The 72,089-nt window shown below is 37.1% G+C and overlaps 1 protein-coding gene across 1 annotated transcript; it reads left to right on the top strand.

Annotated features, from left to right (window-relative positions):
• The first annotated feature begins 11,573 nt into the window (after positions 1 to 11,573).
• Positions 11,574 to 67,819, top strand: LOC140242811 (moesin-like). The gene is made up of 15 exons (XM_072322566.1): positions 11,574 to 11,628; positions 12,311 to 12,533; positions 13,814 to 13,897; positions 19,430 to 19,525; positions 39,971 to 40,075; positions 40,653 to 40,816; positions 42,562 to 42,645; positions 44,274 to 44,420; positions 45,305 to 45,401; positions 48,660 to 48,823; positions 49,458 to 49,609; positions 57,521 to 57,774; positions 59,381 to 59,602; positions 61,897 to 62,107; positions 63,869 to 67,819. The coding sequence occupies exons 2-14, from the start codon at positions 12,519 to 12,521 to the stop codon at positions 62,059 to 62,061; spliced, it is 1,749 nt and encodes a 582-aa protein (XP_072178667.1). The 5' UTR covers positions 11,574 to 11,628; positions 12,311 to 12,518; the 3' UTR covers positions 62,062 to 62,107; positions 63,869 to 67,819.
• Positions 67,820 to 72,089: the final 4,270 nt, after the last annotated feature.

Below are 72,089 nucleotides of genomic sequence, written 5' to 3'. Positions count from 1 at the left end.
AATAAGATAAAATAAAATAAATGAAACAAGTCATTTGATACGTTTATCAACAGGGAAATCCTTCATGATTCGCTCTAATTATTTCCCGACCTTCTGTGGAGATGAAAACTGACAAGGGGGTTAGTTATCTGGCTGAGGAACTTCTTCGAGGTCTTATGTGACAGATAAACGGGAATGACCCGTTTTTGTTCCCAAATGAGCTGTCGAAATCACAGAATTACTTTCATTATGTGTTGTCACTGAATATACCATTTCAACACTGCTAACTTCATTCTCTGACTCGGCAACTGACCATTCATATAATAAGCTGATGGAAATTGTCACCCGTTTCTTCAATTCACATCAGAATGAGTGCGCGAGTAACATTTAGATCAAATTTATACTTTAACACTTGTTAGAGGAAAGTTGTTCATTATAGAAGAAAGCAGCGGCTAAGCGTCTCCGACCATCCAGTTTATCATAGTCATTACCTTTTCCAATTCAAAATTCAGTTCAAAAACCTCACACCACGTGATTACTTTTCTCTCTGTTTTCCTTCTCAATTTCATGACAGCGACTTAGTGTATAGGGATTTAGTTATATTTCGAAAGTCTTAGTTTATGTTAAAGGGTTTTATAACTCTGTTTTTATATTTTTATCAATCGTGTATTTTGCATTATTACATTTTGGACAAGCATTGCTTTTCTCTTTTATTTAGTATTTATCCATATCTCCAATATTTTCATATAATTATTCAAATTGTTTTGCAATCTTATTAATTTCGTTCATTGTACATTGTAATGTTAATTTTCTCTCTAAATTCTGTAAAAATTAACGTTTCTGTTGGAAATGGAAAAAATATATGAACGGATGAACGAATAAAAGTTTACGTCAAAGGGATATATTGAGAGAGAGGAATGATACAGCAAACACACACACACGCAGAATGTATATGTATATATGTGTATATATATATATATATATATATATATATATATATATATATATATATATATATAATATGTATATATACATACATACATGTATATGTAGTATAGATAGATATACGTCTATTATATATACACGTATATACACTCTAAGAATTAAATGGTAAATCAAATCTCTTACACACACACACACACACACACACACACAATCATTACCATCGCACACAAACCGAATGATAGGAGGAGAGAGAAAAAAAAAAACTTATACAATAGTACACCACGTGTCACTTTATTGCGCAATACCATGGACCTAGTTACGTGTTGTTGTATTAGCTTCATGAGTGTACAGACTCGGTATAATAAGTAGTTTCCCTATTCTTTTTACAAAGGACTGCAAGGTGGACCATCCAATTCAAGTCAGAAATGTCGACAGCAAGACAACAACACATTACAAACAATGATTGTTAACGCTTTTGTGTTATGATCCGGACGCTTACCGCGAAATGCCAAATATGCACCATTATAACCACCAATCGCGCTCGAATACTAGTAGCCCAAAGGGGGAAATCCCTAGATAGTCCGCAAGAAGGAATCAAATCGTTCAATGTATGCACTTAACCATTCCAGAGGAATGTTACGTGCGAGTATAGTGCAGAAACAATCTTGTCATATCTAGAAATGTTTTATGATACATTATCATAAAGAACAATAAAATAAGCATACATTTTTTTCAAGTTTGCATAAAGTTTTAAAATGCTGGGACGGATCTGACCTTATTCCAAACACAAGAGAGACACAATTTCCTTGAAGGATGGAACGAAGGAAATCGTAATTTTGCAGAGTATAATAAGCCGTTATTAATGACTCTACACTTTAAAAGTAGGGGCAATTTTTATGTCGAGACTCTGATCGAAGGAAATGAGGGCAGACATATTTAACACTTGAGGATATATTTGTTAAAAGTTTCCATATAGAAATCATTATGTCATCAAAGTGTGAGCCTATTGGAGCATTGCTCTGTCACTTGATGTGATTTTATATAATCTAATTGTTAATTTCTCACTCACTTCAACGAGTGAAAAAAAAAAAATCTGCGTAAACATCGTAGCTTTTTCCCAACTCTCTCGTTACAGCACGGTGATGCGATATAAGTAATGCTTGGATTACTGTACAGTATGTCCCCAAAAAATTACAATCAGATTTTCGCATTGATAACACCCAATATGATTAAACTGTCTAAATGCTACTTCAGGGTCTTAAAATATAACTTCTTAGTTCTAATTTGCAGAAAACCCCATTCAATTTGGTTTAGCGGTCACAGAGAAAGGTGGATTATTGTAAAGCATGTCATGAGTCTGATTCTTCCAAGTTTAGCACTTCGATGCTCTTGTGTGTGAATACAATGGACAGAACTTGTAGGGAAGAGATTTCTGACATCCTCTACAAAATTCCTCATTTCTCTTTGACCACTGAAGCAAATCGAATGGGGTTTTCTTTAATATATGGGCAATGAGTTATAGTTTCATACCCTGAATTTGTATTTAGATTGATTCATTTTTTTAAAGATATCATTGCGGGAGGTCCCGTTGTAATTTTTTTTTTTTTTTTTTTGGGGGGGGGGGTGGGGGTCATACGGTATAGTTTCATGGCCTTTGGTGTGGGCATGGATATCATATCATATCGACGAACTGCGATTTAAATGAATATTCGCTTTTATTGTTTTTGCTATTGAAAATGAAAACAATGAGGTTTTGTAACTTACTGTTCTTATCGTTCAGTACGTTTATATTATGAAAAGGGCAAACGTTGAAATAAACTCAGTACTGTTTTACCATTGGGAGCAGTGATCTAAAAAAAAATGTTTGAGTTATCACATTTGATGCATATGTGTAGGTCGGTTGTATCACAAATCATCCTACCATAAAGAAATTTTTCCGCAGTTAAGGGTAAAATATATGGAGATATTACCATTTTTCCCTCAATAATCCATAACTGTAGACGTTTTATTCAGAGAACAATTTTAATAAAACTATTGTTCACATTTTGTATATTCAACAATACCTAACATTGATTATATTGATTAACATTATTACATTGGTGGTTCTATCCCTAACTCACATTTTAGAACTATATCTTGATGCACTAAAGCTGAGTTTTTGTTCCTTCTGCAAATGGTAAATAATGTCTTTAATCTGTTAATTCACGAATGGAAAATGGATAAACTCTTGAGTTCTGAGGACTCCGATCACTTCATGCATGTGCTATCGCGAACACAATACAGAAGTGGATTATGAAAGACAAAAACATGTACAAACGAACTGTCGTATTAGTTTCCGGAAGAGATCTGCAAACGCAAACTTATAAAAAATAGCAGTTTTTCAAGGGACCTTCTGATTTTCTTAACTTCTCTATAGAGTGATGTGTTCCATAGTTCCATAATATTTGATCTGCTTTCACTAAACTCACATTTACGTTTGGAGCTCAACACTGATCTCTTATGTAAACTGATCAGTGGAATGCAATGAAATTTAGAAGATTACTGTTTACTCACCCATAGAGGGCGAACGTGTCAAGTTTCAATTCAATTTCAATAGTTTATTTTATTTCCATCATCACAAAGAAAGAAAAGAAAAAGTTGACATAATCCAAAGTGATACAATTTTTTTTTCATTTCTCTTACACTCGTCCGATAAAGGATTTTTTTCAATACAATATAAAGTATATTATACACGAATGGTGTCGTAAAAAAGAAACAATGCACTTTGTCATGGCAACAAAAATAGTAAATAATCACAATGATGGAAAACAGTGTTCCACTAAAAAAGCCACGCTTGTAAAACGTGGAACACTGGAACAAAACAACAACAGCACCAATTTGTTATACCAAATAGACATATTCATTTTAATTCTTCTATATACTATTGTACATTTTACTAATTGATATAATGATGTTGATACTATGAACAATACTTACTAGGATTTTAGGATGCAATCGTGTAAACTATATAACATATCACATTTGTGGCACAGACACTATGGGGCCAGGTGTGCCAGGAAAATTGAATGGAAAAAGATATGCAATCGGCCACAAAAAAACATAACGACGACAACAACAATAACACAATACACAGAAATAAAAAAATTTGAGGAAATGCACTCAGACAGATACTGGACAACGAAGAACGAGGAAAAAGTAGCAGGGAAGAATAGAGAAGGAAAAGGAGAGGGATGGAAAAGGTCTGTGGACACACTACAAAATCTCAAGGAAAAGTGAAACATGACGGGTTTTTCCATTGAACAGAATTAACTGGTATATTTAGAAAACAAATATTTTTTGAGTTTATACTTAAATGTAATTAACTTCACAGATTCTTTTAGATCATTATCTAAGCTATTCCAAAATCTGGGTCCGGTATAAACAAATGTATTTTGAGTGTGTACAGTTCCAACTAAGGGAAGATGAAATTCTTTAGATTGTCTAGTGGGATAATTATGTACGTGGCTGTTACGGTGAAATAAAGAATAAAATATTTTGGGTAGATGATTGCAGTTGTAATTAAACATAAATTGACCAAGTTGTAACAAATACAACTCATTTATTTTCAGAATTTTGTGCTCAAGGCAAAGCTTGTCAGTATGTGCTCGGATATGAAGGTTAAAAACGATTCTGAGCGCCATCTTTTGCAGAAGAAATAGTTTATCTAACAATGTCGAATATGTATTCCCCCAAGCAAGAATTCCGTAATTCAAGTACGGCAATACCAAACTTGAATAAAGCGTAATCAAAGCCGAAGAAGGAAGATAATATTTCAATCTATCCATTATGCCTATGTTACGTGCAATTACTTTACAAATATTGTTTATGTGACACTTCCATGATAACTTATTATCAACACAAACACCTAAGAATTTAATAGACGAAACCTCTTCTAGAGGAGTAGTGTCAAATATAACATTACCTGGTAATCTATCTAAAGAATTACTGAAAAACATATACTTTGTCTTCTCAATATTCAGTGACAATTTATTTGCATATATCCATTGTGAGACATTCTTCAATTCATCATTCACTGTACTAATCAAAGTATTAGGGTCAGGGTGGGAATAAAAAAGATTGGAATCATCCGCGAATAATATGAAAGAGAGTTTATTTGAAGATCTATAAAAATCATTAATGTAAAATCATTAATGTCAACGTGCCAACGCGGCCATAGATGCTATAATATTATGAACAAAGGAATAAGTTGTAAATTGCTCGTATGATAATAAAGTCAATTTCTATTAATCATCATAGATGTGTCCGATATCGGCCTTTTTGGTCGAAACCAAGTGAATTCACGTTTATCTCACATGTTATGTCTCTCTGAAATTTCTCTGAAAATTTGCCATGAGAGAAGATATGCTTGCTCGTTTCTTCGGTATTGTTATTAAAATAATTAAGATTATGACGATTGCCTTAGACAAATAACAGATGGTAATAGGCTATTATGTCATCTCTGTACAGGCCTTGCAGCCAAACTGATGAAATCAACCCAATTCAGTGGCAGTCCAAAACATATTAATTTTATGACAGATGCCAAGATTCTATCAAATTTATTTGGTATTTGGAATGTTTCTGATATTGATGTTGTATCTTGGCACAGGAAATTCACTTTCTGTTATGTATTTCTTTCCTCAACAGACATCAGTCATGGTTGACCCTTGACCTTTACCGGCAATGGATGCTCATGGCAACGGGAAAGTTTTACCCAAAATGGTTCTAGATAGCAAACAGCGAATGAATGCGAACTTGATTCCAAGAAAAGGAATCTTGCAGCTAAGTGGCTCTTTACGCTGTAAAGGAGAGAAAAACAAACCAGTCAGTTTCCATTCATAAAATGACCTTTTCCCTGTACTGCACTGAGTGGTGATCTCCTTTCTGGGTTGAATATCTATCCTTGATTTATTTCTGGCTTTAAATGAAAACAAAGAGTCTGGCTAGGTGTTCAGAAGCTCCATGGGTCTGGTTCACATTCTTCTTTGTAAGCTCTTTATTGAAAAAAAAAGATGAAAGTAAGGACATCGTAAGATCTTCACATCCTTTCTTTCACTCAACACATTTTTGTTGAGATTAAAATGACTCAGTTACTACACTTTCAGTATCGATACACCTTTGTTATCTCCTTGCGTTTATTCTTTTTAAACAAAATTCCCAATGATATAGCCATATAATGGATAATCATCAATACCTTTGTTAATTAGCATTGCAATTAATAGTAAAGTATTATATCATTATCATCATTATCAATATCATAAAACGCAGTAGGCCTATAGTATTGGTTTATAGTATGCCATTAGTAGTAGTAGCACCAGCAGCAGCAGCAGTCTAGTAGTAGTATATTATTATTATTATTATTATTATTATTATTATTAGTAGTAGTAGTAGTAGTAGTAGTAGTAACAATAATAATAATAATAATAATAATAATAATAATAATAATAATAATAATAATAATAATACAGGGTAGGCCTACTTATAACGCTCCAACTACCATGCATGACTGATTTGTTCAAGGCGCATTGAGGAAAAATGAATTATGAAATTAGTAGTCGAGGAAAGGTCACTAGTATTTAAGTATTTTTTTTTCTCTCTCTTTTTATTGTGCCATGCTGTCTGTTGGAAAGATTTGTATACAGATATCACTCAAAATGTTTCTCTTGCTTCTCACATCTTATCTCTTTTAATGATATTTTTCTACTTTAGAATGCAAGCATCAAATTACGTCTATTGCTGTTGCATTGTAGAATTGAAAATATTTGCATTACTGTCCCGGAGAAAAGCCGGTCTCTCATTGGTCAGTCTGGTCAGAGAGAGAGAGAGAGAGAGAAACAAAACAAAACGTGGGTTTCAGTCAATATTTCTTGAAGGGAAACATCAGCCAATATTCACGTATTTTTTTCATGCAAGAAGTAATGTCAAACGATAAGAACCATGGACATTTTGGCAAAGAAAACATTTGAAAGTGATGGAACTTGTCAAAGTTTTAGGTGTTTTTCCAAGAGACATAAAATGATCTGTCACAATCACAAATAAGCGAATAAGACGAGGCGATAATGTCACTCTTTCCCTACATATGATCTGTGGCAATGATTATTATTCATCGAATAATATGTAAGAAGATATTGAATGAGCGAATAAAATATTATGTGCCATGACTCCAAAGCCCCAAAATCATTTGTTTGATGTAAATGCAGTGGCGGATCCAGAGGAGACGCATCGGGCGCGCGCCCCCTCTTTATTTTTGTTAAAACAAAAGAAGTGCAATATACAAATTGAAAAAAAAAAATATGGAGGAGGGGCGTGCGCCTCCACCTTTAATTTTGTAAAGGTGCCTCCCCTTTACGGAATTCCTGGACCCCACCCTGTAATGTGTACTTTACATTGGATAAAAAAACAAAAACAAAAGAGAGTTAAACTCATGCATTTGAGAGAGGTCTGACCATCCAAACTATAACACTGTCTTACTGTACAACTTAAAGGGATCGTATAGTTTTGGTTGAGACCTAATTTCATGTTTCTAACATTATTTGGTGAGATAATGAGAAACATCTTATGAAATATGAAAGAGCATGTAATTCTATGAGGAATTCAACGTTTACTTGATGAAAATTGGTTTTGAAATGGCTATAGAGAAGATATCCAAAAAAGAGTGATTCTACTAAAGTGTGGGACCCACACTTCATTACGATCGCTTTGTTTTACTTTGTTTTTGGATGTTTCAGTCATTCCAAACCCGATTTTCATCAAATAAACTGTGAATTCCTCTTAAAATGGTATGCTCTCTACTAAGTGCTTTCTTGGTATCTCGCAAAAAGTTAAAAGCCCAATTCTCATCTCCACCAATATATACTGTACCATCCCTTTAACTTTGATGAACTAATTCAGAAATACACGGATATTCTTGTAGATCTTAGAGAAGATGTGCAACCTGTATGGACTTTTTCTGAAAAATATCAAACCCTCGGAATAACTTAAATTATTTCATTTTCGGATTAACGAACTTTCGTAATGACAAAGTTTCGGAATAACAAACTATAGGGTGATAGCCAGAGAAGCATGCACTTTACACATGTGCCTTACAAGGGATCTTGAATTATGCTGCCAGAATCGAACTATCTATCGACTTTGACTGTTTTCGTGAACATTCTCATCCTCACCATGCTAAATATGAATTATTCATTTTGACAAAAACTGTCATTGCTTTTGAGAATATTGCCTTTTATTAATTTGGTCAATCACATATTGATGAACGTCATATTAAAGCATACGATGGTGTGTGTGTGTATATGTGTTTGTGTGTGTGTGTGTGTGTGTGTGTGCTTTCCCTACATTATGCATATCTTTCAGTTTCCCTCCATAACATACAATGGTATCGGGTTGGATCCTGCAACTCACACAACTTAATTTCTTGTTTTGTGAACATAAAGTGGAAATAAATTCAAACTAATAAAAATCAAATCAAACTCAATTTTTTTCAAACTCTAAATATGATTACACGACCCAATTATTGTCTTTCTCCTGATTTCAATTGACCTCAAACATTACAAAAACGAACGAACAATGCATAAGCACAAACAAACAAACAAAACAAAACAATTCAAACAAACAAACAAACAAACAAACAAACAAACAAACAAACAAACAGGGACCATGTACATTTTATAAAACAGACACAAACAAAAGTTTGGTTGCTGAAGGCCAAACTATCGCACAAAGTTCACCATATGAGGCGATAAAGCTCAACCGCGAAGGCCGAGTGAGTTAGGAGGGTATTCATGAATTCAGGGCTTTTTCATTCAGACACACTTTATTCAAGTGACTTCAATTAGGAGGTGACTCTAAGATTAGTATTCTCCCTTATAGTATCTCCTTAGTCACACTGTCATGGTCACATAAAACATCCATGGTCAAAAGGAGGTTATGCACCAAGAATGGTATACATGTACTTTCTGCATGTGTGGTTTGACTCCGCATTGCCATCTCGTCATTCTGAAGAGAGCAATAACAAAATACAAAACGAAACAAATTAAAATTTCCTTCCCTCTTGTCCATTTTTTTTTCAAAATATCTCACTTCTGGTCTGCTACATAAAACAATGCCTTGCATTTTTGATTTTACTGATATATTCGAGCAACCATAGGCCCTACATCCATGCAAGCAATTTTTTTTCGGAAGTCCATGGTACAACCTTACTACACATTGCCATTAAACCTGGCGTCTTTATGATCACATCACGAAACGGAAGAATGATCATTCATATACCGGGCTCTGTTTATAGAAATGGGATCAATCATTCATGAGCATGCACGCTTCGTGATAAGGTATAGTCATTACATGATTGTATACGATGTTGTGTCGATTAACTGTATCAGGATGTACACTGCCGTAGACTTTACACACGCTAGTGACTTTCCCATCCTGGGAAAAAAAAAAATATTACACCCCGGTACCGAAAGCCGGGACTCGATGTTTATGTATTGCTTATTAGACTGTCGCCCTCTTGTGGCGTATTAGTAGTTTCAGTGACTGCATGGCGTTCCTTACTGACGAAACACAACGTGTTCTACACGTGCGCCAAAATCACTCATCTGCTCAAAGCGACATTTTCACACCTTCTTGTTTCCTTATAATGGGTCTACTCATGTTAGGTCTCCTAAGTGACTCGAAATCCATAAGGTTCATGTCAGAATATAATTTGCTGACGTAGCATGTAAAAAAAAAAAAGCATAGTTTTTAACGTTCTTGAATTCTCTGCTATAGGGCCCTACTAGATATAACCACCGAGTCATTTTAAATCTCCACAATCAAAAGAAAAGAAAAGGAAAAGATAAACGAAGAAACAAAGAACTGACTGACTAATTGATTGATTGATTGATTGATTGATTGATTGATTGATTGATTGATTGATTGATTGATTGATTGAATAATGAATGCATGAATGAATGAATGAACAAATGGAAGAATGAATTGGAAGTATGAATCTGTATGACGGAAAGAAAAAAAAAAGAGAACAGCTAGCAGTGACTGGAATGAATGAATCGATGATGGTAATTCATTATAATCATTAACGCATATTGAATAAGATATTCTTTGAGTAATTTTTATTCAAAAGAGGAAAGGAATGAAATGCAGTATGCATATTTAGTGGGATGTAATTTACCGGCGGCACTACAAATCGAGTTGTCACTTCATGAATTCACGAACACTGAAAAAGAAAAATGCACCAAAGGAGAAATCATCGCAGTTTCAGGAGACCCAAATCACCATACTTGATAACGTTCACTCTCAGCAATCGACTTACAGAGGAATTCTAGTCCAGTTACAAGTTAATCACATAGGAAAAAATAAAATCTTGGAGGGGACTGTGAAATGTTGATCAAAATCGGATAAAAATTAGGGAAGTTATGACATCGTGACATTTGAAAATGGCATATACAACACACACATACTGAAGCTTTTTGACATGCACTCATCAGAGTAAAATCGCATGAATGAACAGAAAGCCAGAAACGAAACTATACATATAAATTTATATAGTTTCGTTTCTGGCTTTCTGTTCATTCATGCGATTTTACTCTGATGAGTGCATGTCGAAAAGCTTCTGTGTGTGTTGTATGCCAGTTTCAAGTTTTGTAGTACCAAACACTTATCGTGACATTTCACTAATTTCTGCTGTACATGCACTTCTCGTACAGTTGATATAATGAATGTGAAAAACGAGTGAGCTAGTGATGTGATCACCTCAGGAACAATTTTTTCATTCATTATGAACAAAATAATGAAGACAATTCAATCTTTACTGAAGTGATACACATGCATGATGTTATTCAACTTCAGAATACTGATTAGATGTATTATCCGGATTTGAGACCGGGGCGTGGATAGATGCGCGTGCGTATATAGGTCTCTATATACCGACATGATTTCTCTGATGTTATAGACAAAGAGTTATTATTTCAAGATGACTGAATTCTGTTTCTTCTCAGCAAAGTTTGTGATATTTCGTTTATCATTGATTTGTCCACTTTCCTGTATGAGAACATGACAAAACACATGAAAAAGTTAACAATAACAAACTTCAGAAATAGCTTTCATCACCATCATTTTGAAACAAGTTTAAAAAACAAAAAACCAAAACAAACGAATACTGACCACACAAACCCAAATCAAGTCACGAGTGGTTTAGTAATAATCAAACATGATGAACTCTTACATCATTGTCCCCCTGGTCAATATCTTAAATTCGGATTTCACTGAAATTACACTGGAAATTTTGCATATTGATATTCATTTCATATTGATATGACCGTGTCGATACAGTAGTGATTGCCAGAAGACACTGAAAAGTAGGCTTAATAAGTTCTTTGCTGTAAGTTTAGAATGTAATGATATTGATACAGCATCCGTACACGTTTACGGTTAAGTTTTTGAATACAGAGAGACGAAAAATAACATTATTGTTCTGCCCAAGATCGATAATACACCTGCACTTCTGGCAGTATTAGACTAGCAATACACGGACCCCCAATTGGTTGAATTCACCGCGAGGGGGTAGTAGTAATGAAACGTGAATGATTGACAGTTAACGTCACCACACCCATTGACAGCCATTTTGAATGAGAGGTACTACATCCGGTCTACCAATCGAGATCTCGGAAGTGGGTAAGTTCGAAAAAATGCCTTAATTTATCAAACAGAAGCAAAATACATTTGAAATGTTAGTGCTTTTGATCTTGAAATTAATATCGTTTGTATTAAAAGTTGCACAATATCGTGTCATAGGTTTGTAAATGCTGAAAAGTGGTATCTACTCTGAAATTGAACCGCCCACCGAGCGATTTACCGTACTGCGGCAGCAGTCGTGTACGATCCGAGTCGTCCGTCCGCGCGTGTACGGGGATTTCAATGTAAAAACCGATCGCTTTCCTACCCAGCGCATGTGCGCCGCGGCGCCTTTGCTATGAATGACGCCGCTTTAGCTTTCAGGGCGACCGTTAGTGTTGGCTTCCCCGATGTGAATGCGGTCGCGAGTTGGTAGTGGGTGGAGTGACGTGTGCTGTTCTCGTAGTGTGTGTGGAGCGGCTAGTCTGTACGATAAGTGTTCGGTTATGAATGGGGTGTGTATTTGTTATGAATCATCTTGCATACCTTGGCTTGGACTAGTTGACTCCACCTATAAACTTTGGAGAGGGCATAGCCGCGGAAGTCATTAAGATTGGGATCACTGTAGCTACCATATATAAGGCTTGAGCTGCAATAAGGTGTTTTGGCTACTGTTGTTGGTGTCGGGCTAGAGACCCTGATCTCCAGAACGTTAATTTGGTTTGTCTTCCTTTTCCTGCAGGTGTTTTAACTGGTGGACAAAAATTGGATATCCTCTTGGTGCCTGGGAGCTGGAAAGTTTCCCCAGATTTCCTTACCCTACATCCTTGATGACAGTTTCTCCCTACTGGACAACAAGTATTATTGTCACAGTGGAACATCGCCATTAAAAACAGTGACTATTTGGGATCTTCTCTTTTCGTTTGCAGCAGTGAAGGCCAACATTCAAGATGCCACGGCCAGGTGTAAGTTTCCATCTTTGCAACCTGGCTATAAATCTGTGATGGAACATACGGGTTCTGTGTCATTATATAACGTTATATCACAATTCACATTTGTTTTTATTGTTTCTACATTAACATTCAAGATCACATTTTCCCGGTGAATTTGATTATAATGTAGTCGTTCTACAATATATTTTCAATACTAGTCTAGTCTTTTCTAAACGTCTTCGGACATTATTTGGATCCCTTTTCCATGCAGCCATTTTTAGCAACTAAGAAAAAAATACTTTAAAAGTGAAAATTTTTTACACATTTTGTTTGGCATGAAACTAGTGTGAAAATTAGTAAAAGTAAGCATTGTGCCTTTTTTTCAAAGCTTGTGATATGTTACACAATTTCATATTTTAATTCCACAACAATATTCATCTGACCCGGTGGACCATTTCTACCGTGTTTGTTCAGATACAACTGTAGAATGTGTATGCAATGAGTAACTTTCCCCTTTTCATTTTGATGAAATACTCCCTGTTTGGTATAGGTTGAGCCAAGCTTGGACTGTGGAAAAGGAAGGATTCCCAGTCATACTAGAATCTGTAAATTGAAATGAAAATTGATGATTTTCTTTTATTTGCTTGCAGTAAACAGTTTTGAACTTCATTCACAAATTGTTAAGCAGCAAATGACAAACTTCCTGTGACGATAACAAAATGATGCAGATGAGCTGCAACATAAATAGTACCTGAATATTATGTAGAAGTCTAAGCTTTCTTCTTTAGCTTTCAAGTAAATCCATTTGAAATATTGAACCAACAGCAACCAAGAAAAAAAAAATGCCGAGTGCAGGTAGTGTTCACATCTGGAGATGTAATTTTCAGGAAAGATACTGTAATTTCCCACTAACTTTGGCATATTACTTGGCTTATGCACAGATGCAAACACACACACACACATTTAGAAAAGATTGTAGTAAGATTTAAGGGGGGGGGGGGAGACATAAGGAAGTCTTCCATAATTTTCATTGTATGAAATATTAATGATTGATATTCTAGTGATCAGTCTAATTATATGTGGAAAGGATGCAGACCATAATTATTAAAGTCTATGTTTTACAATGAATTGTGAGATGCGAGTCGTTCATCATTTTTTCATTAGAATGGAATATAATTGATATGGGTTTTATTTTTGTGTCGTTTAGGATTACCTCTATAGCTTTAGTTTGACATACATTTTCCGAGTGAATGTCATGCGAGTCTTTGACTTAGTCCCAGTAATGTCATTTGATGTGTGGATTTTAATGGCAGGTCTCGGTTCGCGTCACCACCATGGATGCAGAGCTGGAATTTGCCATCCAGCAGAACACAAGTGGCAAGCAGCTCTTTGACCAGGTAGGAGAATAATGTAGCATACACACACACACACACACACACATACACATAAACGCGCACATTAACACACACACACGCACGTTAACACACACACATGCACACACACACACACACACACACATAAACACAAGCAGGGCAAACATGGCATACATTCAGTCACTCTAGATCAATTTCACACGCATGATATGCACAAACGTTCATACATGTACAAGTATTTTATATGTTCGTGTACATGCATTGTATGTATGTGTGTGTCTGTGTGTTGCGTATGGATCTATCTGTGTTTATATCATAGTGTACACACACATGGACTTATTTGTGTTTCTGTGTGTTTGTGTGTGTGTGTCTGTCTGTCTTTCTGCCAGTCTATTTGTCCGTCAGTCTGTCCATTCAATGTATTACTAATGACCAACCTTTAAATGGCCTGTTCACAGCAAGTGAACTTCTTAACCTGCTCATTTCATGAAAGGCGAGGTAATAATAACTAGATCCAGGCAATCTCGATATTAATAACACAAAAATGTCTGACAAGTAGCGTTTTGCAAAAATTTCAGCTTGTACAGGTGTAATGAATGTCTGCATGTTTTTATGGCCTTGTCCAGGATCTTCCATACCAAAATAGTGCCAATTCATGGAAAATAAGAATATGTGCCAAAACTACTGACAGCGTTATACATGCATCAATGATATTGAAATTGTGTGTTTGCATGCCATTGGACGTGCACACACGGATGCAGAGCTTGTTGAAAACAGTGATTGTGAAAAGAATTCTTGAAATGTTATGTTTTTCGTATGGGATTGATGTACACAGTTCCATTTGTTAGAGAGTACAAGTGGGAACCCTTTGATAATGCGCTCTCTCGAGCGTACATGTAACAATGATACAAGGTAGGAGATGATTCTCCTATCTGATTGTATTGAGATCTGGGATGAATGACATACCTGAACATTTTATTTCCTTTTAAAAAGAGTTTGATCCGCTCATGTCTGCATACCTCTTAATTTTTAGAAAAATAACATCTGCAAAAGCATGGCAAGGACATGTTCAAGTTTGGTACGGGCCTGTGTATATGTACGATGTACCATTCTAAAAACAAGGTATAATGACATTGCTTCTTGCTGGGAAGTATTCAATGAATTTTACATTTTACCAGTTTGACGGTTGATGAGATATTGTAATCCCTTGTCCGCTCCTAAGTGGTTGCAAAACTGGAATGTTGCCAGGTCAAAGGTCATGAAGGAGTGCCATGAGTATGAGTGTATCAGTGGTATGGTACAATGAAAGCAAAAATTGACAGCAAAATATGCATGGCTGCTGGCTGAAATTGAGATTTGTAGACTAAAGAATGTAGGAGCAACATTGACATCGAGTGTCTTGTTTTATAAATGTTGTTAATGATAATCAGTTTTGGGCTGAATCAAGACTAATGTGAGGTTGTTGTTGTTGTTGTTTTTGTTTTTTTTGCAACATATCTTGTGAGATGGAGTAAAGCAAAGTGGGCGTAGAACAGACAGCAGATGGTATGAGGGAATCTTGTATTCCCAAGGGCAGATGTTTCCAGCATCTTCCAGAACAGTTTGTCTAGCTCATTGATAATAGGTTTTAGATGACATTCAGTCTTTACCTACAGATGAAATGAAGAATATACAGCACTGTAAAGTAGTTTAAATCCTATATTATGTTGCCAATGTTTTAAATTGACAGAAATCCACTCAGTAGTTGATGAAACCAATCTTTATGTCAGTCAGTGCAAGATTTTATAGTGCACATATTAATACACAGAAACACTTCACTACTACTGTAAAAGTGGATATTTTCGCGGGACTAATTTTTCGCGCTAGGCCGGGTCAGAAGAGTTTCGCGTGTTTTTAATTCCGCGGAATCAAGACATCACGCACAGGAACGTATGGCAAGCAAAATATTCGCGTGTTTTTATTTTCGCGCTAGTTTCTGGTTGCGCGAAATGCGCGAAAATTTCAACACGGCGAAAATTTCCACTTTTACAGTATGCAGTATAGGTTTTTGTTCTCATAAGATACAATGTAATAAGAGCAAATTTGTATTTTTCAGGAGGAGGAGGGGTAGGGTACATGACAAAGTAGAAATCTTCAACTCTAGTTTACTGGTGTTTGCATCCAGTGCAAAATTGATCTACCAAGACTAGCTTTTAAAAGGCAGTTTGGTGTGTCTAGTACATACATAGTGCATGTACTCGTTTGCTCATCTTCATGGCCAGAAGCATCAACTGGAGTATTGAAGTTGAATTGCGAAGGCTTTGAGTTGCTGCAGTATTGGAGACCAAGATTAGAGCTGCCAAGTCCCCCTGATTCTGTGGGAGGCTTCCTGTGAATTTAAGACAGATTATACATTATATTATGTCTTCATGCTGCAACATTTACAAGAGAATGTACATTCCTCCTTAATTTAGGAAATAACATTTGCCTAGATTGGAATGCATGTAACACACAGCTACTGTATCTCCTATCATTGGAATCTCCCTTTTTTTGATCAGTGAATGCTAAGAACCCTGCGATGATAACTCAATTGTATTTACTGTACAAGATTTTAGCGACCCTGTGACCCCACCATCAATAAGTCACTGTGTCATCGAGACTTCCGTAATGTGAGCCCCTGTTCATGCAACACACGCAATGTCATGTGAGCACAGAGTGTGTTATCGATAATAGGCATACCTGAACACTCCAAGCGTTATAATGAAATGTGTGCAGTGAAAGATTAAAATAGTATTTAGTATGTTGAGAAGGTCAGGTATTACAGAAAAATTGAAAACAAAAATATCAATGAAGGAATGCAGCACTTGGCAAGCCACCTAAAGGTCTTTGATAGTTGAGCCTGGGCGTAGCTGCCATTAAGATAATATATCGCAGGTTGCCTGATACAACGGTATAGTACCTGGGATGAATACTATAAGTGCTGTTTGCATACGGTTTGACATTTGTGTGCCATTTCGTACGTAGAAACCTGTTCTATAGCCGCACAGGCAGAGGCAGTGGTGTGGGTAGTGGATAAAGTATGAAATGCACTGTTGGTTATTTTACATGCATCATGCATGAGAATTGACCTGAAAAAAATTAAATGGATCTTCACAGGATCGTGGCAGCTTTCGTTGCATACATGCAGAGTACTTTCATATGCATCAGGGCTCTGCTTCATTGGTCTCTATTAATGCAAACAAAAGAAATTAAATGATGGTATGAAGGAGGGATGCAGCATGTACATGTATTGTTGTGTGCTGATCTAGGTAAAGCATTACCATCAAGTGGAGGCAGTTTTATCAGTGCATGTAAGTGGACATAATCGAGCTTGATTTGATTTTCAAATCCATTGCTTGCAGAAACAAAAGTGGCAAATCAATAATTTCCTTTCTGATTTATATCAAAATAAAGTTTTTAGTGCCTCTGATGTGAGCCACTTATCTGTAATACTGGAAAAGTGGCAATTTTTGTACGAGTAATGTTCATGTACCCAGCCAGTAAGGTGAATTTCATGTGTTTTTAATTACTTGAACTCTAAATATAGATATGTTATATACATCGCAAGCAAAAAACTTTTTGATCCGAAGTCTATTGTTCCCTTTGAACTACTCTATGAGTGCACATATTCTCAGGCATTGTATAAGATTACCTTTCTGCATTATTTGATGGTTTCACAGCTCAATGTCGATACAGGGAGCAACCCCAAAATAATCTACAAAGTCCGCCTGATCTGTCAGTATCATGGTACTAGACATTCCTGTGAAATATGCAAAATATCAGATGACAGGTTGAGGAACAACATTTGAAGTGATATTGCTATGAAGCCAATATTATGTCTAAATATGTACCGGTAATATGATCAAAATTTGTGATGAGTGTCTCTGTATCTAACCATGATATTAAACAATATGAAAAGCACTTGTTCATGGATTAAAACTTACTGTAAAACAAGGAATATTTGCATGCATTTTAATTTCGCAAATTTCGCGAGTGCCAACATTCGCAAAATTTAAATGCATGCAGAAGTTCTTGCTTATACAATATGCATTGGATGCCAGTGGCAATTTGCAAAATTTTCATGCTGCGAAAATATCGTGTTTTACAGTAAGTACTGCATGTACGCTGTATATTTTAGTGAATTTAGCAAGTAGGGTGCTGTGTGCACATTTGAAAACTTGAATGCGACGTGCATGCGCACATTTTTCTGTATATTGCTGTATTCCAAAATCACAAATTTAACCACTCGCAAAATTGTTGGGAAGTCTCGATTTGCAAAAATTAGACAAGCTAATTAGCGTATTAATCTAGTGTTATCTACTACTGCAGTCAGCAGACAAATTGTAGATCCTGCTGTTCAGCAAAATGATGATGTACAGCACTTTGCCATTGTGCGGTTGAAAGTTAACCTCTCCCATAGCTTTACACCATGCATGTACACACCCAGTTTTTGAATCATTGAATTCTAGAACACATTTCTCAGAGGGATACGGTTGCTATGATACCATTGTGATGTCAGTGCTCATATACATCATGCTAGGCAGTCAAGATAACATGTATGATGAGGGAAAGCTATTACCTGCAACCATTGATGTCAAGGCTACTCAACTGCGGAGGGCAGAGGTTTTTAATTTTATGAGACTTTGTATCAGGGAGGGGGGGGGGGGGGATGGATGAGTTGTACTTAGAGTAGTCTGTGTGTACTACATGTAGGTACATAATTGTGTTTTCATGTTAATGCATCAGAGTTGTTTTTTTGTGAGCAAGACCCAGTAGTGTGCATCGTTGGTGGGAGCTATCACCTTTCTAGGCTGAGACAGAGGTGGTTGTTGTGTGCTGAAATAGTAATCTTTGCGGAGTATAGCCTGATCATGCATTATTCAAAAGAGCTGCGGTCCAAAGCTATAAACAGCAGTTGGGTAGCATAATGTGTGTAGGGATGTCACCCACGTAGTGGATTCATTAGCCAGTACCATGTTCCCCCAGAGTGGGTGGATTTTAAAAATGTGTCTGCTCTCCATACATACTAATAGTTTGTTCACTTGCAGACAGGGAAAGCACTGTAGCATGTCATGAGCTTTATTCCATTATACAGTATACTAGCATCAATGAATGTTTTCATATGAGATGATATATATTCCATCCATGGAAAGTATGATCAGTGAAAATGTACATTGAGATAAATGTCATTTTCTAAGGATAACATACATGTATGTTGACATGAAATCATTCAAACAGACCATGGTGATGTGTTTGATGTAGAATGCAATTCCACTACACATAAGTTGACTTTGATTCCATACAGAAGAAGTGACTATAGAATTTCATGACATATTTGACATAAAACAAGATAGATATTGTATCATCCATTGTTTCCTTGTAGTACCGCGCATGAACTTGATGACTCATATCTTATTAACCATTGGTGTGCTCCGAGTTCTGATTGGCACAGTAAACCACATAGTATTGAACACTCTGAACAAAGTCCCTGGTACAGAGAGAGTTGTGTCTTTCATTTCTTCGTCCTTTGCTCTGCAGGTGGTGAAGACGATAGGTCTGAGGGAAATCTGGTTCTTTGGTCTCCAGTACACAGATTCAAAAGGTCTGAGCACTTGGCTGAAACTCAACAAGAAGGTGAGACTCTCATTTTACATTATAGCCACATTTCCCCCCTCAAATCCATCTCCAGACTATCTGTCTCTGATGTCTAGACTGGCATTAACTCAGTTTTTATTCTCTTGCAAAGGAGTATAAAGAAGGAAAATATGTGGTAAAGAGTTACTATAGTAGGCCTATATATATTGTGGTCCGGAAATGTTTGCAAATTTTGTGCTGTACTGAACTAGCGCAAGAAAACTACACAGGCGTTTTTTGAGTTGTTGAAATGTGTGAAGATATGCTCTCATCAGCAAGAATTATAAACTTTTGTAGTAAAGCTTGCTGAAATTGGCTCAGCACACACACACACACACACACACACACACACAAGATGAATTGCACAAAAAAGTATTCAGTGCTTTTAATGAATCTGTGTCTTTTCATAGCTTTTTCAAATTGAAATTGGTCTTCCTGGTTTTGCAGAGAGGTACATGCATAGTATTTATTAGTTGTGTGTACCGTATGGTGGGAAAAAAATGCCATGCCAATTTTATATGTCTGACTGTCTCATAGGTATAGAGCACTTACATATTTTATGTAGCTTTTCATTCCGAAAGGATCATTGACTATTAAGAGACGATAGTTTATCATGCAACTTCAGTGCCCGCCGTGTGCTTGGATGTTGGCGAGGTTTTGGTTTCGGAATTGTCTCGGGACATGATTGGCTAGGGCAATGCTCAACAAGGATGGAAGTCATCGAAAGCTTGACACGCGAGGAACTGAACGGTTTCGCCTTTTTTAAAGCTTATGTTTCCATTCATCAAGTTTCTGGGTGTTCCTAGTTTGAAGTTTATACGAAGTAATGAATGATAGGTGTATTTGAAGCTGGACTTGTAATCATATTTAGTACGATTGCTACTACAATTACAATTTCGCTGTTGATTGGACAGTCCTAAATGCGAACCAGGAAGTGGTAGCTTGTGAAGTGTCGCCATTGTGAATTTACTGCCTTTACTTCTACTTTCATACATATGTACACATGACTGAGCCTACAACTTCATTTGTAGAAAGCATGAAAAGCTAAGACCTTGTTTACAGTGCGAGGCTCGGCCGTGGCACGGCCGTGGTCGAGCCCGCCTTCATTTCAGTGTAAACGCTTAAAAGGCCAAATACGGGGCCAAAATGCGGGGCCAAAATTGGCCGCGCATTTGGCCACACTGTGGAGGTGGTCTCGGCCGTGGCTGAGCCGCGGCCGAGCCCGGCCTCTTCTTAGTGTAAACGCAAACTGGGCCAAATGCACGGCCAATTTTAGTCTGGCTTCCAGACCCTCTGCCCGTACTACTTCGCTATTCACGATATTAACCCCCTCAGCATCGAAAACTAGTATAGTTTTAGGTGGTTTTGTCCTGCAAAGGATTTTTCCTTCGGCAAAGGCCTTTGCCTGAACGGCGACTTCGTCGCCACGGAATCCACTTGGCAAAGGGTCTAAAAACCAGACTATACCAAATTGCATTTGTTTGCAAGCAGAGCTCCACTACGACAAAATGTTGAAAGGTTTGAATTAAATCACGGCCGAGCCTGGCCGTGTAAACGGGACAAAATTGCGGGGCTTGGCCGCGAATCAGCTGCAGCTCGGCCCAGCCCCGCACTGTAAACGGGGTCTAAATCTTGTGTAGGTTTTGCCTTGGAAGCGTCCGAACTGCAGTGTATGTTCAGAGAAACAGTTTATGCAATACAGCCAGCAACATTCACATCATTAAACATTCATGAATTAGAGCCACTTGCCTTTGTGAATTGCTAACCATGAAAAAATTATGAGTATTCTCATACTTTGCATGGCACAGTAATGGCAGTCAGTGCATTATGTCTAGACGGAAACTGCAGCGTGCATTTTACTTTCGTGAATCTCTGCTCCTTGTGAAATTTCACGGAAGTTTCATTCATGGTTTAATATAAACAGTAGTTTTGGAGTAAGATTGTCCTTGGAATTACCCAACCTTCAAGGAATATACATACTCTGTACCGTCTGCAGACAAGATAGGCTGTTTTCTGTGTATTATGGCACTCAATTCCCTGTGATAGGACTCAATGTCTTTTGTTCAGATGGCCCAGACTTAAAATATTTCCCCGTTTGTTGTTCAGTGAGATAATTCCGATTGTTCGTCCGTCGTTACACCCAAATCTTGGTGGAATTGGTGTTGACATTCAAAGATATCAGACTTAGCTGCCAAGAGTGGGCTGAAGGGAAGGATTAAAGGACCTCGCTCTGTCTTCAATGCAATGATTTGTCAGGTGGCATTCCGACGTTCATCGAGAAGGAATGTCTCATAAAATTGCTTTTTCTATTCGGCACTTGTTCAGTGAGGACCGAAAGCAATACACACGTTCACAAAATACAAACACGGTGCCATTTTCTTCTATGGTACAACTGTACTTTGTAGTTCATGTAACAGTCATTACAGCACCAAAATATTTGATATATTGATACTCCTTTACATTTTGGATTATTGAGTGTTATGATATGGGTTTTATTGCACCATGAAGATTATGGTTGGATATTAAAATTTACAAATACTGTTTATTTTTCTTTTTAAGCGACCATTCTCTGTAGTATTCAGATTACCTGCAGATTACAAATATTCCAAAGCTTGATGAGATGAGCTAGATGTCGAATTCTACAGCATGTTGAAGTTGACCTAAAAAATGGAGTCAAAATGGAAATTTTGATGGCCCAAGAAAAATATATAGTGGGCCAAAATAAAAGCAAAAAGTAACAGTCCATTTTGAATTTCAGTTGCCCAGTCAGACCACCGAAAGATAAATTTGGTACCCATACTCCCAAGTTTTAGTGTTCCCAGGCTAGTAGGCTACCTCTAATATCGAGCCCTGATTAAAGAATGGAAGATATTGAGGAGCTATAACTTTAAAAAAAAAAAAAAAAAATAGGTGTTTCTTTTGAGCGAAATTGTAATAGTTTGCTAAATATTAATCTTTTTAAAGCCAACTTGACATGTTAAGAATTGCAAAGAAAAGTATAAAAAATTATGTTTCCAACCCATTTCCAACTATGGTTATACATGCTAGTATTTCAATAGATTGATGCAAACTGCGTGGAACAGCCGACATTGCGGTGGAATTGATGGGGTTGGGAAGGGCAGCCGAGGGCTGGTGTTTCCACCCTTTCTTGAGAGCAAAGTTTTATGACAGAGCATCCTTCTGGTGGAATGACATCTGAATTGAAGGTGCAAGATTATCAAGCACGATTGCTGAATAATGACAAACGTATAAGATAACCTAAGTATGTGATGCCATAGATCATAGCGTAGCATATTTGAGTTATGCTGGTACGTTTGTCTACTGTATGTGGGACCATTTAAATGCCGTGGTACAAAGGTCGGCTTTTATAACATACCCACCCTGATAGCAAGGGGCAAAGTGTGCAGTCGCTCGAAAGCTTATCACAGCTGAGTGATAGTGACTGTTGATTTTGAGGAGAAATATTTCCTTCAAGTGGACTCTTTATTAGCAGAAGATTTTAATGTTCACGCCAACAAAAGCACAAAGAACTACAATTAAAGCGAATCAGTATTATACAAATACAGTCAATGAGCCCCTTGAAATTATGATTTGCAGGATTGGAAATTGTGATTGTATGTTACATGCTTTTTAATTTTCAAGAGGAAAGCTGAAATGGTATCAATATCCTTCAATATTATTTGTGAAAACAATACATAATCTAAATGATAAATGGGACATTTGTTGCAGGTGATGAGTTTTGTAATGATGTGTGAACATTCAATTTACAATTTGTTCAGAATCATGAGGATGTGGCATAACCAGAAGAGGGTACATCAAAATTGTTTACAAGTGTTTGTAGTTTCAGAAATCTGAGTTGTATGCCCGTTAGTGCCCCAGGGTGGGTGTATTATTGGATAGAACAGAAGCTATGAGAGATTACAGTAAAAAAGTGAACACTGAATGCTTCAGTAGAAATGGAAATCTCTGGCGGACTGGATTCACCATTCTCAGTTCTCCCATTTTCACAGTTGATTATGTGAGACATATTGTTTGTGAGCAGAATCATATTTGCTCATAGATATTTTGATAGCGATGGTACATTTCAAAAGTTTTATCAGCTTTAGTGTTTTTTTTTTCATTCACTTTTTATTCACCATTATTTTCACTCAAAGTTGATTGTTATATTCTGTATTCATCAGAAATAGGCATTTATTTATTTATTTTAATTTGTTATTTTTTGTGGGGGTTATTCTGCTATGCGAGTCTTTTTTTTTCACATTGAATGGAAAGACGAAATATTCAGATTCATAATTCAAAAGTATTGTCATAAACTTACTGTGTTAAAGAAGAAATGCAAACTGCAAACAATTGGGTATGATATTTAATACACTATCTATTACTAATCACTTGGACCATGAAGTTTTTGCCATGATGTACATTGTAGCCTACTCTTGCACGGTTCATACATGTACATACAGAAGCAGTGGTAAAATAGAAGTAACGTTCAAGAGTAGAATGAATGAGCCAAGTGCCCTACTTTAATATCTAGCGTGAGTTTCCTAACCAGTGAAGCAGTGAAGCAGTGGGTGGTGGCATTCCATCGCGGAATCGCCCAGTCCCACAAACCGAACAAAAGTAAATTGGTTCTCCCCTTCGCTGCCTGCGCAGGGCACTGACTCAGTACCGAGACTCCGAGGGGGGAAAGCTGAAAAAGCACAACACAAACTGACGTAGAGAAAATTACGAGAAAGAAAACTCCTGTGATATCTCAGTAGGGATCCGACCTCGGTATTACTTACGTTCTCCAGTTTTTCCGTTTTGTTTCTTCGACAGTCTGTCTTTTGTGTGTTATTTTCTCTTTCCATCGTTCCTTTTTCCCCAGTTTTTTTTCCCCCTTCATGTTCCCACAGTTGTTAGCCTTGGTTCAGAGACTCTTTGGATTTCTTTATTCCTGTGAAAAATAAAACCAACACTGCTCTTCTTGGTGTTGTCGAGCGGGCGTTTAAAGGGAAGAATTGATTTGCCGTGCTCAAAGGCACTGTGTGTATTGTCCACTTGAATCATTTCAGGGACCCCTACTATCATCAATCAAAAGAATGTAATTTTCCTTATCAGATTAGGAGAAAAACTGGTCTGACGTATTAGGAGAAAATATGATTCATTTTTTGTCTGGCTTCAAATATATCATTAGCCGGAGCAATTCAGAAACTGTTGCTGGGAAGGCAGTAGCATGTAAATGGCAAGTGACACTACTGGGAAAAAAAAAGAAAAAAAAGAAGAAAAAGTCATATGCTAGCATGGGCTACTTTCACTGCTATTAGACCAGAGACAGGAAAGAGTGCCTATAGATCTTAATTTCTGTAAGCTGTGGTGCCGTTTTAGTCTTGATGGATCATCTCTTTGAAAAGATGAAACAGTCACAAATGTATGGCTGCTTTGAATGGCAAATTATTCTCTTCTTTTGATTGTGTATTGGATACATACCAGCAGAAATATGAAGTGCCAGTAGTCATATGAGCTTGGAAGCAATGAGGTGCTATAATGTACATCCTGGATGTATCAGGATACACGGCTAGCAATGTGCTGGCCTTTGTATGTCTTGAAATTCATTAATATGAACCCTCTTCCTGTCTGGTAACAAGATACTATTAATTCACCTGTTCTTGATAGATACCCAATACTTGATACTGCATGCGGGTTTACAGCATTAATTGTTGGTACATTACATGTCAGTAATCCTTAGGTGACCCTCATTGTGGAGATTATGAGAAGAACTTTCATTGAGCTGGAATTTTATATGTGGTTAAATGTATTCAAAAGTGTCATAGTTGCATGATTCGATTCCAGATTGATAGCAATTTTTTTTTTTTAAATTGAAATTTTGAAATTTTCAAAATCGAAATGTTTTCCTTAGGGTGTTTTATACCCCAAATTAACCCACACTTTGTTTTCCTCATTTGTTTGTTTTTTTTTCCCCTGTGGCAGTCCATAAACTAATTTGGGGCTTTTGATGTATTTCCGGCCACTGGATTCCTGTGGTGTTCGTGATTAATATGTTTGCATCAAACCCTCCATATGTCCTATCAGGTGTTTGAAATTTTGCGAGCCTATTGTCACGCTGGTGATAATACCTGTATCACTCCGAGCTAACCTTTCAACCTTCTGCTTCTTTATGGCGGTGGCTTGTGTACACAAACTTATCTTGGGCTGGGCAGTTACACTGAACACTTGGCAAACATTAAAGGATTGTTAACAAAGCCATTCCCCAGAACTAAGTACAGGTCATTTAGATTTACCCAAATTGACCGTTGGTGATTTATACCTTTGCACTACCCGATAAGCGTTCTTGTTTGTGGCATTGTTTGTAGCATTATGACCATGAATTGATTTTTTTTTTAATATTATAATTTTTTTTTTTTCATCTAGTGTTCACATGTGATATCCGCAATGGTTTACACATTTCAAATCATCTCTATATATATACCAGGGTTATAGAACTTGAGATGGGAAGTATTATGATGATAATACAGTTACCCATCTCGTGCGGAAACACTTCACAGAGCCGCCGAATCTCCCTGATTTTGCTGGATACTCTCCAAAAAGAATTCACTTTCCTCGCATCCTGCCAAAATAATGTTTAGATAGTCTCCCTGTTTTGACAATAATCATTGCATATTGAGATGCATGCAAGATGCCTTTGAATGTTTTTGAAACAGATGAGTGACGCTGTACATATGCTGTGTATCATCATCATCATCATCATCATCACCGTCATCATCATCATCATTATCACCGTCATCATTATCATCAAAACACAAAGATTTACATGAGGACTCTGTGGGGTCTCTCTAATATTTCAATGAGTGATTATGTGGGCAAATGTTAGTATTAGTACAATGTATCGTTGGTTGGATGCGATACTCTGCAAAAACCATTAATGGTTTAAGTCATGCATTCATGCCCATTATAAAGGATCTGGCTGGGCTTTGCCGGCTTCCCTGCAGAAGATCTGTGCAATGTACACAGTGGGTGTAACTGCAAAGGCAAACACCTGATCTTCCCATTACCCTTGCCCCTAAGAGGAGGGGACAGCAATGCAGCAGTTTGGCATGCAAACATGGAGGGAGGGAATCACTCAGAGCCGATTTGATAAAAGTGGAGTGTGATTGAAGATGAATGAACACACAGTAGGAACACAAGTGCCCCCCTTTATATTCTGGTCGATGCACCCCAAGTTTGTATTCAAGGAAAGCAAGTGAATATGTTTCTGGTTCAACTTAACCCGTTGAGGACGAGTCCCGAGTATACTCGGGCAGGGGTCTATGGGAAATGTGTGTTGTAGCAAAATCAAACCGTCCTCAACGGGTTAATGATAGATACAGAATTCTGCGTGTTAATCAGGGAGGTGCCTCTCTTGGGTGTAGGTATAGGTACTGTATGTGCGTCATGTGTGTGGGGGGAGGGGGGAGGAGGGTTAGAAATCTTTCCTGTTTTCTTCTTTGAAGAAGACCTGTTTCAGCTCTAACTGGAACCACTTGACGATGATTATGTTGGTTAGTTGTTCATTGATCCTGCATGTAGTAATGTAGGCTTTACTTTAAATTCTGTCCCTATTCTTGTGTGTATCGCTCTCCTTTGAACAGACAGAAGATTATATTCATGAGAATAAAAGATGTATTGGTAACCCCTACTTCTCCCCCCCCCCCCCAAATAACAGTAAGACCACACAAAAAGAATAGAAAGCTGTTCTGACATTTATTTTTCTTGGTACTGTAAATTGAGGAATGTTCGCATACATTTTAATTTCGCGAATTTCGCAAGAGCCAAGATTCGCAAAACTAGAATGCACACAAAAGTTCTCGGATCGCTACGCTGTATATATGTATTGTTAGAGGCAACTGACGAAAGTTTCATGCCGCAAAAGTGGCTGTCGGCTACAATTCGAAAAAATTTTATGCCGCGAAAATATTGTGTTTTACAGTACCTTGATGACTGAAGATTGTTCTTGACAACCACACAGCTTGGCAGGCAAAGTGATAATTGATCATACTTGTAGATAAATATTTCAGTTATTTCAAGTGTTGAAGTGTTTTTAGGAGGGACAGCTGCATTGAAAAGCTCATCATTGAATTGGGGGGGGGGGGATGGGGGTGATCCATTATTATGAATGTTGTAGTAAACCAAATCTCTGTAGAGAGCTTAGCAGAGCAGTTCTTTTTGTTATATAACCTATATACGTACATGTGTACCCTATTTCTGTAGACCGTGGGTGTGTGTAAAACAGTAGTATAGATACATGTACACCAATAATCAGTGGTGTTTTGTGACACGACTCATTACTTGAAACTTGTATGTATATTTTTGGGATACCGGAAGTTTGAATTACGTATCTACCATCCTAAATACCACGGTATTTTGCAATGTATTTTGCCATGATAGGCATTCACATGAGAAATTACCGCGTAAAATACCATGATATTTTTGTTTAAATGTGAATGCACCTCCAGTGATAGCACCCTAAACTCTTCATATTAGCCCTCAATTATTTCCCCACCACAAACATTGCGATAATGAGAAGAGCAAGGCGAAACACATGCTTAATTCTCTGCTATTCCCATCGATTTGGCCTGTTTTTCCTCTCGTGTGGCCATAATGGCAGGTTGTCATCAAAATCTCTTCTCATCTCATTAGTCAGTTCTGTCGAGCACACCCCCTTTCATCACAAAACAATATGTGATGACGACAGTAGGCAATTGGAATTGTGGGACGCACAGTTACAAGTCTCCTGAAAAAGATGTCATATCCTCTTTAATTGTAAACATTAGCTTTGTAGACAATAGCAACAACAAAAACAGGAAAGACAAACAGAACTGGTAAAAAATGACTTTCTTTCGCCCCCAAATTTGTAGGTTTTGAAGAAAAAAAGTTTTACAATTTTTGCTTTAATTCAGTCCATGACCCTGTATGAAACTTGACATGTAGCGTAGCTGTCATTTCTACATCCAGTTACTGGTAGATTGTAGGATTTAGTTCCATTGTAATTGTGTTTATCATTCTACTTCAGAAGTAATCTTTTGCATTATTTCATGTAACATGAAATGATCAATGCATGTCTGAGAAGACATGATGTCTTATTGTCAGCAAAGACACCAGAAAACAATAACAGTTGGTGTCATAGTTTCTGTCCACTATACTTTTGATATACACCAAACAGTAGAAAAAATAGGGGGAAAAATTGTCTCCTGAGTTCAGATACCATGGTTCATAAAAGGAGACTAAAGTATGATACAAGAAAAAACAAAAGAAGAACAGAGAAGTAGAAGACATATATTGTAATTATTGTCTTTTAGGAAAAAGCACTGCACATAGTTGCAGAGGGCTTTTTCAAATGTGTTGTTACCATGGCAACCCATTTGTGTAGGGCCTGTATCATATGGATGTGCTGAGGTGGTCAGTGGCTAATCGTAAAATCATTCTGCAAAAAGAAACAAAAATGTCAGCATGTCACAATAATCCTGTCACATATTTGTGTGGTGACAGGTGAGTTTTTGTGCTTTTTTAATCTTTTTTTTTAAAAATTTAATTAAAATGTCAATTCCTTGACAGGGTAGTATTTGTATTTATCTCAACCTCTGAACAATGCCATATTTTAGTGTACATGGCCCGTTTCACGGTTAGGCGCCACTTTTCATTTTCTTCAGTTTTCAGTCTACTACACAGAATAAGAGTAGATTCATGAAATGTTTTGATATGCATATGTTAGACCCCCATGGGGTCTACCTCCCATAGCATAACGAAAATGCAACTCCAAAGCATTTGCTCACAGTGAGGCAAGATGTGCCCAAATCGGACCCACTGTGTGTCAACCTGGCAAACATCCCTTTTTTGCAAACTTTGCCATTCTGTACCATATCTAGCTATGAGTTAAGTGAACATATCTATGTTAAGTGTATGAGTAGCCATAATGAATCATACCAGAGTTAAAAAGTTTCAACTCCTTTTTGCTACATTTTTTCCACCCCAAAATTCTCTTGGTGGATGTGACATTGTCCGTTCACATTTAAGCATCTGCTTATATGGGTTGTGTAAGTAAGAAAACAAAGGCAAGTCTCAGGATAATAATGTAAAAGTAAAGTATAGATTTGTATGAGTGACTGTAGAAAGTTTGTTTGTGCTTCAGTTCCATCTGATGAAATGACAGTAATTTGAAAACAAAATTTAAATGTCCGTTCACATTTTTGTCACATCCATCATGATTTTATAAATCTATAACTTTTTAATGGTTGAGATTATTTCTAAAATTTTTGCATAAATCAATGATACACAGTTGAGTGCCTATCCCTCTGAAACAATTCAGGATTTGAAATTCAAATGCTTTTTTTTTATTTCACAAAACATGGTGTCCGTTCACACATGTCACATCCACCAGCCTTTCTTGTCAGAAACACATTTTGGTGTGCATCTCAGTAAATACTGGTCCAATTAACTTTAAATCTCAACACATTTTAGACTCTTTAGTAACCTTATAAATGCCACTGATTTTGAGATTAATATGAAACTGAAATTTTGAAAAACTTAAAAAATATGTGAAATACCCTGGTGGATGTGACATTTTAAGATGTGAACGGACATTTCCATGAATATCACGTAAAATCTAGGGACAATTTATTTTTGGGGGGGAGAAAATATGTTTAGATTAAAAAAACATGTCTTTCCCAAGATATCTAGATATCAAACACCCACTTTTATACCACACTCACTATAATTTTACATTACAATACTTGTTCACAGTGAGGATGTAGTATGATTTTGTCACTGTGACTGTGAAAACTGATGTTCTACATATTCTAATCAATTTTCCAGATAATTAACTATCAAAAAGGCAAAAGAATACAAGTGTTATTTAATTACATTGATTAGACCTCTCCTATATACTGTATTTAATAAGTTTAAAAATGATTGAATATATGGTGGATGTGACATTTTTGGGTGTGAACGGACACACAGTGTATCTCCCCAAACGCACATCATTTTTCAGCATTAGTTCCCAATGCTTCACGCAGCATCAAGACTTGAACACAGTGTGAAATGATCCACAACCATTGGAATGGTTAACTTAGATTGAGGGGTGAAAAAAAAAAGTTAAATTGATTTTATATCACTTTACTGCAACTGATTGAAAATTGCCCTTCAACACAAGTAAGCACCGGTTATGCAGTGTTCTAGTAGTAGCCATGACCAAAAATAATGGGCATTCAACTTGGGTCAGAATTAAACCAGCTATCTCCTGATGTTCTGTTTCCAGTGAAGGTACAGTGAAGGTGATTCACAGAGATAATGGTATGGGTCCATCTCACTAAAGGGGTCCGTTTAACCCCACTTTCCAATGCATTTTTAGAAAGAAAGGAATTCTTGCATAGTTATTCAGTGTTTCAGGAGTATAACCAAATGTGTGATGAAAAAATCATGGCCATATGATACTCAAAGCTGGACTTAAATCGACCATCTCCTGATTACCAGACTGGCGTCATATCCACTCAGACTACCAAGCTTCTGCTACAGAGCCCGTGCTAGTTCTACAATGTATGTGATCCTGTGCAGTAGATACTGTGTATTTACCTGTTATTCAAACAAAATTCTTACATCAACTTGTATTTAAGTGGAGCTGATTGACAAATTACCCCTTGTCGATGTACAATAAGCACCAAATATTCAGTGTTTGTAGTTGTAGTCCTAGTAAAAAATCATGGGCATACATTGTACAACTCTGGAACTAACAAGCTCCTGATTATTAGGCAGGTATTGTAATTCATATCCACTAAACTGCCTCAAACCCAACAGCCAACCAGTGCTCCTTCCCATTCTTTTTAGCAGAGGGTAAGTCCATATTTATGCAAATAAATAAACCCTTGTTTCATGCTGTTTTTATTGCAACTGACTGACAAATTGCCCGTTGTTGACAAAAATTAGCATTATTCTGTATTAGCCACGATTTAAAAAAAAAAATACTTGCTGATTAAAAAAAAACCACTTGCTGTTTGTGCTTCACAAGATTACATGTTATAGCCAGCTATCAAAAGCTCATGAGGGTTGTTCATTATTCCCAATGTTTGTTATTCTGAAACACACAAATTCTCTTTACTTACAGGTTCGTTCAGCAAAAAAAAAAAAAAAAAAAAAAAAAAAAATGATAGTGGGTTTACTTTTCTGAGGCTTTGTAAATCCAAGAATTAGATAAGGGTCATTATTCCAAAGGTTCATAAATCCAAATATGAAATAAGGCATGTTATTCTGAAGGTTTGTTATTCTGAAGGTGTAATAAGGTTTGTTAACCCTAAATTATTATCTTTTAATCTGAATACATAATGATACTCATGAAGCAAAAAGGGAAATAAATTTTGTTATCTAAAAAAGAAAAATGAATGGTCTTCAATTGACAAAGAATGGCTTATCCTGGTGATGATGTAGGAGAGGTGGAAGGGTGGTATATGGATGAGGAGGAGAAAATGCTTCTTTTTACAGAACACAAACTATACAAATAAACTAACAGTGGTGCTTCAATATCAACAAACTATGGCATTTGAATTAGAAATGTGATTTTTAACTGACATGATAAAGTTTATGGGTGGAATCCTGGTAGGTGACTTATGCGAGAGTTATTGTAGCTTTTGCCTGTGCTGTAGATTTACAATGCATAATGCACACAGGGTCATGACCACATAATCTGCATTTTTTGTTATTATTATTGAGGATTGGTCTTTATACCAGGTTTTCACTTTTAAAGTTTGTCATAGGCAGAAACTATAGGTAGGACAGGTTGAGGTAAGATTAAGACTCACATTACTTGTTTCTTTTCTTTTCGATACCCTGGGAAAACACTTAACTGCACATTGGGGATTTTGATCACAATAAAAAATGTCACATTCACCATGTTGAATATCATTTACTGTAAGAAAAATTGAGTGCATAATTGCTCTATCACTATCAGAAACATTATGTACACAGTATGACTTCATTGGTTAAAGAGTAAGGATGTCATTACTACACTGTATGTTGATGAATTTATTGTCTTATTCATGTGCAGTTCACATAAATTGAAAGTAAAAAATGTCTGTTCACATTTGATTTTGTCACATCTGCACCAAGGAGTTTCAGGCATTCATACATTGAAACTTGAGAATACAACTGTATGTGGACCCTTGTGAGCAGTGATTTGCATTGTAAAATGTGGCTATTCTATGTGGTTCTTCCAAGTAGGATTACTGGTACCAGTTTATGATAAAGAAAGATTAAAATTCGGAATTCTGTTCACAATTTTGGCATCACATCCCCTGTGTTGGATCCAATTTACTCTGAGAAAATTAAGTGTACAATTAACAGTGTACATGTATGTCTGCAAAAAGACCTAATACTTAAATGGTCATTCAGTGTATGTGAGCCAATAGAAATGTTAGTAATGATTTCAACTATTACTACTAAGTATAAATTGAAGAAGAGTAAAAATGTCCGTTCACATCTCCAATCCGTCACATCCATCACTTATAGGGAATTTCAGGCATTCATAACTTTTACAGGACATGGAACCTTGTCAGCAGTGACTTGTACTTAAAGAATACAGCATTCTTGGTGGTACTGCATGCATTATAATCATTGGTTGCAATGCAAGGTGTGCAGGAAAAAAAAAAGGAAATTGGTGTTCCGTTCACATGTCACATCCACCATGTTGGATATTACTGATAATATCATTTATGCTGACCAAAAAAAAAAAAAGCTTTCTTGTGAAACATAATTTGTTTCTTACTGTAAACTGACTTGTGCTGACTGTTCATTGGGTAATCACTTGGCTTATTTCTTTTGTTTATTGCTCAAGGTGTAAAATGTCCGTTCACATCTGTTTTTGTCACATCCACCACATCCTCCAGCTGAAATTTTAAATGTAAAAGTTGGACACTCACAATGTTAATATTAGGTGTGTGTATGTCCCCCAACATAAGCATTATCTCCATGAAATATTACACATCCTGAATGAGGAAGTGTAAAACAAGAGAAACTTTTTGAAGTCATTTACTCTATTTCACACCATATTTTTCCTTCAAAGCGGTACAATTTTCCAATAAATCCAAATATGAACACCAAATCTGGCAAGGAGTTTGCTTAAATATCACTTAATCATGTTACAGTATCAAATTACCTGTTGGATACATCGTGTGTCAGCTCTGTCCATGGTATCATAGTGTTATCTTTCAGCAAAATTACCTTCATCTCCTATAGAACCATTCATAATATCAGATATTGTAATAATAATTAAGCTCTGGCATTACATTTTCCATTAAATTCACATTCTTGGGAATAAAAAATCAAGACATTCCATCTCTTAAAGAGAACTTGAAATTTTGACCCCTAGGTTGACAAAAAGTGGCGCCTAACCGTGAAACGGGCCACATATGAAAATGTCTTTGTTGTGATGCAACACACAAATCTCATGTCTGCTGTTTTATCTGCTGGATACTGGAATGAGTATGGATTACTGTAAAACTGGATATATTTCTGGAATGAAATCTTTGTGAATTTGACGGAGGTGACAGCCTTTTTCGCAGTGTGAAATATTCGTGAATTGCTTCTGGCATTCAGTGCATCTGTGTAAATAAGAACTTCAGGGTGCATTTTACTTTCGCGAACCTTGACTCCGTGCAAAACTCGTGAAAATTTTTGGTTTTACAGTAGGTTGCTATAGTCAGTTTGGGTTGGCATGCTCTGCTGACTTCAAGAATTCTTTGCCTTGGAATGTACCTGGTATGTTGTGGACATCTTGGGTACATTGTATTGTCGAAGATAACTTGTTTTCTGGCTTCAGTCTCTTCCACCCCTGTGTGATTTGTGGGTGCGTGGGTAGACTGGGGGCAGGGTCCATGTCAGTATGTTGACCTTCAGGATGCCCCTGGATTATGTGTCACCTTGTGTATATATACCACGCCCTGAATGACAGTGATGATGTATGTGAAACAGGAGGGCCATACTCTGCCATGTTGTTGTTGTTGCCATGTTGCGGCCACAAATTGTCTATAGATAGTGACTTCATTCGATTAATGGTTTCAGCTGGTAGAGATACATGTGTGGTGGGGCCGATGACATTCTGAGGTGTCTATTTTCAGTGTATCCAAGATTCATCATGACCTCAAAAGGTGAAGGTTTTCCTAAAGTTGCAAAGCGTGTGGGTAGGGGGATGGAAGAAATCTTGGAGGAATTCAACCCATTGGTTGCTGGAAGTGATAAACTTACCCAACTGATAAACATGTCTGGTAGTCATGGTAATGTGAAAGTCGTGAGTTTGTTAGGTAGTTGCCCTCGACAACTCTCTTTACGATAGGAAAGCACTCACCCTTGATGAGTTTCTTCATGCACATGCATGTTGTAGTAATATGTTTTTATGAGTGGCATGCTACATACTAAAATTGGGTATTGTGCATGCATGCTAGACTTATTTAAATACCAAACAGAAATTATGAAAAATAAGAAAATTTTAGATTAATTGAGTAAAATCAAGCAGAAAATGTTTCAAAAATAAGAAGATCTTCGATTAATTGAGTAAAATCAAGCAGAAAATGTTTCACATGTTTTCACAACAGAAAAGTCTCACATGTTGTCCAGAACAGTGAACTATGCAAAATTTTAAATTTCTACAACTTTTGAAGGAGGAAGCTTTGTTGCGAAAGTTGTCTTAGCCATAAGACTGCAGATGGTGTATTTCATCATTACATGAAAAATGTTCATGGCAAATATTTGAAATTTTATAGGGAAGCATTCATGTTGGAAAATATGTTGGAAAACATCCAGGTTTTAATTGTGATCCTCTGTACAAAGAAGTCATGGAGTTGTTGAGTTCCGTATTGGTCCAGTTCTTTTGAAACCTATGTTCGTGCAATAGTGAGGTGTCAACTTGGTACCACAGGGCATTCATTCTGGAATGAAAGAAGATGTGGGTCTCTTTTTAAACCATATGGCAGGGGGGGGGGGGGGGGGAGAGCTAGGGATCAACTAGCCAGGAGCAGTCTTGTAATCACATAGGATGTACATTATAAACCAGTGTGATGGGAACCATATCTCTAACGGATAATGGCAGCCATTGATGCGGACTGCACACGAGGTGAAATTCTTCGGCTCGTGAGAGGGCACGTTCATATTGCTTGCGTTTGGTCTCCCTTCGCCAACGTCAAATGGCTTCAGCAATGAAGACATCCACATGTAAGATTATGAGAGAAGACGCTTTTCTCTTGCTTTACAAGGATTGATCAGTTGTAGGCTGTAAGTTGACTCCGGAGTATAGTGAGAATGGATATCAAAGCAAATGCGGAATGATTCTAATACTGATACATTTCACATGAAAATAAAGATTGTGCAGGTACGGTCATCAGTTAGAATGCAATAAAGTGAAAATCTGAATAATATAGTAGGGTTTTTTTAAGCTTGTTTAAATCATATTTCTATTCGATGTGTGATTGATAGTTGGTCCATGAGAAAATCTTCTGGTCTAAAAGAACAGAGCAAATAATTGAGCACAATGTAACATTTGGAGTGAATGTCTTCCTGTTTTAAAAAAGAAAGAAAAGAAATACAAGCAAATGCAATTCCTTTGGTTCCTTACTGTAGGCTTACAGCAGTCACAGTGCATTTACTTTTAATACATAAATGTTATGACCGTGTGCAGTTGAGGCAAATCATCAAATGCATTGTCCTTGGGTACATTCAAATTGGAGTCGTGGTAGGATGTCATTACTTAATGGCTGACATTGAAATTGATAAGATATTTTATGGCTATGGCATTGTCATATCATTTAACAGTATTTTAATTATCACACGCTATGCTACAGTTTTATATTTGCCTGTTTCACTCTCGGGTTTCACTGGCTGCATTTATTGCTTTACACTTCAACATTCAAGACACTAGACAACTCTACTACTGTATATATCTTTCCTATTGGAAGGAGAAAAAATTACAGCAGAGTTTTCATTTTGTTGTTGTTGATAGAGATATCCGTTAGTCTGCCCAATACTTTGGACCCAAGCTTATTGTGATGTCTGTGTTCTGCACAAAGGAAATGAAGTAGATTTTCCCTGCTTGGAGCAAGCCTGGAGAAGGAGATAACAACCTTCCAATTTCGACAGAATACATGGCCAAGTCAAATGTTCATATTTTAGGAAGGTGTAATAGTGTGACAGTGACATTAGAGACCTACTTTCATACCATGAGCTCAGTGCAATAAATACCAGTTATGCTCTGCAGTATTACTATGTACATAGTGTAGCATTTCTCCCAGTATTGTTTGTTTTGTTTGTTTGTTCACTTCCATCTGAGAAGATGGCTGGATAGCCGATATTCAGCTACATTAAGAGCTGGTCTTCCATGGGGTCCAGTTGGATGTTAGGTGGGACCACTTCCACCAGGTTAAACACCCTGCTCTTTGCAATGAATGAATGAAGCAGGATCTTTTAAGTGCATGAGTTGTTACTCTCTCATACACGGGACCTCCATTTTATGTCCTATCCGAGGGACAGACTTTTTTGTCTCTTGCTAGAGGGGGTAATACACACAACATTGCTCAGTCCAGAATCGGGTTCGAACCCAGGCCCTTTAGGATCGTGAGGCAGACGAGCTACCGACTGAGACAACTCACCGCCCATATTGGGAATATGTACTCAAGAAATGATAATTCATTTACTTCTTTTTAAATCATTTTTGATGGGATGTGTACTCAAGCAGACTGTTTGTGTGCCTGAAGGATTTCAGTCGCTTTAGAGCAGTCTATTTTTTATTCCCACATTAGTTTAAATGCGACCATATATAGACATCTGTGGAACTGTACATGTAATTCTAAACTGTTTCAGGAAAAGAGAGAAAAAAAAAAGGTTAGTTTACTTGGTCATCGTTGTGTGATGGCATGGTTGTCAAATTTGCGTTTGTCCACCCACTGGAGGGCAGCCCTGCCACAACTCGACCTTGCAGCAGATTGATTTCCACTTCATTGTGAACGGACTGCTCTTGTCTCCGACGTTATGGTAGAACAATAACAACAATGAGCGGACCATATAAAGAAGCCTCCGCATATCTTACCAATATTGTAGGCATGCAGTAATGCCAGTCAGGGCAAAGTGCTGTGTTTGTTTAGTTCAGTACAGGCACAGTGTGGGAGGAGGGTACCAAGGAGGGCGGACTTTGCACCCCACAAAGTCAAAATGATTTACCTTTCTCATGCATGCAGGTTCAGTCTTGCCTTGGCGTTTAGCCCACACCAATAATCATCATGAAGCACTCCATAGATAGTGTTCTGTCATGCAAGCCAGAATTGTTCCAGAGATTATATGCCGCACATTATATAGGCTGTTGAATACTCAAATCTACAAACTTGTAGTTTGCTATTTAACTCTTTATGTGCCACACTCGCACGCCCGTCTCAGTGGACGGCGTGCCAAGTTCACATATTCTGCTCAAACGCACAAACCTGCCCAAACCGATTGATAAGTCGCCAAATTCCACAGTACAATGAAAGTGTTTCTCGCGATTCCATTCCTGTCACATGTAACTTGCATTTTATGTGGTGACTGACTCTCAAGCAGTGATTCCTTGCTGGATTTGAGAGTAAATTCTTAATTTTCTGTCACTATTTTGTGTACAAAAGTCATGCCTCTGCAACATTCAATATAGCTACTGGTCATTTGAAAGAAAAATAATCATAGATTTGTTGTACAAATTACATCAAAACAAAGCTTGGAATTTTCTCTACAACTGTACTCATTACATGTCCGGGGTTACAAAAATCTATAAAAGTTACATAGATTTGAAGAACAGAATGTTTTCCCAAAGCATGACTATGTTAATGTCTTAGAATAATGTACCACATAAGGAGAGTTTACACAATATGGCACATAAAGAGTTAACTATTTGGCTGTTTGCAATAAAGTGACCAGAACTTGAGTGTAAGATGGGGAATGAGGGTGATAGTACCTAATTTTATGTTCTCTTAAAGTTTGTTGTTGTTGGGGTGGGGGGGGGGGGGATGGGAATAGAATGTTACAAACCAGATACATTTGTGGCATAAAACTATCATGAATTGGAGCTAATACACTGTAAATAGTCTTTTTATGGCGTGAAACTTGTGCAATTTACCACTGACCTTTGTTGCATTATGTAGACAAAACCTGTTGGCGTGCTTTTTACTTTCATGAATCTTGGCTCGTCGTGAAATTCATGAAAGTTTCATACACGTGAAAATTTCTGATTTTAAAGTATTATCTGTACATAGAGAGAGATACTTGTACATGTTGTAAATGCAGTCTTGTATGTTATATTTGTGTTTAGCAAGGGCAAAGGGATAGTTCAAGGGAACTCGTAGAATGAATTCTTGTGATACATTGAGGTAAAGAAAGATGAAACAATGTCATAAGGATACCAGGAAGTAGGATTGCACTTGAATTGTTTATGGGTGGACCCTTCCTTATCATCTTGCATGTGCTGTTTCCAAACGCACGCGGGATATCGGATTGCAGTGCTCAAATGTCCCCTAGAAAGATCATTGTTGTGCTGGGGAGTGAGTGGTTGAACGCTTGTTGGCTATTTGTCCGGATCGTATTGCACCAGAAAGTCTACGCACTTACCCATGCTTCAATGCCGTCCAGTCTGTGACTTTCCCCAGTCGAAGTGCTGTCATGTATGAAAGTGAGAAAAATAACACAGCAATTTTAAAGCATAACAGCATAATGTGAAGATACAATCACTTTATCTCCCTTTCTTCTTGTCCATATAGACACTCAGTACTCTGTCTCTTTCCTGGTAATGAGCTCATATATTACCTTAAATGTTTTTGTAACAGCACGACTAACGATGTTATCCAGTATTAAAAAAGAAAAAGTACACAGTTGGAAATATAAATATGAAATGTGCATATGGAGACGATTGTGAATCAACTTGTGACTGAAATTAAATAGTCGAACTGAAGTGCTGGCAAAAATGTTCTTGTTGATAGGGGATTAGAACAATAATTCACTCATCTCACATCGACAACTTTGGTAACAAGTGTTTGCATGTTGGTGTGTTGGGTGTGTTGTCTGTACAGCAAGATTAATCTTTAGTTCTTGATATGTTAAAATCCAAAGAAACTGAAATGTTATGCTTGCTACCATTCAGATTAAATTGCAGTCTATTTCTTTGACAATATTATCCTACTTGGTACTACCAAACTGTACATGGTTTTGTATTTCTGCTGTGTGCCCAGACCACTAGTAATGGTATAAAACGTTGAGTGAGAATGAGAAGGGCGTTAAAGTCGCTACTAGACCCATAGTGTTCAAGACAACTCGACGCCCTTTTCATTCTCTACCGACGAAAAATTGTAAAAATAGAAAGACTCAAAAAAGATTTTCCACCTTTCACATTTGCATTTTCTGATTTGTGTTTCCTCCGACCTGCAGGTACTGCAACAGGACCTGAAGAAGGAGAGTCCTCTGCAGTTCAAATTTAGGGTCAAATTCTACCCAGAGGAGGTCACAGAAGAATTAATTCAAGAGGTCACGCAGGTGAGCTCCTCGGGAAGAAAAACAGGGTGGCAGCACTGATGTGTCGTCTTCCCCGTTTCAGGTTGCAGCCACCATGACAACAGCCAGGCAACAGCCCGGCAACAGCCCGGCAACAGTGTATTGTGTTATGAGAATTTGGTTGTTACGATAGAAGCTGTAAATAATCAAACTGCCTAATGCTGTTTAGTCATTGCTTTAAATTCTGTGTTAGCCCTTATAGGTATTTGATAGGATTATGTTTTTGTAAAATGTACTTGATCAAGTGAGCTTATTAAAGATATCTTCTCTTTGTTTGTGCACATTAAAAAACGAAGTTGTTTTTTGTATACACACTCGTGAAATTTTAAATTGCACAATTTGATTATTCTGAGACATACAACGTATTCATGAGTGTCACATTGCAGCAAATACTTTAGATTGTACAGGTAGACTGATGGTATTTTGTAAGTAAATTCAAATCTGAATACAGTTGTAAAGATGGGGTAGTGTAACTACGCCTAGTTTTGGTAGGGTAGTGTGACCGTGCCTAATAAAGACAAACAAAGCAAAAGAAAGCCCTGTTCTTCTCTCTTTCCAGCGGTTGTTTTTCCTTCAAGTCAAAGAAGCAATCCTGACCGATGAGGTGTACTGCCCACCAGAGACCTCCGTCTTGCTGGCGTCCTATGCCGCCCAGGCCAAGCATGGGGCCTTCGACAGCCCGAAGTGCAAATTTGCAGAGGACAGCGTCATTTTGCCAAAGAGGTGGGCAGGTTTTCACAGAATGAGTTATGAAGGGTTGGCTGATCGATGGTACAAGCAAGCATATTCTGCAAAAGATTATTATTAAATTGTTATTTTTTTTTTCTGATTATTTCCTGTGAAGATTTATCATGATGATACAATGATAATAGAATAATGATACTGTTCATTCACATGCAAATTATAGCTACTGTCTCTCACCCAAGTCCCTCTTGTCGAGTTACCTGTGCAGCGTCACTGGATTTCTTCCTCTGCGATGAACTTGAAAAGGAAAATTTGTTCTTTACACCAAAGTACGCTTTGCTAGTACAGTGTGCTGTCATACTTCTTTAAACCACTTGTCAGGTGAGGCAAGCAGATTTTCAAATTGTTGCGGAACACTCGGCTCGAACGTGAATATTACTTGCCCGAAAAGAAAGTCCAAGAAAGTGATATAGAAAATCACTTGTATATGTAAGTCACGGGCTTATTAGAACACTTGTCATTTGAATAACACAGCACATATTGATATGCATGCTTTAAAGGTCCAGTTTACCTTTGGGAGCAGTGATTTCAAAAATGTTCAAGATATCACATTTGATGCATATGTGTAGGTCTGTTGTATCATGAAACATCCTACCATATGAAATATTTGCAATAAAACCTAAAATATGAGGAGATATCAGGGTTTTTCTCAATAAACCGTAACTGTATACGGTTTAGTCTGTAAACATTTTTATTATAACTATTGTTCACATTTTGTGTATTTAACAACACTTAACATCGATTATACGGATTCAAATTTTGACAGTGGTTGTTTCTATCCCTAACTCACATTTTAGAACTATTTGAAAGCACTAATGCTGGGTTTTTGTTTCATCTGCAAATGGTAAATTATGCCTTTAACACAAAGGAGTGACAAACTTGGTTTGATCGAGTGTTGGTGTTGCATTGCATTGGGGGTTTCATCATGTAAGTGCTTGAAAGTGACCCAAATTAAATTGAAGTGCTTTGCATGACTAAACAGTCATTATCTTTAGGCTTTTGTATGAATGACTTCATGGGTTTGTAGTGGGGGGGGGGGGTGGAAGATAGTTTCAAAACTTTTTTGCTTGCTCAATTTGGGCAAACATTTTTTGTCACTGTTTCAAAATACTTGCCGGACTTTGATCGGGCAAGCGCTTTACATGTAGCACCTTGTGTTGGACTTGTAATAATGCATCGGTGGCGACTTTTTAAAAGTTGAGCGTTGGTTGTAAAATCAATGATAGACCTATGTTAGTTTGATGTTTCATACCAATGGGAAAGTTGTTTAGCAGTGGTATTCATTGTTTGATCAAAAATTGCATTTTGTAGAGTAATTTGATATGATGGATAAAAGTTCATTTTGTCACAATCAGTTGCGAATTACCTGTTTGATGAGACTTTTGCCTACTGGATCTGTAGTATCATCAAACAGGTAATTTGGAAGGGATTTTGACAAAATTAACTTTTATCCACTTGATATTCCAATCAGATGAATCTTTTCAGCAATTTGATAAGTTGCATCTTGGAAAAAAATGAAGTCTGACTTGACCTGATAAAATTGAATTCCATATTAGCTGGCTTCGCTGTCAAGACAACCTGGCAACATCACCTGTGCTTTGATGTTCTTGATGTTCTTTCCTTCAATCTATTGCATCTTTTTACTGGAAAATCTTTTGTTTTACCCTTTGTTTCTTGGAACTGCCTTTATGATGTCTTGATGTGGCATTATTGATTTCTTACAGAGTGGTGGACCAACACAAAATGTCTAAGGATCAGTGGCATGACCGTGTCTTAAACTGGTACAAGGAGCACAAAAAACTGCTAAAGTAAGTCACATAGAAAGTATCACCACATCATGTTTCATCGTGTAATTTATACCGTTATGAACCATTCAGTTCTTGAAAGAGGATTTTGTCATCACACATATTTTTTTTTAATTAATATTTTAATATGATTTTGATATGAATATTTTTTCCTCTCTCTTCTTTCTTTAAAATACAACAGCAACATATTTAATGTTGGAAGACCGGATCCGTCTTAAGGACTAAGGAACTTAAGGAATAAATTAAAACATTTTTTATTCATTCATTTTTTTTTTTCAAAAAAAAAAATTATGAACATGTGAAATTTTGCAAGCTTTTGAATATGGTATTGACTCATTGACAAGACTGATCCTCATATTTCAGAGTAAGAGGTGTACTATTTTTTCCAAGTAAGAAACGGCGCTGCAAAATCTTCCTGATCACGATAGTAATCGATACGTATGATAATTATCGTGTCTTCACAAGGGAGCTCATGATAATAAATGTCTCCTTTATAGGGGAGCTCATAGGGAAGGAATTGTACTTGTCTCCATTATTAAAGGGGCATTCCAGATGATTTTCAGTTTCATTTCCTGTAGTACATAAATCAAGAGCTCCATATATGGATTTGTGGAATTTATTGTGGTCCTTGAGCAGAGAAATCAATGTTATGAAAAACACAAAATGAATTACACTACAAATATGATGACAAAGAAGCCTCACGTATTTCAGAAATGTAGTAATGTAATTCCATTACAATACACATGTCAACAAGTTCACCTGTGTAGAATTTATGCATGCCTTCTTCTCTTGTTACGCTTTCTTGAGCCCCTGTTCATGCATTCTTGTTGTGAGGCTGTCATGTCATCATCCTTGTTCAATGTGATTTGTTATAAATTTTGCAAACACTCCTATTCCTTAATCATAATCTACAAGATTGTGTCATAAGATTTTTTTTTGAAACAATTAATTTCTAATTTTGATTAATTAATTATGCAAATTAAGCTCAAGATCATATTTTAGCCTAATTACAAGCATTGAGAGTCTAATATTTGATCTGTAAATCTGTTTTAGCATATTCAACAATTGTACATCACGAAAACTTCCAAAACTCATTTCAATTCTTATTTATTTTATTGTTTTCAGAATTTCTTATGTATTTCTCTGTTTTTCAACTTTTGTTTTTTCTTTGTTTTTTTATTGGAAATTGTCACTGACCACTTTTCTACCATAATTAGCACAAAATTAATCAATGGAAGTGATTAATTGTAAAAATAATCAGGTTTTTATGACTTTCATGACAGAGCACTGTTTTCCATAGGAAATGTACACAAAATCACAAAATTGTGCCCTTTTTGGGGCGACATTCCGTTACAAAAATGGGCGTGGCTTCGCAAAAGTATGCGTGGACATTGTAAATTTGGTCTCAAAAGTTGCGCGAGACTTGAACAAACAAAGTCAAGAAGCCTCGCGACGAGGCCTTCTCGCGTTACAGAATTATAGCGCAAAACGTCGAGGGTTTTAGGGTTAATCCCAGTCACTGCAAATTCTGAAACTTTGCTCTCAGTGTAACAAATCTATAGTTGTCCATATGAAAAAGTCTGAAAATCATCCGGAGTTCTCCTTTAATCCTTTTCTTCTCTCTCTTTCAGGGAAGAGGCCATGATTGAGTACCTTAAGATTGCCCAGGACCTTGAGATGTATGGTGTCAACTACTTTGAAATCAAGAACAAGAAGGGCACAGACCTGTACCTGGGAGTCGATGCCCTCGGACTGAACGTCTATGAGAAGGACGACAAGTAGGTTGCCATCACAACTGTAGTGTTCGTTGTGAACCAATAAATTGATCATAAAGAAAGCAAACGTCTTCAAATGTTTGTTATCTGTAATCCAGAGCTGCCAGGTTTTCATGATCCTGCAGGAGAATCCCTGAAAACTTAATTTCTCTTTATTTCCGTACTAAAGAAGTCCTGGAAAAAGGGGGAGGGGGGTGGGGAGGAAGAAGAGAAATTTAAATGTTGATTCAGATTCAAATTTTCTTTTGTAATATGTTGGTGTAGAGCTCAGTACTTCAAGTTTGTTGTGTGCAAGAATTATTTGATGAAAGGATAATCGCTCATTTGAGAACTTTTTGTGTTTTGCTTTGGTCTCTATTCCTATTCCACAGTTCAACTAAACTTTGTTTGTAACCGTAGTTGTCATGTTAAGTGCTGAATCTATGAAGATATTGTTGTGTAGTACCTATTCCCAAAGCAAGTACATGTAGGTGCACAAAGTTCACCGCCTTCTTCGGACCACACATAATGATAAAAACTGAACAACATCTCTTGTCTCCACTTTACACATGATATCTTTCCTCCCCTTACCAAAGGGGGTGCAAAGGGGGGAGCAAACGGGATGCAAAGGGGGTTTTAAAGGGAGGTGCAAAGGGAGGATCACAGGGGGGATCAAAGGGAGAATCAAGGAGGGTGCAGAGAGAGGGGGGTTGAACATATTGCTGTGGAATTCTTGTAGGGCACAAACTTAGCACTTGCAGTACATGCACAAACTCATGTAATATATCCTATAAGAATACTGTGCCTTATTCTACAGGAGATATATAATTTTGTATTGCCGTTATTCTTGGCTTTGTGTTCTTCTTGGAGTGCTATTTGCTTTTGGCTTTATGACTCATCCCATACAGGCTCACACCCAAGATCGGATTCCCCTGGAGCGAAATTCGAAACATCTCATTCAATGACAAGAAATTTGTCATCAAGCCAATTGAAAAGAAGGCTCCAGTAAGTGTTGTGATTGCCACTTTCATTTTGTAGTAGTGTTAGTAGTAGTAGTAGTAGTAGTAGTAGTAGTAGAAGTGTTATTATTTTAAACTGAATTTGTGAAAATAAACTTGAATTGAATTGAATTGAATAATAATAATAATAATAATAATAATAATAATAATGATGATGATGATGATGATGATGATGATGATGATGATGATGATGATGATGATGATGATGATGATGATGATGATGATGATAATAATAATAATAATAATAATAATGATGATGATGATGATAATGATTATTATTAGTATAATTCAATTCAATTCAAGTTTATTTCACAAATTATTATTATTTATTATTGTTGTTTCTGTTATCGTTATTATTCATTATTATTATTATTTTTATTAGTAGTAGTAGGAGTAGCAGTAGTAGAAGTAGAAGTAGCAGATTTAGCAGTAGTTTATGATCAGTGCCAACTTTCATCACACATGATGCGGGCATCCCGTTCCGCACTGCAGAGTCGTTGACTGTCGAGCCCAACACTCCATGGCTTCCGACAGATTTCTTCTCTGCGGATATCAAAGAGTCTAGAACGATCGCTGCGTCACATGCTGTGTGATACCAGTTTTGCACATCTAGCACATCTCCATTTACAGAATGGGTTGAGAAAAATTCTACAATTTCATCGGTCCAAAGCTGTGTGTTGGTATTTACTGGCCACACGTTGCTTCAGTTACGATAGCCACTGTAAACATGTTATCATATGCACTTGTAGCAAGAGTTTGCATAGTAAGAGATGGCCATTGGCCAGCTAACCGCACATCTAGTAAATTTACCATACATCCAGTAATTATCACTGGATTTTGAAATCAGAACACACCCTTTTATTGAGATATGACGCCCCCCCCCCCCCATACATTATTTTGCCGTCCACATGATTACACAATAATAGGTTGCATGGCCGAGTGACCTCCAAGCTAGTCTTAGTCTTTGATTGGTTAGGTTCTAATCATGTGGTAAAACAACATATGTTTTGATTTGTACAAATTATTCCAAAATTTAGGTGTCTGGTAAAATCAATTTGCACTCAATATGTTATTGATTCTTTTGGTCCTTTTAGAGTAAATTATGAAATATTGAAAAAAGAAAAGAAAAGAAAAGAAAAGAAGTTGCATATAGATACATTGTTTTGCCACCTCAGCTGTTGACAAGGGAGGCAGTGCACATGGCTAAACATGGTAGTGCTGTAGTGTAGGATAGATTAAACATTTAAGGTAGAACTTGTGTTTTTCTCCTGAATATAATACTAATAAAATAATTTCTTAGTGACGGAAGACAATAATTGCTGCTTACGTTTGGAAAATTGAATTCACACTTGCATCAAAACATTGCTTTGTTGAGGTTCTGGACAATGTCAAAGCCTAGATAATTTGCATACACCATCAAACATGTAATACAGTTGCTCATATAATGTTTTCCTTTCTTTGATTGATGGTTAAAGGACAAGTTCACCTTCATTAACATAAGGATTGAGAGAATGTAGCAATATTAGTAGAACACATCATTGTCAGTTTGAGGAAAATCGGACAATCCGTTCAAAAGTTATGAATTTTTGAAGTTTTTGTGCAGTCACCGCTGGATGAGAAGACTACTGCAGTGTATGATGTCACATGCGTACAACAATATAAGGAAAATATAAAGAGAATTTCACAAAATTTATTTATTTTATTTATTTATTTATTGAAACATATTTATACAGGATAAAAACGATCAGCTAAAAGCTGTTTTACATCGAAGTCCTGTGTAAAAACAATGCATTTTCCTGCACAGGGGATACATGTATATACTATAAAAGAGAGACCATCAAAAAGCGAAAAAAAAAATCATTTTCAACAGATTTAGAACAAAAAAGGACTGACGGACTGGGATACAAATGTACAATTCGTAAAGAAAAAAGAAGAAAAATGCTAAGTTTTGGAGTATATTCTGCCCACTGTTCACACCAAACAGAATCAGTACACACAAGACTGAAACACGCAGTTTTCAGCAACCCCATTTATACAACACCAGACACTCGGTCAAGCCTATTACAGTTCACACACGGCACACTCACTTACACAAGCGCACACACACACACGCGCACATACACACACGCGCACACACACACATACACACACATACACACACACACACAATTACACACGCACACCATCAACAGACACACCACACACAAAACTCACTCGAGCACACACTCGCACCACATGCAGTGATACAACACAAGATCACATATCACAGGCAAATACTCACACAAACAATGCACACATACAATACACATTCTAGAGAGACAACAATATACAGTAATACGACACTGGCGATGGCATTATACATGTACATAAACGTGTCAAATAAAAAAAAAATGCGATACAACAACCTCCATTTCTATGTATAGGCCTACTGAAATACAGAGATGAAAATGTGTGGTAGGTGACTGGTAAAAAGTGACAGCCCGGCAGTTCAAAATAACCATTATAACAATTAATCAATCAATCAGTGAAAATATAAAATCATACTTAATGAAATATCCGAGGAATCCCCGTGCAGGAAAAGCTCACAAAATTCAAATAAAGGAAAAAAAAGTTTACAATCAGCATTGGATATACAAATACACGACATTAGGCAAAATAGAAATGTAGTGACGGCTGTATACATACATTTCAAGGCATTGAATAACTAAGAACTGTTATTTCACAATATATGTCTTAAAAAAGGTACGTTTGTAAAACCTTTTAAAAATTTCATCTTTTGAAAAAAGTACACATTCCCTTGACTCGTTATTGACATATGTTATGGGTAATATTATCCCCATTGCCTTTAGAAAGAGGAAAGTCAAGTGCTCTTTTGTTATGCGAAAAAAAGTGAAAATATGTTGGATTTGCTTTACATTTTCTTTGTACTGTTGTACTCATATGACATCACAAGCCTTAGTAGTCTCCTAATCCAGCGGTTCCAACACAAAAATTTTTAAAATTCATAACTTTTGCATCGATTGTCCAATTTTCCTCAAACTTTCACTGATGTGTGTTCTACTAACATTGCTGCATTCTCTCAATCCTTATGTTTATGACGGTGAACTTGTCCTTTAAAGTAGTTTGCTACTCGGTATCAACCAACCTGGATATGGTTGCAAAAAAAATTTCTGGCTTAATCACCGACTCATTTCTTATCAAGGCCCCTGATCACTTATATGTCTCGATCTCCGCACACACGCAGGACTTCATATTCTATGCACCTCGACTACGCATCAACAAGCGCATCCTGGCCCTGTGCATGGGCAACCACGAACTGTACATGCGCCGACGCAAGCCCGACACCATCGAGGTACAGCAGATGAAGGCCCAGGCCAGGGACGAAAAGGCTGCCAAACAGCAGGAGAAGTGAGTGGTCCTGTGGTGGAATGAAATGGAGGAGGGTAGGGGAAAGGATGGGTGGGTGGTGGTGGTGGCAGGGGGGTGGGGTATGTTAGGCAGCAGGAGCAAGGAGGGAAAGGGGTACAAGGAGGGTGAAAAAGAAATCCACTCCAAAGTTTTGTCAATTTCATAGGAAAGAGACAAAGATTCCCTGCAGAACAGTGCAAAGATGATCAAAATCAGGTAGGAAACGAGGAAGTTATGACAGTCTGAAATTTCAGAATTTTTCAGTAAACACTTCTGGAACAGTCATTATGAATATTCAAATCAGCACATTGATGATATCATGATCTCACAATTTCTTATTCATTTCATTTACAGAAATGACAAAAATCTCATAATTCAGCTGTATAGATTAGTATGTATAGATCTTCTTATTACTATTGTTATTGTCATCATCATTATCATCATCATTATCATCATCATCACCATCATATTTGCCATTTCAGACATCTCTACATAAACAAACACAAAACAAATTTGAATCAGTGTGACTAAGAATACAATGAATCGTAACTCAGCAACAAAGCAGAAACGCAAAGATTGTTTGTTGTAACGTTTTAGTTCTGAACACATCTTCCGTCCTTTTGACGTTTACCAGGGAGCAGCTTGCGAGGGAGGCCGAGCGACGGCGAGAGGCAGAGAAGCAACGAGAGGATGCGGACAAGAGGCGGGAGGAGGCGGAGAAGAGGGCGCAGATGCTGGAGGAGAAGATTATGAACATGGAAGAGATGCAACGGAAAAATGATGAGGGTGAGTTCACTTTTTCCACTGCAGTTTGTGAGCAACGTACAGCGCACATGCTGTCGGGAACCGACAAACTTGCCAAGGCTGCCGTGTTTGAGACTGTTTTGAACTGTCCCACTTCATGTGCTGATTTTTCATTTCGTTTTCGTGGCGACTAGACTGACTTCGCTTTTTGAGGGGCCATTCGCACTCTGCTGGAGGAAATGAGTTCTGGGCCCCATTTTATCAAAAGATAAAATCGATTATGAATTTCCTTAACACACAGGCTGCCATAGACTTGTAGAGATCAACTATATAATCAATTATAACTCTTCATAAAACAGGGCCTAGATGAATTGTTATCTAACCATTTAGGGCCTTCTGTGATGTTCTTGCTTCTTCAGTCAACATTTAGGGGGAACGAGAGCAGAATGTGTAGTAGGATTGTTTGTTTGTTTCATATTTTCCATCTGAGAAGATGGCTGGATAGCCCATATTCAGCTGCACTAGCTGGTCTTCCATGTAGTCTAGCAGCCAGAAAGGGTCCCCGTGCACCCCCCCCCCCCCTAAAACAAAATTCTACGACATGTTCGAAGATCGTCAGAACCTGTATTTTCCGAATCCGGTTGTCGCCAGTGGAAAAAAAGGTTGCGCGCACGTCTAATTTGCATATTTCTAAGATGGGCGCCGCCCGTTGCTAGGAGACGGATTATTTTTGAATAACTTTAGTTAGGAATAACAAATTACCATAAAAATGGTATCATTTTGAAGAGAATTAAATTTCCTACAAGCTGATACCCCATTTGATGGGATAAATAGATGTTGTCATGAAATATTAAGGAAGGAATTATGTTTTTTACCATTTTTCTAAAAAGATACGGAATTTGGTTATAATGTTCTTTTCCATACATTTAATATGCATTTACAAATAACATTTGAATTTTCCTATAATTATCCCCCAAACATAGCTATTATCATGTGAAAACGGCTTTCCAATACATCAATTCCTTTAAAAGTTACACGACATTAAAGGGGATATGGTTCAATAGGTTTTACAGCAATATTTAAGGGTTATAATGTCTCCGCGCGCAATTGCGTAGGTTCTTTATGTGGGGTTTGTTGTAGATCACTGCTATCTATTGATCAAATCTCATCGAAATCGGCGAAGAAAGAAAGAAAAATTACACTTTCTATTCCTTATATGAAATAAAAATGTTTTTTTTTTTTCTATTCTGTGTTACCAAACTCAATCCATTCAGCTTCCCATATGAACAGTTTCTTGTCTTTTTGGATTCCCTCCAAGAACGTGAAATTAATCACAACTTATCTGATATTAAAAAGTTAAAGAAAAAAAATTTACGTGACAGTTTCCTCTTATTGGAAGATTAAAGTGAAAAAAAGAAGAATTGTATGCTAAAAGCGCTAAGAAATAAAGAACTTGTTAAATGGCCTTTCAGAGTTTAAAATGAAACATGGCTATCTTATTTTTTCATAACAAAATGAAGGGAAGTATCTGTGTAGTTCATGTCGGCCCATACTGGGTTACATCAAAAATTCTTCAGAAATGGTCCCCGTGCACCCCCCCCCCCAAAAAAAAAAAATCTACGATAGGTCAAAGGTCAAAGATCAAGTGAAATACATGCTCTCCTATTCATCCAATTAAACCTAGGTCAAGGAAGGTGACCATTCAACACATATGTGACAAACATGCCATTATAATATTTTGCCAATTTTGTGAAAATGTAATCACACATTGTCCACATGATTGTACTATAGACCTATTAGGAGAATCATGCATTATGGCGGAGGCATACCAGTCGTCATAGCGACATTTCTAGTTTGATATTACAACGAAGATTACGACTATTATTAGCAGTTGGTAATTAAGTGGTGTACGAAGACTAACTCAAACAATACATCATTATTTGAGTGGCTATAATGTACAATTGATAAAAACCCAATAAATCTGTTTTTTCAGGTTATACAGTGCGTATCAAAAAAAGGTAATCCAACTTTGGCGGGCTACTACTTTACAATTGTCAGCTATGGAGAGCTCAATATTTTAATTCTAATGATATCACAAACCATCGAAAGCTATGCTGCCGGCTGAAAGCAATAACAAATTTACTTCTTGTATGTTATAGAAAGAATGGCCACGCGAAAGTAACAAGATTAATGCTCTGTTACTGGGAATTTGAAAACAATAATGACATTGTTTCCATTCCTGTTGTGTCGTTGGTTGTTGGCGTGTTTCCTTTCAAAGAGTGAAAGTAGTAGTAGGTCAATAGATGTCGGCGTTAAAGCTTGTACAGTATAACAATATTGGTCACAGTTTATTATTCCGAAGGTTCATTTTTTTCCCCAAAGGTTCGTTATTCCGGAGGTTCGTCATGATATAGATAAACGGGCCCAAATTTGTTATTGCTGAAAGCAGTAACAAATTTACTTCTTGTATATTATAGAAAGAAAGGCCACGCGAAAGCAACAAGATTAAATGCCCTGTTACTGGGAATTTGAAAACGATAATGACATTGTTTCCATTCAAAATTCAAAATGGTCACCTTCCTTGACCTAGGTCTATAATTGGATGAATAGGAGAGCATGTATTTGGGGATTTGAGGACTTTAACTTGACTTTGGCCCTTTCATAAGTTTATGCATTAAGTAATTTTCAAGGTATGGAGAAAAAGTGCAATTTTTGTATTGAGTAGAAAATTGTTACCATTTTCATCTGGCCTTTGACCCTAAAATTCATAAGAGAATCACTGTCAGGCAGAACATGCATAAATATGTACTAAGTTTCAAGATACCATGAGCCACTTCCGAGACATGGAGGAAGAAGCAAGTTCAGCACTTTCTCTTGATCTTTGATCTTTGACCTTCTTGGCAAAAAAAAAGAAATTGCCAGAGAATCTCTATTTTGGGTTATACATGCATACACCAAGTTAAAAAAAAAAAGTCCTGCTGGCATTGCATAAATATGAGGGAAATAGTAAAATTTTGAAGTGTTGCCCTTGACCTTTGACCCCATGAACCCCAAATTCCCTAGATAATCACTTCCAGTCAGTACATGCATAATATATACTATGTTCCATGAAGATACCTTGAACAATATCCAAGATACAGAGAAAAAAAGTAAAATTTTAACATTTTCACTTGACCTTTTCACATTTGACCTTAACCTTATGACCCCAAACTGTTATCAGTGAATTTTAATTGGGTAATACCTGTATACACTAAGTTTCAAGAAACTTTAGGCATTGCAGAGATATGAGGGAAATAGTGAAATTTTAAGCATTTGACCTCGACCTTTTGACTTTTGACCTTGAGCATGTGCACCCAAAAGTTGATAGGCAGAATTTCACCCCCAATACACATACATGCCAAATTTCAGGGTTGTTTTTTTTTTGTTACGCTGTCCACAAAATTCATTACGGACGGAGAGAAGGACGGACGGAAGGACGGACAACCCGAAAACATAATGCCTCCGGCACCACTTCTTGGCGGAGGCATACAAAAGAATCTAGATTACATAGGTGAAGTAATCTTTGAAGATATGTAAATATTGATATGTACGGTATTGAAACTGTCGTGTTGATTATCCTTATGGTACGTTACCACTCTCGTGGAATTCACTAAGTTGGGTTCACTTTCTCGATTCGCCCGAAATCGTGGTCTAACTCGGGGACTAATCGTGGTCTTACTCGGGGACTAATCGTGCTGATCATCAGATAATCAAATCTTGATGTCAGTCAAAGACATTGTGTTGATCGTAGTAATTTTTCGAACAGTCCAATAATTCTTCTACGATCAACACGATTACCACCATAGACCTCAAGATGTGATAAGCCATGATAAGATCACTACGGTCACTCGTAGACTAAGAATCGATTTGTGGTAGATAGTATACATGTATTAGCATATTGAGACTCGCGACAATGGCAACCTAGTGAAAGTGTTTAACGTGCATTGTCAATAATCTTTTTGGTTATCGATCATGCACATTTATAGTTACTCTATCTAAAAAGGACCGGCGGACGAGTAGGGCATGGATATCTGAAAACATTGGATGGTGTATTTAATTCATGCATGAGTTGTTATTCCAGCGGAACTTACATGCGCTCTATAAAGTGGATTGCACGTCAGATGCGCCTATAGCAGATACACTTCGAATCATTTTAGCAAATTTATCTAATTATGATAGATGTCTGATTTCTGTGGAAAACATGAAAATATTGTATTCATTGTGGTTAAACATTTACACTCTGAATATGTCTAATGTTTAACAAATTAGTCATACACACACAACACAAAAGTATACAAACCTGCATAAATATAAACGTGATATATATATTTATTTATATATTGATATAGATATATTATATATACATAGTTATAGTATATACATGCACACATACATACATACACGCATGCATGGTTATATGTTCCCTCAGACATTTCCCTCATGTTTTACAGATCCATGCATTAAGGTCTACTTAACCATAACATTTTTTTTTTCTCTCTCTCATTTTTGTATAATATTGATTATTAGTCACTCTTAACGGATTTAACAACCAAGTTTACGTTGTATTGCATTTAAATCAACCCATGTAATAAAGTTAAGTGCATGAAATCATTTTTTATAAAAAAAACCCCACAGAATTTGAAAGCGACTGGATTTGACTTGCAACTATTCGTTTTTATCAATGCCATTCCTTGGTATTTGTAATCTATCTATTAGTTTCTTGGCAATAATAAACGTATGAGCAATATGTTTAAAAACCATAAGGCGAACCACCAAAGAATGAGAACACGTATGTGCGATCTTATCTTAAAAAAATTAATTGATTTCATGCTGGAGCATGGTGAGAAATATTTCGCTTGTGCGGTATACATGTAACTCTTATTTCGACATCTAAATAAAGCATTCAAGTTTGATGTTCCATGAATGCATTAATGGCGTATTGAATGAATTCACGAAATTCACGACTGAGCTCATTTCCCCTGCATGAATGCCTGTGTGTGATACTGGAGGTGTGAGTATGTATGTGAAGATGATCAGAAGAATGAGAGTTGATGAAGAGAAGTTTGATTAATATCGATATGTTGGAAACCCCTATCCAGGTAAGCCCGTTTCGGCCGTCATGAAATTACACCTCTCGTAAGGCCTTCATTCTATTTGATGAAAAAAGACGTAAACTAAAAGTGAAGCTGAGTAGATCAAAGGTGATAGCGAATAAAAAATTTAACTTGCTTTCATATTCCACAAGATTTAATGATATTTAATCAATAATTTGGATGTAAGAAGTGATAGGGTCTCATACTTCCAATGATTATTATAGTATTACACGCGTTACGCAAGTGCGGCCGTCGACATTACCCGTAAATTTCTGTATAACCGTATTGAACCTTTTCCCTTTAATGTCGTGTAACTTTTAAAGGAATTGGTGTATTGAATAGCCGCTTTCACATAGTAATACTTGAAGTGTTTGCTTGCAAAAACCGATAAGTCCATTTTTGAAGATTTTGAAGTACGGTCTCTGTCATAAAGTACAAAATAATACCTTTTAAGCGATATATTGGTCACTACATATAAAGGTACATTTTTTAAGTTATGGTCAAAAGAATCAAAAATTTTCTTATTATTCTCTTTATTTTTCTCGAACTTTAATCGCAAATATCTCCATTTGGCAAATATGGACTTATCGGTTTTTGCAAACAAACTCTTCACTTATTTATGGGGTTTAACTTAATGAAAATTCCGATGTTATTTGCAAACAGAAATTAAATGTATGGAAAAAACATTACTGAAATCTGAATTTCTTGGGAAAAATGTTTTTTAAAAAATCCTTCCTTAGTATTTCATAACAACAACTATTTATTACATAAAACGGGGTATTAACTTGTAGGAAATCTAATTCTCTTTAATATGATACCATTTTTATGGTAATTTGATATTCTTAACTAAAGTTATGCAAAAATAATCCGTATCCTAGCAACGGGTGGCGGCCATCTTAGAAGTATGCAAATTAGACGCACGCGCAACCCTTTTTTCCGCTGGCGACAAGCAGATTCGCAAAATACAGGTTCTGACGATCTTCGAACACATCGTAGATTTTTTTTGGGGGGGGGGGGGGTGCACGGGGACCATTTCTGAAGAATAGTAACCCAGTATGGGCCGACATGAACTACACAGATACTTCCCTTCATTTTGTTATGAAAAAATAAGATAGCCATGTTTCATTTTAAACTCTGAAAGGCCATTTAACAAGTTCTTTATTTCTTAGGGCTTTTAGCATAAGATTCTTCTTTTTTTTCACTTTAATCTTCCAATAAGAGGAAACTGTCACGTCAATTTTTTTTTTCTTTAACTTTTTAATATCAGATAAGTTGTGATTTTGGAGGGAATCCAAAAAGACAAGAAACTGTTCATATGGGAAGCTGAATGGATTGAGTTTGGTAACACAGAATAGAAAAAAAAAACATTTTTATTTCATATAAGGAATAGGAAGTGTAATTTTTCTTTCTTTCTTCGCCGATTTCGATGAGATTTGATCAATAGATAGCAGTGATCTACAACAAACCCCACATACAGAACCTACGCAATTGCGCGCGGAGACATTATAACCCTTGAATATTGCTGTAAAACCTATTGAACCTTATCCCCTTTAATGTCGTGTAACTTTTAAAGGAATTGGTGTATTGGAAAGCCGTTTTCACATGATAATAGCTATGTTTGGGGGATAATTTTAGGAAATTTCAAATGTTATTTGTAAATGCATATTAGATGTATGGAAAAGAACATTATAACCAAATTCCGTATCTTTTTAGAAAAATGCTAAAAAAACATAATTCCTTCCTTAATATTTCATGACAACAACTATTTATCCCATCAAATGGGGTATCAGCTTGTAGGAAATTTAATTCTCTTCAAAATGATACCATTTTTATAGTAATTTGTTATTCCTAACTAAAGTTATTCAAAAATAATCCGTCTCCTAGCAACGGGCGGCGGCCATCTTAGAAATATGCAAATAAGACGCGCGCGCAACCTTTTTTTCCGCTGGCGACAACCGGATTCGGAAAATACAGGTTCTGACGATCTTCGAACATATCGTAGAATTTTGTTTTAGGGGGGTGCACGGGGACCCTTTCTGGCTGCTAGACTAATGGGGTCCAGTTTGATGTGAGGCAAGACCACATTACCAGGTTATGCACCCTGCTCTTATCGATGAATGAATGAAGAGGATCTTTTACGTGCATGAGTTGTGACTCTCTCACACAATTAATGTCCTGTCCAAGGGACAGTGTGTTCTGCCTCTTACTAGAGGGGAAAGTATGATTACACACAACATTGCTCAGCTAGACTCAGAAATCAAACCTGGGTCCTTGCAGCTGGAGGCAGACGCGCTACCAACTAAGCCAAATCACCGATATGGACCCGACAACTTTTTTGATAGTGGAATGCCATTAATTCTACAAGCCTCTCTATTTTATGGTGGAAGATGTCATGCTCATGGACCATTTCTGTGATACTGTCAAGTTTTTGATGTGATTTAGACCCTTTGTATATATGAAAGTGGATGGATTTTCATAAATATGTTGCTAGCCTTTCCATGGCTCTTCCATGTCATACATATAGTGGCGTATGAATAATTGATTGATTTTTCACTTGGCCGGGGGGTGTTTCATAAAGCTTTTCTTCAAAGTTACAAGCGACTTTTAGAACGACTGGTGATCGACTGTTCTTGTGCTGAATTATGGAAATTCTGATAAGTATAGCACGTCAGAACTGATCACCAGCCATTCGTAAGTCGTTTGTAATTTTAAGAACCACTTTATTAACTTGGCCTGGTATGATACGAGCCTGTGCTGCTTCAGAGTGGACTGACTCCTCATCTCATGCACTCTTTCCATTTTGCACGCTGTCTCACTAAAGAATTGAAGAAGAAGGAGGAGGAGGCTAATGCCCTCAACGACGCTTACCGCACCAGCATGATGGAGAGCCAGGAGACGGAGCGCAGGCTGGCCGCACTGCAGTTGGAGATCGACCAGACGAAGACGGAGGCAGAGATGTCCGCCCAAGACAAGATGGAGATGGAGCAGAAGCTGAGGCAGATGGCGGAGCAGGAGCAGCTCCTCGCTCAGAGACAGGAGGAGGCTCTGCGAAATCAGGAGGAACTGCAGGAGAAGGTGAGGAGAGCGCCCTCTGTCATGAGTATTGTCAGCATGGTGTGTGTGTGTGTGTGTGTGTGGAGCAGAGCCATGTACGTAAAGTACGTACATACGTTTGTGAAGCACGTATAAAGTATGTTCTGAATGTGGGCAGAAATAAGTGTGTTTTGTGTTAAGTGGATGAGTGTGCGGGTGTAGGTGAGAATGTGTGTGTGGGTGAGAGGGTGTGTGTCTGTCTCGGGTAAGGATGTGGATGTGGTGTAGAGGGCGGGGAGGGAGTTGGAGATGAGAGGGACTGTTCCTTTTTTTGGGGGGGGGGGAGGGTAAGGTTTGGGCGGTTGAGAGGTTGGGTATGGTGGGAAGGTGGAAACGAGGGTGGTTTTTCCTTTTGTTGCTGTTCTTTTAATATAATAGAAATTCCATTTTCTGTTCTTCTTTTTAGTGCTTGGCTAAAGTGTCTACAATTGCATATGTATTTTTTTAGTTAAAAAGAAATTGACCGGATAATTCATCCTATTTTCTTTCTTCTTCTTGATTTCTGCCTTAAAATGAATTGAATGATTATCCTTGTTTTCATTGAATATGTTTCATACATGCATGAACATTCATGACAAATGTTATGTATAAGATATGTATTTTTTTGAAACTGTTATATTTTCAAAGGAAATGGAATTAATAAAAAGATCACTGAAAACAAAACAAAAAAAAAGTAAAGAGAGTCTGGACAGCTACTAAATTGGAAGCCATGTCAAAAGTTAGAAAGTGCCTAGGAAAGACAGAATTGGTATTCTGAAATTTCTTCCTAGGAACTTGGGCCATTCTTATCCCCTCTCATGTCCTTTCTTAGGCCAATACGAAATGCCGCATCATAAGGAATCAACCAATGACAATCGCATAATATGATGTAGGGTTAAATACATGTGTGCGTGGCGTGTCCCCTTTCTCATGCCCATTTCGCGAATCAAAGTACATGTTGCGCGCAGTGAATGACAAGTGCCTATCACAATGTTTTGCAGCTTGCTATCTTAACATACTTCGGACAGGGGTGGAGCTTTCCTAAATATTTTCCTTAAATTCTTTCCTGGGCGCATTCTAGAATACCAACTTCTTAATAAGTCAGAAATTTGCATATCTCATCCTCATTTGCATATCTTCCTAAGTTTCTTCCTGAGTTTAGGAAAAAAGTTAGGAAGATACTTGGGAAGAAACTTATGAAGATTTTCAGAATACCACTTCGGAAAAAACCCTGACTCGGGAAGAAATTTCTTCATAGGAAGGATTTCAGAATACCACCCTTGATGCATATGTGTAGGTCAGTTGTATCACAAAACATCCTACCATATAAAAATGTTGCAATAAAGCGTAAAATATAAGGAGATATCACTATTTTTCTCACTAAACCGTAACTGTTGACGGTTTAGTCTAGAAACAATTCTATTATGACTTTTGTTCACATTTTGTATATTCAACAATACTTAACATTGATTGTAATGAATAAAATTGTTACACAAGAACGTTCTATCCCTAACTCACATATTAGAACTATTTTGAAGCATTATTGCTGGGTTTTTGTTTCATCAGCAAATGGTAAATAATGCCTTTAATATCTCTTCCATTTAAACAGTTGAAAGAGACCCAAGAGGAGCATGAGAAGTTAAAGGAAGAATATCACGAGGCCCAGCTGGCTGCTGCTGCTGCTGTCATGCCAGCCACCAATGAAGCAGTGGAAGATGATGATGCGCAAGATGCCGAGCAGGAGCTCTCTGAGGTGCCCGATGTACGGGACCGTGACGAGGAAGATAAGACCCAGTACCTAGTCCAGAAGAATCTCATGAAAGAAGTTGATGTAAGTACTGTTTTTGCTGTTGTTGTTTTCCTTTTTTATTTGTTTTTTGCTGTTTGTTTTTTTTTCTTGCTGTGACTTCTGATTGGGCACAATTTGGTGTGAACTTGCTTTCTGTACCTCCGTAGTGGTAGCCAAAATTTGATGAACTACGTGTTGAAACCTGTGGAACATGTTTGTATGCTCAAGGTAACGAGTCAAACTTTCTAGGTCCACACCAGCGGTACCCAGCAGTATTTCATATCAGGGTTGTGCAGCCATTAGGGATTTTGATTTGCATGATAAGGCAAAAGGTGTAAGGCGTTACTTCAGGAATATTGCTATTATACAGGTTAAAAATAAGCTGTGTTATATTTGGCTAAGGTCTGAGTTTCTTGTTTGTTGTGTGACTTTTGCTTGCTTGTGCAGTCTGACCTCGATTATCCGGCCATCTTGTATCTGGATGTGTAAAGACACACACACACACAAAAAAAAAAAACCCTCATTTCAAACTCCATTAGAACTCCTACAAAACTCACACAATGTACCTTCAACATTCCCATCAGAATTAACATACAACGTACACTCACACTAAATTATCATCGTAACAGTCAGCCAACATTATCAGAAATTCAGATATTCACAAATAGAACAACAACAACAACAAAATCATTGTACATGCGTATGGACGGAGCTAATAGAGAGATTAGAGATGTAGGCAAGATAGATCATGGTCCTTTCCAGCCAGCATTGCCATCACCTTCTGATCTCCCCGGCCTTCGATGACTGAGATCTTATCGAGTTAATGCCCAAAATAGCCATCACAAAACCATGCACAACATTGACCTGTTAAGGACGAGTCCCCGAGTATGCTCGGGTAGGTGTCTATGGGAAGTGTGTGTTGTAGCAAAATCAGTCCGTCCTCAATGGGTTAACACAAACACATTCACAAAATGTACACACACAAATCAACATACACAACTGTACCCAGTGCATGCTGTATTCTCGTTGTTAGACCATCCATTGCTAGCAGCTAGCATGTGATTGCGCAATTTCTGAGTCTTATCTTTACAATGGACTGAACATGGATAAAGTATAGTATAAAGGACACCATCAGAGACTTTCAGCCCTACAAAAAGGCATCTACAAGCTGCATCAAACCATATCTGACAGTCCATTGTAAAAAAAAAAAGTGTGCTTTCTTAAATCTGATTCATATGTGCAGTTAATTGGTCGTTGTGTCACTTACATGTTATTTAGTTTCAAACAAGACGAGGCATCACTGGAGTGCTTTTGGTGACAATCAAAGTTGACCCATTGAGGACGAGTCCCGAGTATACTCGGGCAGGGGGTCTGTGGGAAATGGGTGTTGTAGCAAAATTAGTCCGTCCTCAGCGGGTTAAAAAGTTTGATTAGCGAGTCCCTCTGTGTCCTTGTCAAGTGTAACAGTGCCCTCTATCTTGTAGCCAATGGTGTGTGTGTGTGTGTGTGTATGCTGAGTGTGGTATCCGCCAGATGGCTTGAGTAGAGTGAGATTAAAAGCTAGTTGGTGACTAATGGTCAAGGTCCAAAGTCAAACACCAAAACTGCATGTTTAGATACTGCACTTCCTAAATGGCTCAATATAATGGCTCAATGTGATTGCATCAAATCTGTGAACATTGGGTCAAGCTCAACCAGAAAATTCACCTGTCAGGTGCTCTGTAAGAGTGTTTGCAAGGCGACTATCAAGTTTGGATACAAAACTGTGTGTGGGAATAACCTGAGTCATATCAGGTATAAATAGATTGTTTTTTTACGATTTGGTACCTGAATAGATGTGATGTATTTAAGCGACATTGCATGAAAATACCATGGTTGACATGTTGTATAGTCAGCTGACATGTTGATGCCACCAGGGATCCATTTCATAAAACTTGTCAATACCAAATTACTACGTATATACTCTATAAGCTGTTATTTTCGTGGGGGTTTAATTTTCACGAATTTCACGAATCACGGTTTTATTGTGAATTTAGCAACACACAAAAATGTCGCCATGCGCTCGGTTAATAATGCATTAATGATAGGGTTGGTTTCAATTCGCCAAAATAACAGCTTATACAGCAGTTGTTATGTGCTACTGAAATCCTTGCATCTGATTGGCTGAGAGCAAATTTTTCAAAGAAATGTGGCAGTTTTTAGTGATAACAAGTTTTATGAAATGGGACCCGGTTGCAGTGCATTTTTTTTTTTTTTTTCTGCGTAAATATTTTCCCTGGTCTCATGGTTGTTTGAATTGTTTGCTTCTACCCTCCATTCTGGATTGATGTCATAAGGCGCTGAGGAAAGAGCTAGAAACTTTCAAAGATGCCACTAAGAACACTCAGAATGACATCATCCACCAAGGTAACAAGGCGGCTGGACGCGACAAGTACCAGACCCTGAAGCAGATTCGGCAGGGCAACACCAAGCAGCGAATCGATGTGTTTGAGAACTACTAGAAGGAGCTGGGACAACTACTAATGTGTCAGACTCTCATGTGAGCAGGTGAGTGAACTTTGATGAAGTGTCCTTGGATGTAAATGACCTCTTTGAGTGACCCTTGATGTGTGACCCATAATGTGAGTGGCCTTTGGTGTGAGTGACCTTGAATGTGAGTGAACTTTGATGAAGTGTCCTTGGATGTAAATGACCTCTTTGAGTGACCCGTGATGTGTGACCCATAATGTGAGTGGCCTTTGGTGTGAGTGACCTTGAATGTGAGTGAACTTTGATGAAGTGTCCTTGGATGTAAATGACCTCTTTGAGTGACCCTTGATGTGTCACCCATAATGTGAGTGGCCATTGGTGTGAGTGACCTTGAATGTGAGTGACCTTTGATTTGAGTGATCTTTGATGTGAGTGACACTTGATGTGAGTGATCTTTAGTGTGAGAGACCTGTGATGTGAGCACCCTTTTGTGTAAGTGATCTTTATTGTGAGTGAACTTTTATGTGAACAACCTTTGATGAGAGCACCTTTTGACATGAGTGACCTTTGATTTGAGCAACCGTTGATGTGAGTTGACCTTCAATGTGCGTGGCTTTGATTTGAATGACCTCTGATTTGAGTGACACTTGATGTAAGTGACCTTTGATATAAGTGACCTTTGATGTGGGTGATCTTTGATGTGAGAGACTTGTGATGTGAGTGACCTTTGACTTAAATGACATTTGATGATATTAACCTTTGATGTGAGAATGCTTTTATGTGAGTGACCTTTATGTGAGCGACCTTGATTTGAGTGACACTTCATGTGAGTGACCTTTGATGTGAGTGACCTTTGGTGTGGGTGACCTTTGGTGTGAGTGACTTTTGATGTGATTGACCTTAGATCTGAGTGACCTTTGATGAGAGTTGACCTATATGTGAGTTGACCTTTGATTCGAGTTGACCTTTGTTGACCTTTGATTTGAGGAACCTCTGAGGTGAACAACCTTTAAAGGGACTGTACAGTACTGGTTTAGGTAGGAATTCATGTTTTGAACATCCCTAAGTGAGATAATGAAAAGCCTCTTATGAAATATGAAAGAGCATGTAATTTTAAGAAGGATTCAACGTTTATTTGATGAAAATTGGTTTTCAAATGGCTGAGATATCCAAAAAAGTGCTAATAATAAAAGGCGACATGCCACAACTTTATTAGGATCTCTTTGTTTCATCTTGTTTTTGGATATCTCAGCCATTTCAAAACCGATTTTCATCGAATAAACTTTTGATACCCCTTAGAACTGCTACTCTTTGACATCTCATAGAGTGGTTTCTGGATATCTCGCAAAACATTAAAAGCTAAATCTACACCTCGACCAGAACTGTACACACCCTTTAACATGAGTGACCTTTGATTTGAGCGACCTGTGATGCGAGATAACCTTTGGGGAGAGTGACCTTTCATGTTGTGATAACCAAGATTCTAATCCGGACATGTGATCTTGCATGAGCAGTTGGAGCTGTTTCAGACTTTAGCCCTTTTATGAGCAGGAAGGTCATATCTGTTGTGTGGCTGGAAATTTGTTGGACATTGCAGCTGCTTGTAAACTTTGTTGTAAGTGATGTGACCCTCACTTAGTAATTCAGTTGTAAGGCATGTTGCATAGAAATTTGCAAAAAACAGAAATCAAATGTTACAATCGTAGCAGTTATAACCATGTGACTCTGTCTTAAATGAGTGATCAATTGTTCCTCTGTGGAACTTGGCTACCAAAGTCAACATGAAGCAATCCTGTTAATTTTTCTGGATTTTTTCAAATCTTTTCTCTTACTGTGCAGGTAATAACAGATACTGAATGCCTTCACCCATTGATCAGCCTCGCAGAATCAATCCTATTTGGGATGTAACGAGAGCATGAGGAACAGTTGAGAAAGAATCCGACATCCCATGCAGCAGGACTAGAAGGACATATTTTAATAGATATTCACCAATGAGTGTCTGTATGTATGTATATATTTATATATGTCTACTTAAAATCCTACAGGAGCACTTCCATAGGAATTAGGAGTGTATGATTGATGAGTTGAAAATGAAACAATGAAATCACATGATTGATGACACAAAACACTATTGGCGAGAAAAAAAAAATGTTGATAGTTCATAAATTAGCAATGGCTAATATAACAGGAATGCGAATATGTGAGGGTATATATACAGTGCTAATCATTTGCGATTAACTCTTGTAATCAACATTGGCATCCTACTCGTGCGCAGCGTTAAGGTATTGATGGGTAGGTAACCAGTAAGATAAGTCTTGAAATGAAAGAAATAAATGCATAATGCATGTTTTAATTTGAGTATGCACAATCTCAGAGGCCCCCTGTCGACATGAGGTTGTGTTGTTTCATACCCAGCATGTCTAGGGTTTTTTTGGTCAATAGGGGGCGCCGGCTTGTGCTGTTACTGATGCAACTATGCTCTGCACAGCTCTAATCAAACTGTAGATTTTCCATCATGTGACACTTTATTGTTATTATTTTTTCTTTTAAAGGTCCACATCAGGAAAATGTATTTTGATGAAGGCTAACAACTCTGTTGGGGTATTATAACCGCCTTCACTCTTCTTGTTTTTATTCAAAACTTGGTCGGCCAATCACAGTGTCCTTTGCAGGACATCCTTAAGTGGCTTAAGCGGTGCATGAGATGTCTGCATGATATGTATACATGTCAAATTTCATGTAGACTACAACATTTTGGAGAAGCAGTTTGCTCCTCAACAATCCTTGCATAGATTTTGCAAATTCTCTCTAAGCATGCCGACAAACCAGCTGTCGTCTAACCTAAAACGTCACATTCCGCTGCCCTTTACTGCGCCGCCTATATTTTGCGATCATGCACTTAACAGGAAAAGCGGTTGCAGTAGCTTGTTGGTGTCATCTTGTGTAAACTTGTTCAATTCTTTTTTTTTTGTGGTCACTTTCCTTTGTTGTCATTTACTGCATAATCTGTTCAATGTTGCAACTGTTTGAGTATTGACTTTGAGTGCCTTTCAATACATTACAGATTTTGTCAACCAAAAAAAAAAAAGAAAAAAAAAAGAGAAAAAGATAGCAAAAACCTTGTGTAAATGTTCTTGTTAGCCAAGAGTTTTTCGAGGCACAGTACTTATGGGTCCTCTTGTGCTCTATTTCCTTGTCTAGGACAGGAAGAGGGCACTGTGTGTGTGCCATTTTTTCCCAAAGAGTGACAACATTTCTGACATGTCATCTCGATGAAATGTTTCATCTTATTCTATGTACGTTCTGTCTTGCTCATTGAAATAGCTTCATGGCAAAGCCAACCAAGCGTAGGAGGAAAGGGAGGGAAAATTTTGTTTTATACCGGCTAAAAAGTGTAGCACCAACCTTCTGTAGCGACACAGATGCTCGACATACCAATATATCGCACGCAAACTTAGGACCAGTGCCGGAGAACGACCTTTTATGTTCCATTGCTCTCTGTCCCTTCTTCGCATGTACGTAACCTATGTAACTTGTACATATACCAAATTTTTAAGTTGAGCAAAAAGCATTGAATTATTTCTTTGAGGAGAAATTTAGAAAGACAATTCATCCCCAGCAGGGACAAGATCTATTGTGGGGTTTTCCCTTTTTTTCCCCAATATTGGTTTGATACAGTCTAAAGTCCATTGAAGAACCACATTACTCTATGGTGCTGATTTTTAAAGAAGGGCAGATTCATCGAGTTTCATGCTTGTGCTTGTTTTGAGTTTTAATTGAAATCAAGAATTGATGTATTTTGGACCTTAAGACGAAATCTTGTGTGATTGACCAATCTTAAAAAAAAAAAAAAAAATCATGAGGCACGTCATTTGTCAACTGATTTCGTTAGCCACGCGCTAGGCTTCGTTGATATTTTTTTCCAACACAATGTATTCCTGTCAATGGCTTTTGATGTGCATGTGTATTATGTGCAGCGTTGCATACAATTGATTTGGTATTCAGCAAAGCTTTCTGATTTATGCGTAGACATTTTTGTATTTTGTATGACATCTGCTGAGAATGTTATGTTAGGGAAGTTGTTTGTGAAAAAACAACATAATCACAAAGAAACGAATGAATTCATCATTGATTCTTTATTTTGTTTCTTTGTCATGCTCAGTTATTATTTTTGTATGTACTGTGTTTTCATTTCCTCTTTTTTTTTTTCGTGCGGTTTCTCTTTTTTGCAAGAAGAAACAAATACATAGAAATATTTTCATTGATTGCATTGGCTAAGCTGATCTGTATATTTTAGTGCATTTTAAGGGAAAGTAGTAGATTAGAATTCCCAGATTCATGTATGGAAGGTATACAGTTCATTTTGAGATCACATATATTCCACATTGTTTTATTTTTATGTATGTTCATTTATCAACGACAGAAGTTATATCTAGATTATATTGTAGCGTCACAAATCTACCCCATGTATACTGATAGAATTATGTAAATTATTGTTTCTGTTTTTACTTTGTGTAGGCAGTGTACTGCTTTCTAGAGAAGAAAAACTACTGAATCTGTGTCAGAAAAATGTGTTACGTACAGATTTGTTTGGTATTAAGTTGCATTCACTGTAAAAAAAGAAAAAATTGTCCTGATTTCTGGGTGCCGTTTGGTGACATTTGCTTATTTCTAGATTTTGTATGTTCAGCATAAAAGCAAACTCTTTGATATCTACTTAGGGGAATGACTGGTAGATCCTGTGTTTGTTGTCGTTTTTTTTTTTTTTTTTGTCCGAAAGTTTTTGTCTTATTTTCACTTATATTTATCATTATTTTTTCGAAGTTTTATTTTCGAAAATGAAAGAAAGAAATCAAACTAATCACAAGATTTGTATACGTTGTGTGTAGCGTTCACAGAGAACATTCCTGTAATTATGCATCAATAATGGTATCCAGGATTGCTGTATACTACACTGCAGTTGTACAAGAAATTTTGCCATACCACACCTGTGGATGCTATAGTTAGGTGACCACGCTTCTTACGAGCTTCTGGTGAACTGTCATGTGTTGAGACAACATGCAGAGTACTTATATATATATATATTTTTTTTTTCTCTATCATTTTCAGAAAGGAAAGTACTCTCTTTAATGCAAACCAGTACTCACTACTTATCCAGTAGACATCAGTTTTTCATCGGTATTCATGTAACGGTACTACTGTGAAACTTCTGCAGATAATTGTTTTTTTTTTTTTTTTAAAGCTACTTATACTCTTGTAATTTTGAAAGAAAAACACAACAACGAGAAGAGCCAATATGTTTGCATGGGGAACATGCGGCTATGTAAGTCCAAGTGGTTACACTGTGGGTCATTTGAAAATGTCTGGTTCTATATATGCACCAGTCCTATGTTAGCTGCTGTAAGTGTATATGTTATTTTATAGTACATTAAAAATGTCTTGAATAGGATTCCACCCGTATATAGTACCCGATAGTACTCTTAATCAAGCAAGTGAAATTGCTAATGCAAAATATAAAAGAAAGAAAAAAAAAAAAGGAAAACAAGGAGGATTGGTTACAGTACTTGTCACTTGCACTTCCACATTATACCATGAATGGAAAAGTGAAAAAAAAAAATGTATTAAAAACATTAAGTGAATTATAAAAGACTTGGATGTGATGTGGCTGTAATGAGACATATTAATGTAGATTATGCAGAAAGAGAGAGAAAAAAAATAAGTACCAGAGGAACATGTCATGTAATCATGTCAGAATCGCATTGAATAAAAATCACCTTTCGATGATTACGAGCGATGTGTCACTCCCGATCCATTCTTGCTGGTTGATTCTTGGTGATGACTGTGCACCGTATTCTTACAAGTGGAAATTTTCGCGGTCTGGAAATTAGTGCATATTTCACACAACCCTAAACTAGCTCAAAAATAAAAACAACCTTTTTTTTTTTTTTTTTCTTTGCTTGTCACATGTTTTACTCCTTCATATGTATATTAATTCTGAGGACTTAAAAACAAGTGAAATTTATCTTACCAGGCCAATCAAAAATTACTCCTGCGAAAATGTCCACTATTACTATGTCTTTGATTGAGATTGCATTTAACCCTATTCTAACTGGGCTATTTGAGACCAAGTTTTTACTGGGGGGGGGGGGGGGGGTCGATTTGACCCCCCCCCCCCCCCTTCAGATCTCGGCCGCCGATCGTGCGTTCGTCGCAAAATTTTGCCTGAATATCGAGCCGGATATCAACTACAAGATTACATGGTCATTCAATAGAAAAATGTTGATTTCATAAATTAATTATGCAAATTAACGCATGAAATCATATTTTCACCTATAACTCCATCAAAAAGACTGAAGGATTATCAAATTTTTGTGTCAGAGTTCCTCAAGACACATCAAACAATCTTCTTGTAAAAAAATAGCACAATCAAAATCATTTTCTTATGTTTTTTATTGCTTTGTTAATTTCTTATGTATTTTATTGTTTTTTCGATCTTTTGTTTTCTAGTGTTTTGTTTCCAAAATTTGTTGGAGGCACCTTTTAAAGCTTATCTACATTAGAATTGATTTATTTCAATGGTTAAAAGTTGAAATAATCTAATTTATATCAATTAAACAAGAAAACACAGTTTGCATTGGATTTGCACACGAAATCATGAATTTGAGCGGTTTTTGGGTTGACATGCATATGCAAAACATTGCATAACTTCAGAACGGTGTACCCGGACGTCGCAAATTTGGTCTCAAAATATGCGGGAGACTCGAATGAAAAAAGTCATGAAACGACGCGGCAAAATCTTTGCGCGTCGCGGAATCGTGGTGCGAAACGTCGGGGGGGGGGGGGGGGTCAATTTGACCCCCCCCCCCCCCGTTAGAATAGGGTTAAGTGGTTTTACATTCAATATATATTTAATTATGTATGTATAAATACATGTATATGTGATGTATACATGTACTTATTTCACATCTCTCTCTCTCCCTTTTCAGAAAATGTCAGGCTTTCAGCGCTGATTTTACTTTTTGTAAGTATATAATTACAAAAACTGCAATAATGATAATAATAACAACAACAACAATGTGTGTGTGTGTGTGTGTGTGTGTAGAATTTTGAACAGTAACTAGACTCGAAACTTGTCAAGATCCGATATATTCGGAAATAAATGTTTTGAATCCTGATCCCAATACACATGACCCGATCGGTTTTATCTGTGATAAGGGGCGAATGGCTATGTGATTTTAAGATTCTCATCCAGAAAAGGGAATCTAACCTGTCATCTTTGGTACGTGTACCGAATTTAGAATTTGATAGGGCATATATACTATGAAATAAACAAAATAAAAATGTTGTACCTTTGAACATCATTTGCATATCCAAGGTGTCGTCTGAGGAAAAAGTTATGAAATGATTCTCTTGACATGATTTATATGTGTGCAAAATATGGGGGCAATACGCCACGTGTTCACCAAGATACAGGACGAGATATGTTTTACCCTGGACCCTACCTTGCATATTAGATAAAAGAAGTACATGTATAAACAACAAAAGCGGAGACACGCTTTCTTGACCATATAATAACCCATGAGCAGAGCATCAAGTATTATCCTCGTATCAGGGCAATTGTCCCCCGAGGACAATTACCTCCGCTAAATGCTGGTTAGTGATAAGGTTAGAGTATAAGATCAGGGTTAGGGTTAGGTTTTAGGCTTAGAGGGTTAGAGTTTAGGTTAAGGTAGGATTAGGTTCAGGATTAGGATTAGGGTTTGGGTCAGGGGAAGGGTCTGGAGTAGTTGTCCAAGGGGTAACTACCCTAGAACCATTATCCAGTAAGATGAAAATGATGATGCAGATCCTTGAAAGTACACGTGGCTATATATGCAGACATTTGATTTTGCTAGTGACCGGTCAGAAGTAAAATACAACATGTATAATGACCGGTCATTAGCACTTTCACGTCGCGATGGTGACTGGGCGAGATTTTGTCGTTTAATTTACTTGCGAAAATGGCTTCCGTCAAGATTCACACGTAAAGGATATGTTTCATCATTTGATAAAACAAATAATGCACTTTTTTTTTTTCAGACATTTAGTAAACTCACCCACACTCAGTACACTGTACCTTCAAAACAGTCCAAACGCTCTCGGCTGTCTCCTCGGGTGTGTTAGACTATTCCAAAGGTATCTTGGGTGGGTATTTTTATTTTATTTATTTATTTATTTTTTTACTAATGTCCTCATCACTGATGTGCATTATTTGTTTACTAAAATGTAACACACACACACACACACACACGCGCGCGCACACGTATACAGACATAAATGTAATAATAGAGGCAACATTGTCATATTAAGAAGACAATGGTAAAGATTCGGTGGTTCAGAAATGAAACTCTTTTATTTAGAAAAGTAATGCCTGACTATACACGGACATACAAAAAACCTTTGATAATAGAGTACATTGTCCTTTAGTACAGGCTTCAGTGAAGACATTGAGATGTGTGTCTGTGCGCGTGTTTTTCTTTTTCTTTTTCGTTTCATAAACTTGCACAAGGTGTTCCAATTTAGTAAAACGCACGCTTCGACAATGGAAGGTCAAAATGAAGAAGCACGGTACATGGATAGGGAAACACGACGGAAAATAACGTTTTGAAAATTTAAGTTCGATCAGAATGATAAAACGAAAGCACACTGCATCAACTTAACAGCAGACAGACTACACACTATGCTATCACAATATATAGGTGCACTACTGTATGTGTCTTTTCAATACTGCACCATATTGTATCCAGTGTGAACACTTTGAAATCAAGAAAACATTCAAAGGTTATATAGAATGTATCGTATAAATTAACCATTCTACATCATCTGAATTCCCCATCGAGGGCATCCCTCCAGGCAGAAAATCTTCACAAATCGTTTTTTAGCTCACAGTGACATAGGACAGGGTTTATGAACTATTTCTTGTAGATCTCATGCGGAGAAGGTACAATATTGACTAGAATGTATTCCTACAGTTTTTCGCAAAGTACGTTCATTGAAGAGAGGTTGCAAATCCAACTCTACTTACATAGGTTGCAGCCCTTCATCACATGCTACTAGGCCGTCTGCCATCTGCCATACAACAAAACAGCAGGTGTGACAACATAAAGACAAAACTGCACCATGGTTGCGAAATTAGATATCAAAACATATCATAAACAAATACACAAACAAACAAACAAACAGAGACCCACGAACAAACAAACGAGCTACCAAAACTTCCGTTATAACTCATCTTAAAGGGGAAGAGCAGAATTTGTTTACTCGACAACACTCACAATTTGTTATTTAAAGCAATGTGACATCCGACATGCGTTCTCGACCAGAAGCATCTTCCCTTTGCTTGACATCATCGCAGATTATACATCGTAACTATATAAAGCTATAACCTGTAATGACTGATGTAACTTTATGAAATGATGGATGGTGGAAAATATTACCCTATAGGAGATCCACCATGTGCTCCATTAAAGTACAACTGGAGCAAACAAAGAACAACAAAATGAGATAAAAACGGCATAAAGAAAAGGTTAATACACTAATCATGCACTGATATTTCTTCCCAATTATCTGTATTGAGTGCCATCGTAATCACGTTGTGTTTTGTATAATGAATTAACTAATGTGCCGATAGCTGACTAGAGCGCGTGAATTACCTGTAAATATTTTACATATAGGGTATATCACAACGATCAATTTGCAAGGGCGCCACCATATGCGACGTTTACGTGTCATTCATAGAACTTTGTATCTATATACGTATTTCCTCATGAAGTATTCCGTCGTTAACCCACTCATGCCAATGCCTAGCAACAAAAAGTTGCACGAAAGACAACTGCAACTCTTTGCCATGAAAACACATGGAACAGGAACGATCTCTAGCTCAGCCAAGTATATATATATATATATATATACATATATATATATTTTTTTTTTTTTTTTTTTTTTGGTGGGGGGGGGGGGGGGTCGTTGTAGTAGGAGGAATAACCACAAAGATGTCTTTAAAATCTAGGTCTCTTTCTGT

This window comes from Diadema setosum, chromosome 19 (assembly GCF_964275005.1).
Source record: "Diadema setosum chromosome 19, eeDiaSeto1, whole genome shotgun sequence".
Classification (NCBI taxonomy): Eukaryota; Metazoa; Echinodermata; class Echinoidea; order Diadematoida; family Diadematidae; genus Diadema; species Diadema setosum.
This window is presented reverse-complemented; position numbering and strand designations above follow the sequence as displayed.

Excerpts from the sequence above, each read along its gene's own strand:
- LOC140242811 (XM_072322566.1), top strand. Across the intron at positions 13,898-19,429 it reads GCAAGCAGCTCTTTGACCAG|GTGGTGAAGACGATAGGTCT; the intron begins GTAGGAGAATAA and ends TTTGCTCTGCAG. Across the intron at positions 40,817-42,561 it reads AGCGTCATTTTGCCAAAGAG|AGTGGTGGACCAACACAAAA; the intron begins GTGGGCAGGTTT and ends GATTTCTTACAG.